This window comes from Geotrypetes seraphini, chromosome 3 (assembly GCF_902459505.1).
Source record: "Geotrypetes seraphini chromosome 3, aGeoSer1.1, whole genome shotgun sequence".
NCBI lineage: Eukaryota > Metazoa > Chordata > Amphibia > Gymnophiona > Dermophiidae > Geotrypetes > Geotrypetes seraphini.
In genome coordinates this window covers 60,385,315-60,457,403 of record NC_047086.1, presented here as the reverse complement: position 1 = coordinate 60,457,403, position 72,089 = coordinate 60,385,315, and positions in this window count along the sequence as shown.

Sequence of the window (72,089 nt, the reverse complement as noted above, 5' to 3'; positions counted from 1 at the left end):
TCAGTAATGGCAAGTATCATTTTATTTTCAAATGCCTTTAAGGCAAAATGTTAACTAGAGATTTCTGGTTTAAATCATTTATATATTACTGGTTAAAAGTGTAACAGTAGTTGGTCTGAATCACGCTAGATTTTTAGACGTTATCCAGACACTGTTGGCTGATAAAAACTTTAGCGTTTTCTTTGAACATTAGTGCTTATTGATTTCTTGGAAGGCCTTTAGTGTTCAAATTTGGTTAAATATATTGAATGCTTTTCTTGGCAAAATATCATTTTAATTCTGTTACAAATGTGTCCAAATGAATAAATATTTCAACATTTTAAAATCTGTTTCAATACCATGTAAAGACTTTAGGTGCTTTTTGCAGTCATTCTTTAAATATTTGACATAAAACATTGACATAAAAAAATCCAATGATTTGTCAAATATAATATAAATATAATGTGTTTTTTCTTTCTTTTCTTCTTTTGTTTAAGAGTTTTGAGCAACATTGAACACCACACTAGCACTATCTTAAGCTTTATCATTACCCTTGAAGAAGCCCCATCAGTGCGAAACGGGCTGGGCCTCCGTCGGATTGTTGAGATAAGTGCTTTTTCAGTATCTCACATTTAAAGTATGATGAATATCATGTGAATACTCGATATATAAGATGCTAGTTTCATACATGCTCATTCAGAAGAAGAAAGAAAACATTGTCATTTTTTGACTTATGGTTAACCAAAAGATAAAAGCATACACATAAAAAATTGTACTTAAAATATTTAAAATAATATAAAATAATCAAGGGTTTTTGACCAGTGATGATACCCACCCCGAAAAAGTTGTTACTCATTGATCACATTCTAGGGGTATTTTGAGGTCTTTTTTCCCTTGTTTATAAACATACACATTATATATTACAAGTGTTCCTATATATTTTTTGTCAGTTTCTATATGTTAGAGAAGAGCCAGGTTTTCAATTGTTTTCGGAACAGTTGGAGGGAGCCCAGGTTCCGCAGCGGGATAGTGAGATCGTTCCAAAGGCCCGTGATTTTGGAGAGGAGGGATCTTCCCAGTTTACCTGCGTGAAGGATGCCATGTAGAGAGGGGAAGGATAGTTTGTGTCTGTGGGCTGATCTGGTAGTAGCAGGCGTCAGGGCGAGGAAGGATAGAGGGATTAGGGGCGGAAGGATGCCATGAATTATCTTGAAAGCCAGGCAGGAGCATTTGAAGTGAATTCTGGAAAGTACTGGGAGCCAGTGAAGATTGGTAAGTAAAGGGGAGACGTGATCAAACTTGCGTTTAGCAAAAATCAGTTTGGCCGCAGTATTCTGGATGAGCTGGAGTCTGCGAAGACTTTTTTTTTGTTAGGCATAGATAAATGGCATTACAGTAATCGAGTTTGGATAAGATGATGGATTGTACAAGGAAGGTAAAGTGTTTTTGGTGAAAATAGGATCTAACTTTCCTCAGCATGTAGAGGCTGAAAAAACATGATTTTGCCAGGGAATTCAGGTGATCGTTGAGGGAGAGGGAGGAATCGATAGTGATGCCAAGGACCTTGCTTGAGAACTCAAGGTGAAGAGCAGGGCCTGTGGGTAGAGCGAAGAGGGTGGGCAGGTGTACTAACTTTGGGCCGAGCCAGAGTAATTTTGTTTTTGATTCATTTAATTTCATCTGAACAGAGAGGGACCAGGCGTGAAGTCTCATTATGCATGAACTTATGTTCTCTTGGAGGTTTGTAAGGTACTGATCTGTTTTGAGGAGGATAAGGATATCGTCTGCATATGTGTATAATGTTTCAAGGGGGGATAGTTTGAGAAGCTTCAGGGAGGTCATATACAAGGAAACATATAGAAACAGCAAAAAGTAAGGTGAAGGAAGTTAAAAAGCAAGACAATGAACTAACATTTCTTAAAGAACATAATCCCTGTTATGATATGTTATATAGTGATTATAAAAAAAAGGTAGAACAATTTCATAAAGAACTTAAGTCTAGTTTTTATTTGTTTTCTTGTAAACCAGTGTTTTCTTCAAAATCAGTGTATTCTTTAAAGCTAGTGTGATGATTTAGCGCAGTGGTTCTCAACCCTGTCCTTGGGACCTCCCAGCCAGTCGGGTTTTCAAGATACCCATAATGATTATGCATGAGAGAGATTTGCATACTTGTCACTTCCATTATATGCAAATCTCTCTCATGCATATTAGGGATATCTTGAAAACTGGAGGATCCCCTGGACAGGGTTGAGAACCACTGATTTAGTGGTATATAAACTCTGCATTAAATTAAATTAAACTTAAGTCAATAAAGTATGATAATTTCCTTAGAGATGAAGCAGCCTATAAACAGGGAACTGTATTTCCCTGGCAGATGACAAAGAATAGCATCAATAGATATAATGATGATCCACTAAGTCAAATCCAGTCCCCCCACCTCTTGATTAAATGTGAAAAGGCAGTCATCACAATTATGGAATTCAATTATGGAGTTTACTAACTTTTAAAATAATTTTAAAATAATTAAAATCCTAGGTGTTGATATTCAGCTGGTGGCCATGAACATTTTCTAGCCACCAGCAGAGTTATTTCCGGATATTCAGTGCCAGGCCATGTTTGGATATGGACATTGAATATCTGGGTTTATGCAGATGGTTTATACCCCAGTTTACTACTACTCCCTTTTATCAAGCCACATTAGGGGGTTTTTATTTCTGGCCACTGCGGTAAAAGCTCTGACGCTCATAGAAATTCTATGAGTGTCAGAGCTTTAACAGCAGTGGTCGACAATAAAAACAAACAAACCCTAATATGGTTTGATAAAAGGGGTCCTAAGTGTGATATTCAGCATTGAATTGCATAAGCAACACTGCGTAAAGATAGGATTGACTTTTGTTTGGTCTGATTTGATCATTAAACTTAGTCAGTTAAGTGCCCTGAACTTCCCACAAAATAGCCTGCCTTCAGTTTAGTGGTCAGTGGTGATATCCATAGTAGCATAGTAAATGGTGGCAGATAAAGACCTGTGCGGTCCATCCACTGCCCAACTGTCACATTCATTTCTGAGGTAATGTTAAACCAACAATCTAATAATTATTTATTTTACTTGCTAAGTTCCACTATAAGATATTTTCCTCCCTCCCCTGAAATAGGCAAAATCTGTACTCTGACTATTTGAATATGGTGAAAAAAAAAAGTGCATTCTTGTTCCTGATCCATATTGCCACATATGGGACACAGGCTGTAGAAGTCCATCTGGCATCAACATCACTGCTTGGGCTGCCATTAAGCACCACTCCTGCTCATCATAAATACTATCCTCTTTTTATTCTGTATATTCAACACCACAAAGTGGTTAACTGCCACTGAATATCATTGGATAGCCTTGCTCATGTGATTTAACTGACCAGGAGCTGTTTCTGGATAGTTCAATCTATTTTAATATCAATACCCTAGTTTTTATTTTCTACTTGCTTTTCCTACTTCTTAACATAAGAACATAAGAATTGCCGCTGCTGGGTCAGACCAGTGGTCCATCGTGCCCAGCAGTCCGCTCACGCGGCGGCCCTCTGGTCAAAGACCAGCGCCCTGAGACTAGCCCTACCTGCGTACATTCCGGTTCAGCAGGAACTTGTTGAACTTGGTCTTGAATCCCTGGAGGGTGTTTCCCCTATGACAGACTCCAGAAGAGCGTTCCAGTTTACTACTACTCTCTGGGTGAAGAAGAACTTCCTTATGTTCGTATGGAATCTATCCCCTTTCAATTTTAGAGAGTGCCCTCTCGTTCTCTCTACCTTTGAGAGAGTGAACAACCTGTCCTATTCCACCAAGTCTATTCCCTTCAGTACCTTGAATGTTTCAATCATGTCCCCTCTCAATCTCCTCTGTTCGAGGGAGAAGAGGCCAAGTTTCTCTAATCTTTCGCTGTACGGCAACTCCTCCAGCACCTTAACCATCTTAGTCGCTCTTCTCTGGTTACTGTTTTGTTGTTTTTATAAAGTTTATTGTAAACCACTTTATCTTTGCATAGGAGGGACAGTACAAACAGAGGCACTGTCATTCCTTGTCCTGCTGACTATTCCTCTCCTTGTGCACCCAAGAATCCTTATGGCTTTTGCCATTGTCTTCATTACCTGTTTAGTCCTACTCTTCTTGCGTGCACAAAAGTACTTCACTCCTACACTGTATTGCTCCCTTGTTTTTTGTAGCCCAAATGCATGACCCACGTTTCTTAGCATTAAATATTAGCTGCCGAATTCTAGGCCATTTTACAAGGTTTGTTAGATAATTCTTCATGCTATTCCTAATGCTTACCCTATTGCAGATTTTGGTATCATCCATAAAGAAGCAAGCCTTACCAGATTGCCCTTCTGCAATATCACTCTCAAAAAATGTGTCAGTATAAGCAGACTTATTTCATACATATTCAGTGTGATATTTCTCAAAACCTGTCTTCCTCCAAGAAATGGCTGAGAAGCTGTTTCCTCTAGAAAATATTCATGAATATAAAATTATGAAGATCCACTTTTTTTTTTTCTTTCACTTTTACTGTTCTAGGTTCACATTTCTGTAGACTTGCATGGTGATCACTAATGGAGGAATTTAATATGTTAAAACATGTGATATCATAATAGTACCTGAGATAATCTTTAGACCTACATGGGAGGCCCACTCGCTAGGGATTGGTGGTGGTAGGAGAGGTTTTAAGTTTGTGGATTTAGGCGGGAAAGCTGTGAAGAAAGTGTGGGTTTTTTTGTATGCTTGTGGGATCAGGGAAATTTAGGAGAGTTTGGGGATTTTACTGTTTAGATCATGGGTGTCCAACCTTTTGGCTTCCCTGGGCCGCATTGGCCGACAAAAATGTTTCTGGGGCCGCACAAATGCGCAAATGCTGCAGCAAGACAGAGGAGGGAGCTGGCAAGACAGTAAACACCTGGGGGCAGCAGAAAAAAACACTGCATTGCCTTCGACCGGGGCCGCATAAAATACTTCAGTGGGCCACATGTTGGACACCCCTGGTTTAGATGGTAAGATTGGCAGTTTTAAAAAAAAATTTTAAATGGTTTTATTTAGACATCTCTTTTCACACTTGTTGGTTGGCTGTGTATAGGTGAGGGAGTGTGAAGTTTGTTTTGGCGTTTTACATGGGAAACTATGGAGTAGAGGATGTGAATGGGACATTGTGGTATGAACATAACAACATAAGAATTGCCACTGCTGGGTTAGACCGGTGGTCCATTGTACCCAGCAGTCCGCTCACGCAGCGGCTCTCTGGTCAAAGACCAGCGCCCTAACTGAGACTAACCCTACCTGCGTATGTTCTGGTTCAGCAAGATTGTCTAACTTTGTCTTGAATCCCTGGGGGTTTAATAATAATCATAATAATAATTTATTGTTTATATACCGCCAAAGCCAAGGTAGTTCGAGGCGGTTTACAATAAAGAAGAGCTGGACATACAGTGAAAAAACAATGAAGTCTTTGAGTACAATACAATGCAGTGCAGTATAGAAGAGCTGGACTTACAGCGAAAAAGAAATAATGAAGTCTTTGAGTACATGGCTGTTTGTATAGAGTAAGGTAACCTTGTAGGGACGGGTTTACAATAGGAGTAAGTCAAAGGGGAGCAGGTCGTACAGAGAGGTAAGCAGTGAAGGTTTTGGGAGAACTTGGTCAATGGGAAGTAGATCGAGGAGATTTACAAAGAAGGGTAGGTCATACAGTGAGGGGAAGTAGTGAAGACTTTAGGCATAGGAAGAGGAGGGGGGATTGGAGGAAGAGGAGATCACAGTTGTGTGGGATTGGGGGGGGGGGGTCCTTCTTGGCAGCCAATGGTTTTGTGACAGGTATAAGAGGAATTATGGATGTTGTATATTATATGTGACACCGCCACAGATAGCTGTGAGACCAGGCGACAATGCAGGTCTTGCAGATGGGATTGAACATGAGTATCTGGATTTGGTTGGAACACAGTAGCTAGGTCAGGACCAACTAGCTGATGGGGAAAGGAGAGTTGGGGAGCCACCTAGGAATAAGGATTATAATGGAATTTTGCTATTATAATGAATTTCTTTTTGAAGGAAAATAAAGTTACAGCCAAGTTATTGCCAGAGGATGTGGTAAGAGCAGATAGCATAGCTGGTTTTAAGAAAGGTTTGGGCAAGGAGGAAACTTCTGTAGTCTGTTTGCCCTGTATTGGTAGCATGGAATATTGCTATACCTTGGGTTTTGGCCAGATATTAGTGACCTGGATTGGCCACCGTGAGAACAGGCTACTGGGCTTGATGGACCATTGGTCTGACCCAGTAAGGCTATTCTTATGTTCTTAACTGAGTTGTATGACTCTTTAGTTGTTGATTAATCTTGTGAAGTGCGTAGTGCTGCAAGAGTGAAGGGGTGCGAGTGCCAAATGTTATGCCTTTAAACTGTTAACACAGTACTTTTTAAAGTGTTTATCCTGTTCTACAAAATGAATTTTGAAGCAACTACATGTATTTTCTTCTTATGAATTAAATGTCAGAGAACCAACAAGAATGGTTAGAACAGATATTCATCACACATTTAGTTCATAACTGCTAAACATGAATGGTCATAAAGGGATTTGATTCATACTTAATAGATTGCTTTCAATGTAGTATTGTTGAAAATTAATATCATGTGAAATTGATATTTACACCTGCTCATAACTGGTTAACTTAATATCAGTTGTCCCTACTAACTTTTGGAGACATTTTGAATTCATTTGATCCAGCGCTTCTCGGAGAATGTCAAAAAGTAGAACTCAATAACATTATCTCTGTCTTCCAGAATGCAAACTGTTCATCCTGAACAGCATAGACACCGCAGTGAAGGATGCTATTAAAGATAAAATATGACTAACATACAGCTGTATAAATTTGAATGTAATATGATATTTATATAAAATAAATTTGAACAATATGAATGAATGTGATGTATCAGTGCAAGATTTTTTTCCCCTGTTGTTATATTTTCAAAGCTAGATTGCTCTATTTAAAAAAATATGCATAATGGTATTATACTGTATATTCTATCCAATTGGCTAAGTGAAAAATATGTCCTTTGGTCAGATTTTCCCAGGAGCATACTTCTATTCTCGATCAAGCTTGCGGAAACAAAATAGTAAAGCCTAGAATGGCATTGAGCATGAAGCTGGTTTCTAGGGGATTTAGATCACAGAAGTATTTTATTCTCAAAAGTCAACAGTGTTTGTTACATATATTTTGTCTTGAAACTATTAGGGATGAGTGGATAATATGATGTGAGAAAGGAATAGACTATATTTGCAAACAGCCCAAGAGAATTTTGTATTAAGAGCTCTCAATTTTATTCAAACTTGATAAGGTATATTTTTTAAAACTTGTGCAACCTTGTTAAGAAGAAAAAAAAAGTGTCTTCTGCTCAATCCCAATGGAATCATTTATATGTGCAGATCTCCAAACTGTTTATCATAAACCCAACTATAGCAACACTAGAGATATGGATTTATTTGAACTTGAAAAGATACAACTTAAATACTGTTTACTTTTCATTAGGGCTGCATATTTAATGTGTGTTAATAATTTTAATGCATTATGGACAGGCCCACCAATCACTCGCTCATTCACTTAAATCTCCCCCCTCACCCCCTATTGCAGGTCTGGCATCTGTGTTCTTTCTTTCCCACCCTCAAACCCCACCACAGTGCTTTCAACATCACCTTATGGCGCTACCCAGCAACAGTTCTTACAGGCCTGTTGCAGGGTACGGTTACCATATGGCTCCAGAATAAAGGAGGACAGATTGAGACATATGTGTTTTATTTCCACTGAAAGCAATGGAAGTAAGGAGATAGATAGAGATATCTGAGTTTTATTTCAATTGAAAGGAATGGAAGTAAAACCCGGATGTCTCAATCTTTCCTCCTTTTTCTGGAGTATTTTCTACAGAGCTTATACCTTAAATAGACATAGACCTTAAGTTAACATCGTGAGACTTTCAGTGCTTTGAAAGTGTGTGTGCTTCTTTTTCTGAAGGCATACGTTAACCCTACTCCAGGGTCTTCTCTCTGCTGTATTTTGCCATGAGTAACCAGGAAGTTACATCAGTAGGGTGGGGCATGGCAGAGAGAAAGCCACAGATCATGTCTGTATGAATTGCTGGCAGGCAGTGCTGGCAAGGTAACCTTGAAAGCACTGTGGCAGGGGTTGAGGGAGGGAAAGGATGCTGGACCTGAGGTGGTACAGGGAGAGAATGGGAAGAGAGATGCTAGGCCTGCAGAGGAAGAGGGGACTGGAGGGAGAGAAGAAAGGTGCTGAATGTACAGGGGGACGTTGGATATTAGGGGGTTGGACCTGCATGGGGGGCTAGAGGTTGTAGGAAAGGAAGAAAAGTGATTGACTTGTAAGGGGGATTGGAGGAGAGGAGAGAGGGCTGGATCTTCAGAGGAGTGGGATGGAGGGAAGAAGTGAGAAAGATACCAGACTTGGGGGAAGGACTGGATTGGGCTGGAGAGAAAGGAGAGAGGTATTGAATATGAAGACGGTGCTTGAGGTTGGAAAAAAGAGGTTGTCCCTGTAGGGGGAAGGATGGAGGGAAGGGAGAGAGGTACTAGATATGCTGGGGAGACTAGAGGTTGGAAGAAAGGTAGCTGGACCTTAGAGAGAGTTGCTAGAGGGCGAGGAGAGAAGTGCTAGGCCTGCAGAGGAGGGGGCAGGAGGGAAGGGAGGGAGAGAGATACCATACTTGTGTGGGGAAGGACTGGGCTGGAGGAAAAGGATAATGGTGCTGGATGTGCAGGAGAGTGCTGGAGGTTGTAAGGAAGGGGGGTTGAGCCTGCAAGGGGGGGAGGTATTAAGTGCTAGTGTCTGCAGCAAATTGATAAAAATCTTGTTGCATGTATCCCAGTGGTCTCAAACTCACAGCCCGGGGGCCACATGCGGCCCGCCAGGTACTATTTTGAGGCCCTCGGTATGTTTATCATAATCACAAAAGTAAAATAGAACAGTTTCTTGATCATTTGTCTCTTTAGCTATAAATTACAATATTATTATTAAGACTTAGTCAAAAGGAAAGATTTATAAACTACAAAAAGTTTTACCTCATGCAAAATTATCATTTCTGTGTTGCTGGATAATTTCAACCTGTCAGATGCAGATTGGAAAGTTCTGTCTGCTGAATCAGAAAGAAGCAGAGAGATAGTAGATGCCTTTCCAAGGGGCTCTGCTCAGACAAATGGTAACAGAACTGATGAGGGAAAAACTGATACTGAATCTGGTGCTCACAAATGGGGAAAGTGCCTCTAATGTCTGAGTGGGTTCCCACCTTAGTGGTAGCGATATAACAGCTAAAGTGGAGGGTAGCTACACAAACTAAAAGTCCTGGATTTCAAACATGCAGTAAAATTGGGGAGTACCTGAAGAAAGAGCTGATAGGATGGAAGGACATAAGAAAAAAAGGAAAAACAGTGTTGCAAGCTGAAAAGAGCAATAAAGTTGACTACCGACCTTTATGTGAGGAAAATAAATATAATCAAGAGAAAAAAAAAACCTTGGGGTGATAGTGTCCGAAGATCTAAAGGAGAAAAACAGTGCGACAAGGCAGTGGCTGCTGCCAGAAGGATGCTAGGCTATATAAAGAGAGGTGGGAACCAGTAGAAGAACGAAGGTGTTGATGCCCCTGTACAGGTTGTTGGTGAGGCCCCACTTGGAGTATTGTGTTCAGTTTTGGAGACCGTATCTGGCAAAGGACACAAAAAGGCTTGAAGCAGTCCAGAGGAGGGCAATGAAAATGATATGATAAAAGATGTAGAAACATAGAAAACATAGAAACATAGAAAGATGACGGCAGAAAAGGACCACAGCCCATCAAGTCTGCCCACTCTATTGACCCACCACATTGAGTCTGAGTGCTAGTGACCTAGTTCCTTAACTTGACCCTCGTAGGGATCCCACGTGGATGTCCCATTTATTCTTAAAATCGAGCACGCTGGTGGCCTTGATCACCTGCACCGGAAGTTTGTTCCAGTGATCTACCACCCTTTCCGTGAAGAAATACTTCCTGGTGTCACCACTAAATTTCCCCCCTCTGAGTTTGAGCGGGTGCCCCCTTGTGACCGAGGGTCCCATGGGAAAGAATATATTGTTTTCCACCTCGACACGACCAGTGACATACTTAAATGTCTCAATCATGTCACCCCTTTCTCTGCGCTCCTCCAGGGTATAGAGCTGCAGTTTGCCCAGTCTTTCTTCGTATGAGAGACCCTTGAGTCCGGCGACCATCCTAGTGGCCATCTGCTGGACTGATTCAGCTCGAAGCACATCTTTCTGGTAATGTGGCCTCCAGAATTGCACACAGTATTCCAGATGAGGTCTCACCATGGTTCTGTAGAGTGGCATTATGACTTCAGGTTTGCGGCTGACGAAGCTTCTATTGATACATCCCATCATTTGCCTTGCCTTAGATGAGGCCTTCTCTACTTGTTTGGCAGCCTTCATGTCTGCACTGATGATTACCCCCAAGTCCCGTTCCTCTGAAGTCCTAGCTAGCGTTTCTCCATTCAAGGAGTATGTTCTGCATGGATTTCCGCTGCCGAGATGCATGACCTTACATTTTTTAGCATTGAAGCCCAGCTGCCATTTTAGCATTGAAGCCCAGCTGCCATGTATGAGGAGAGACTGGAAGCCCTGAATATGTATACCTTAGAGCACACATATCAAACTCAAGGCCTGGCCATTTTATGTGGCCCGCAGTGACTGTGCCACATCTAAGCGCCTAACTGTGCAGCTCCAGTCCCAGTGGTGCTCCAAGTGTTTGAACGAGCTGCCCCACTCCCAGCAGTGCTCCAAGCTCCTCACTACGCTGCATCAGTATCCTTTTGCAGGCCCCAGTCCCAGTATAACAGCTAGGTTGGAGCAGGGCACTCCACACAAGTGCCTGAACATGCCACAGGTGTCTGAGGACGAGGAAGGATCTATACTAAGTATATTTTATTAATACTAAATAATTTTTATTTAAAAATTTGGCCCGCGACATAGTCTATGTTTTAGATTTCGGCCCCTTATGTGATTGAGTTTGATACCCCTGCCTTAGATGAAAGCAGGGACAGGGGAGATATGATTTGAATGTTCAAATACTTAAAAGGTATTAACATAGAACAAAATATTTTCTAGAGAAAGGAAAATGCTAAAACCAGAGGACATAATTTGAGGTTGGGGGGTGGGAGACTCAAGAGCAATGTAAGGAAATTCTTCTTTACAGAGAGGGTGGTGGATGCCTGGAATGCACGCCCGATAGAGGTGGGGGAGAGGAAAACAGTGATGGAGTTCAAAAAAGCATGGGATGAACACAGGTGATCTAGAATCAGAAAATAATAGTAAATATTGAAGAACTAAGGCCAGTACTGGGCAGACTTGCACGGTCTGTGTCTGTATATGGCTGTTTGAGGGAGGATGGGCCGAGGAGAGCTTCAATGGCTGGGAGGGTGTAGATGGACTGGAGTGAGCTTTTATAGAGACTTCAGTAGTTGGAACCTAAGAACAGTACCGGGCAGAGCTTTAAATTCTTGCCCAGAAATAGCTAAGAAAAAACAACAAATTTTTAGATGACATCAGGTTGGGCAGACTCTAATGCCCAACCTGATGGACCATTTGGGTCATTATCTGCCATCATCTACTATGTTACTAAGAAGTACAAACCAGATGCATTTTGGGAGTAGGAATCTGAGGGAGATGTATGTGCTGGGAGGTGAGAGGCTGATATGAACGGACGGGACCTTGGAGTGATAGTGTCTAAGAATTTGAAGGAGACAAAACAGGTTGGCAAAGCAGTGGTTGTAGCCAGAAGGATGCTAGGCTGTATAGAGAGAGGCATAACCAGCAGAAGAAAGGAGGTGTTGATGCCCCTGTACAGGTCATTGTTGAGGACCCATTTGCAGCATTGTGTTCAGTTTTTCAGGCTGTATCTGGCTAAGGATGTAAGAAGACTTGATGTGGTCCAGAGGAAGGTGACAAAAATGGTAGGTGGTTTGCATCAAAAGATGTATGAGAAGAAACTGGAAGACCTGAAGATGTATACTGTTGAGAAGATGATAGGGTGATATGATACAGGCATTTAAATACTTGAAAGGTATTAATATAGAACCATATCTTTTCCAGAGAAGGGAAATTGGTAAAACTAGATAGCATGAATTGAGTTTGTGGGGAGGTGGACTTAGGAGTATCCCATCTTCATGAAGGCCAATCCAAGTCACAAGTAGCTAAATAAAAAGGTACCTAACTTACCCCCTCCTTTACAAAGCCGCAGTAGCGTTTTTAGTGCCAGACTCTGCAACAACATCTCCGACGCTCATAGAATTCCTATGAGCATCCGAGCTTTAGCTGGCGCTAAAAATGCTAGTGAGGCTTTGTAAAGGAGGGAGTTAATTAGTAAATTGCCTTTAATAATAAGGTTAGACAAGCTCATAATTGAAAAAAATTATATTATATTTAATTGGAAGATAGGTGCCTATCTTCTTAGGTGCAGTTCTACAAAAGATAGGTGCCTATAGGCATGTTTAGTGATAGAAAAAGACTTAGCTGCCACTAGGTGCAATTCTCTAAAGCAGTGGTTCCCAACCCTGTCCTGGAGGACCACTAGGCCAGTCGGGTTTTCAGGATAGCCCTAATGAATATGCATGGAGCAGATTTGCATACCTGGCACCTCCATTATATGCTGATCTCTCATGCATATTCATTAGGGCTATCCTGAAAACCCGACTGGCTTGGTGGTCTTCCAGGACAGGGTTGGGAACCACTGCTCTAAAGGACTTAGGTGCCTATAATGTAGGCCTTTAAAACCCAGGCCTGCATTACTGGTGCTTTAAGGTGTGATTTTGTAATGGGCATCTGTGACTGACATGTAATAGGCACCTAACTTTAGACACCTATCATTTTTAGGTACCAGTTACAGAATCTGTCCCTATGGGTTTAGTGAGGATCTTTCCCGTGCATAACTTACAGTGCCATTTACTGAATCCCACTCTATATGTAATTTTCAGAAAAAAATGTCTAGTGAAATAATGTACTTTCTATGTTTTGGGGCATGTTTATATGAAAATCACTATACTTTTGCTTTTGTTAATGAATATATTTCTTGTAGCAGCAATGATTAGTTCATAATTGAATAAGAGATGCTAAAGAGTAAACTGGCATATCACATTAAACTGAGTTAAATTGAAGTCATGGTTTAGATTGGAGGCTACGACTTCTGCTCATGTTAAATTATTACATACTTCAGTAATTCTGCCCCAAATATGGCACATTTGTAAACAACCTACAGTAAATTGCTGTTCATCAAGATCTAGGATTATAACTATAGATATATGTGATCATAAAGCTGTGTAAATCATGCAATGTGTCTGAAGTTATAGAACATTATTTTTTGAACTCAAAAAGGGTTCCCCCCCCCCCCAAGCCATTATTATCGAGCAACTAGATATTTACTGAGTAATTTAACCTGATTGGGATTATCTATTTGGAGGAACGTGTGGGCTTTCATAGTACACATAATTTTAGCTGGGTTGAGAAAAGGTGTTCATGGTACTGAAGAATAAGAACAAGCTCCGAACCACATAGGGAGGAGCGATCACAAATCGGCCGAAGCCTTGGGGCCAATCGGCAAGGTCGAGAGGGGGGGGGGGAAAGGGGGTAGGATAGATTAGGGGTGAGCGGAGGGGAGATCGCCCCTTTCGATCCGGCTTCCCTTCCGCTCACCCACGGCAGCAATGGATTTGTCTCTCACCTGGCTGGAGCGCTCCCGCGAAGCGGGAGGCTGGCAGGGCGTCCTTTGGGCGCCTCCGACTCCAGTGTCTGGGACGTGGGGCCGCTGCACACGCGGCAGGGAGCGGTCCCCGATCCATTGGGAGCGGAGGGGAGATCGCGGGAGACCATGGCAACGTGTCTCCTAGTTGCCGGGTTTGTCTCCCCACGTGCATCGCCGGCTCGTGTGACGCGCAGCTCACACCCCCGGCTCTCCGTTGTTGTGTCGCGGCCTGGCAGGGCCCGCCGAGACGCTCCCTCGGATCCTGCGAGATAGGAGCGTCTCGGGGGAGCCGCCGCACACGGCAAGGGGAATCTCCGGCCGGCCGCTGACGGGTGCAGTCCGTGCCCTGGGCCCATGACTGGGCGGTGTACGCGGCGGTGTGGCTCCGACGGGGCCCATTGCGGTGTCCCAGCCGCCCGGGCTCGTGAGAGCGGATCGGGTGTGTTCTTCGGCCTGGAGCGGCAGCCACCTACTGGCCCCAACGCGGCCGGGCGGCGGTCTCACCTGCTCCGCGTGGCTGGCGTCCTTCCCCTCCCTGAGCACTCCGGCGGTGGGGGAGGGGGGGATTTGGGTCGCTGCCTCCCAGCCGCCATGCTCCCACCCCGAACCAGGCGCTCCCACCCCGAACCAGGCTTCATGGCAGCCTGCGGCCGCACTGGGCCACGTGGCATCCCGTCTGCTGCGGCGGGGAAGGTGGGCGGCGGGCACTCGCTGCGGCCTCTTCTTAGTTGCTGTCCTCTTCCCCCTCTTCCCCTGAAAGGGGAGATAACAGGCTGTGTGACAGTTGCAGTATATAACCATTCCTAGAAAAGTAAGATATAAATTTGAGAAGTGACCTAGTGGTTAATGTACTGGGTGCTTATGCCAAAGAATGCAGGTTCAAAACCCACTTTAACTCTGTTAAAAAAAAAAAAAATTTATTATTGTGCACTGTACAGAAACAGAAAAATACCTACTGAACCTAAATATATTAGTTACCTGCACCTAAATATATTAGTTACCTGCAAACCTGAAGGCTATTGAAGTGTGTACATTCAGATTCATTATATATATATTTTCTCTTCTTGGAACTCACAGTTACAAAATAAGAGTTAATTTGGAATTTTAACCTTGTACCTTGGCTTAAAGTCCACTGTATTCAGCTGCCCCTCTGTGTTATAGAATGTGTCATGTCGTGTGGCCAGTCTTCCGGTGGGTTGCATATATATATTTGGAGCGCAGTACCCGTGCAGTGGGTTGCATATATATATTTGGAGCGCAGTACCCGTGCAGCGGGTTGCATATATATTTGGAGCGCAGCACCCGTGCAGTGGGTTGCATATATATAGTTGGAGCGCAGTACCCGTGCAGTGGGTTGCATATATATTTGGAGCGCAGTACCCGTGCAGTGGGTTGCATATATATATTTGGAGCGCAGTACCCGTGCAGTGGGTTGCATATATATATTTGGAGCGCAGTACCCGTGCAGCGGGTTGCATATATATTTGGAGCGCAGCACCCGTGCAGTGGGTTGCATATATATAGTTGGAGCGCAGTACCCGTGCAGCGGGTTGCATATATATTTGGAGCGCAGTACCCGTGCAGTGGGTTGCATATATATAGTTGGAGCGCAGTACCCGTGCAGTGGGTTGCATATATATTTGGAGCGCAGCACCCGTGCAGTGGGTTGCATATATATTTGGAGCGCAGTACCCGTGCAGTGGGTTGCATATATATCCCGTGCAGTGGGTTGCATATATATATTTGGAGCGCAGTACCCGTGCAGCGGGTTGCATATATATCTTTGGAGCGCAGTACCCGTGCAGTGGGTTGCATATATATTTGGAGCGCAGCACCCGTGCAGTGGGTTGCATATATATAGTTGGAGCGCAGTACCCGTGCAGTGGGTTGCATATATATTTGGAGCGCAGCACCCGTGCAGTGGGTTGCATATATATTTGGAGCGCAGTACCCGTGCAGTGGGTTGCATATATATCCCGTGCAGTGGGTTGCATATATATATTTGGAGCGCAGTACCCGTGCAGCGGGTTGCATATATATCTTTGGAGCGCAGTACCCGTGCAGTGGGTTGCATATATATATTTTCAGTATATTTTCATTACACTGAAGCGATTCAGTGCGAAAAGTTATCAGTGCCTGCAGTGGGTGGCATATAAGTGGGTATAGGCTGCAGCCACAGCACTTGGGGGGAACCCGCGATAAGCGAGGTTTCGCTATCCCGGGTAGTGGAGGGTAAGCACAGCATATGAGTCAACGACATACACCTTTACATTGCTTACATTGCTTAGTGTCTTTGTGTTCAGGACAGGGGGGTAGAGCACCAAGTGCTGAGTGCACGATTTGAGAACAAGCTCCGAACCACATAGGGAGGAGCGATCACAAATCGGCCGAAGCCTTGGGGCCAATCGGCAAGGACGAGGGGGGGGGGAAGGGGGGTAGGATAGATTAGGGGTGAGCGGAGGGGAGATCGCCCCTTTCGATCCGGCTTCACACGAGGCGGACGCGGCTTCCCTCCCGCCCACCCTCTACTTCTGTCGCAGCCAGACTGGAAAGGAGGGTAAGCACAGCATATGAGTCAACGACATACACCTTTACGTTGCTTAGGAAATTGGGCAAGTCACCTTGCTTGGACGGCAGGGAGGCCAGGCCATGATCTTCACAGCAACGTACTGCTGATGAGAGGACACATCCTTGAACGGGATAGGTCCAGCGAGCAAGGGAAGCTGTTACGGCAACCCACATTCGGAGAGGATGGAGAGGCATATGCTGTGCACCTGATCATGTGGTGGTCATACCTGATTGGTTATTCTGCTCAGTTGATGACAGTTGTGATGTAATAGTGCTGTTATGGCTGCGGCCTAATAAAATTCCACACTAGTTGAAAACGCTTGTGTAGTGTCTTTGTGTTCAGGACAGGGGGGTAGAGCACCAAGTGCTGAGTGCACGATTTGTGGTGTAGGGAAATATGTACATATTAGATTTTTAAATCTATAGGGCCCTTTTATTAAAGTGCGCTAGAATTTGCAGTTTGTGAGGTTTACCGAGTGGTGACTGCAAATATTTTGCAGCTTTTTTTTTGAGTGCTTCCTCATCTTTTTTGTAGGTGTTGTGCTGTTATCATTAGTATGAAATAACTACAGTTACTCCCTCTTTTACTAAGATGCGCTAACCAATTAGCGCGTGATAATCTAATTAGCGTGCACTAAACGCTAACACGTCCATTGACTAACATGCACGTGTTAGTGTTTAGCATGCGCTAAATCGATTAGTGTGCGCTAATCTGTTAGTGCGCCTTAGTGAAACAGGGCCTTAATGCAGGAGCACGTACCGTCTCCAATTTAGGAGATACAAAGGCCCAGATTATATAAATGGCGGCTGAAGTTAGACGCCTAGTTTGGTGTGCCTAGCTGACCTAGGCACCTAACTTTATTTAAAAAACTTAATCAGGGTTGAGATTGAGCAATAATGAGCTCATAATTGGCAAAAAATGAAAATTAATTGGGTGGTAGGTGCCTACCAGAAAATGGGTGTTATTAGGGATAGATTGTAGGCAGATCTTGGTTGTGTTTTGCATGTACCTAAATTGGACTTAGGTACCAGTATTTCGACCAATAAAACCCTAGCATAAATAAGGGCCACATAAGATTTTGCACCACTAGGCGCAATTCTATAAATGGCATCTAACTCATGATTAACAGTCCAAATCAATAAATAGTATAATTACTCAAAAACCCTAAAAAAGGCCAACAGTAGAACAAAATGAAGCTCTGCTTGCTCACCCTTAGAGACGAAGACTTTATATCTAGTCAATATGTGAATGATTTTGTAATCTAAAATATAGCTCACAGAGAAAATAAGACAATTATCAATGATAGCCCAGTTATAAGCTTAGCAACTATGATAAGCTCTGGTTGCTAGCTTTGGGCACTTGAGATATAAAGTCTTCGTCCTTAAGGGTGAGCAAGCAGAGCTTCCTTTTGTTCTACTGTTGGCCTTATCTAACTCATGATTAACATGCACTATGTGTCAAGCTCCTTGTATCTTTTAGGTGTGGTTTTTGGAATCAGGGTCTAAGTGCTCCCGGATTAACTCTGCATTATCCAGTTACAACATTAGCTGGGTAGTGCCTCCATACCCACTATCTGCACATACTACACTCCTCCGAGAAAATTTAAGGAAATTTCAGCAGTGCACAATTAAATGTGTAGTAAAAGCCAAACTATTACAAAAATGCTTTAACACATTTATACAGAAGCCTGTTACAATGCAATAGCTGTGTATTGAGGACCTGATTCTATATATAGCACCCATAAAATTAGTGCTGACTAGATTAGAACTTAGCACAATTCTAGTACTCAAACTTGGGAAAAGGTAAACGTGGGCTTCAGTATGTTATTTTATGGTCCTTGTCTTTTATATATATATGTCATATATTATATGCCTTATCATTGCCATGTATGTAACTTCGCTGTAAATGTACAGTCTCTTCTTCTGTTAACCTCATTGAACTTCCATGGTATTGCGGTATACAAGAATAAAGTTATTATTATTATTATTATTATTATTTTACTTTTTTAGTTCAGTACTCTTATGCTTCAGCATAGTCATAGTTTAGGCCAGGGGTGTCCAACCTTTTTGGCTTCCCTGGGCCGCATTAGCCGCAAAAAAATTTTCTGGGGACGCAGCAAGACAGAGGACGGAGCCGGCAAGATGGTAAACAACTCGGGGCAGCAGAGGAAAACACTGCATCACCCTTGACCGGGGCTGCACAAAATGCTTCATGGGGCTGCCGGTTGGACACCCCTGGTTTAGGCAATAGTGTAGCCTTTACAATCTCTTTTAAGATGTTATATGACGCAGCAAAGGGACTCAACTGCAGGAGAAAGCCCGAAGCAGCCTGTTTAACGTGCAGCGAGTGCGAATGCTGGAGGGATGTTTGTAACGGTGCAGAAGCGATATGTCTCTCCCCCTCCAGTACCTGTGCAGCACTTTGCTGCGGCGCATCCTCCCATGGGGGGGGGGTTGCACAGTGGGAGCGGGTGAGAGCGGCGATCTCCAGTTGGGGGGGGAGGGGGGTGAGAGCGGCGATCTCCAGTTGGGGGGGGGGGGGTTTGCACAGTGGGAGCTGGTGTGAGCGGCGATCTCCGGGAGGGGGGGGAGAGCGGCGATCTCCAGTTGGGGGGGGGGGGTGTACAGCGGCTTAGAACTTAAAAAATAACTTCGGCCACAACATTACCTTGGGGTCTGTTGAACTTAAAAATTAATTCTTTGTGAACATTAGTTTGGGTTCCGTGAGTGTGTAGAACCCTGGTGTCCGATCGGGTCCTGTTTGGTCTGCCACTGCCTGGAGGAATTGAAGAGCGTGTAGGGCGGAAGCGGGAGGCGGGGCCTCAGCACCGGCCGGGCGGCTCGAGGCCGGTACCAGACATGGGGCCCCCAGGAGCTCGAGGCCGGCGGCGGGCATGGCTGGCGTGGCATGGTGGAGGAGGAAAAGAGTGCGGTGACGTAAAACCCGCGCATGCGCAATTGTGTTTCCGCGACGGGATCAGGGAACACGATTTTTTTAGTGCGCATGCGCGTCCTACCATTTTATTATATTAGATAACACAGTGGTTAAAGCTACAGCCTCAGCACCCTTAGGTTGTGGGTTCAAACCCATGCTGCTCCTTGTGACCCTGGGCAAGTCACTTAATCTCTTCATTGCCCCAGGTACATTAGATAGATTGTGAGCCCACTGGAAGAGACAGGGGAAAATGTTTGAGTACCTGAATAAATGCATGCAAACCATTCTAAGCTCCCCTGGGAGAATGGTGTAGACAACTAAATAAATAAGATTCAATCATACAGCCTCAAGGCACCTAGTTATATAATTGTCCCCTGAACGCAGACACTTGCAATTTTGATTTTTTATTGTTTTCCTTAACAAAAACAAGATTTCAATTCATGCAGTGGGGTATATCCATGAACAGATAGAAACAGAAACATGATGGCACATAAAGGCCAAATGGCCCATCCAGTCTGCCCATCCACATTAACTATTATCTCTTCCTCTCTCTAAGAGATCCCATGTGCTTATCCCATGCCTTCTTGAATTCAGACAGTCTTTTCCACCACCTCTTCCAGGAGACTGTTTCATGCATCTACCACCTTTTCTGTAAAAAACTATTTCCTTAGAAGAATTCTGTCCAGATAAATAAGGAATCAGAAGGTGAAGATACTCTTTCAATTGAAATGTCTTTGCCTTCCATGACTACAGTTACCACCATTGTTAGACAAAGAATAGGTTATCAAATTTATTATTTTTTAGAATCATGTTTTGCCCGAGTAGATTTTGATAATAACTTAGGATATATGGATATGAGGCAAAATATTTTCAACTACTGATAAGTTGGCTCCTTTGACTGTTAAAACAAAACCAACTAAACATCTAGTGCCATGATATGATGGAGCTGAAACAAATTTTCCGTAAATTAGAACATATTTGGAGAAGATCACATTCTTAGGATGTCCAAATACGGTGGAAAATTGCACATAAGAGCTATAAAATAGCAATTCAGTCTGCAAAGCAAAGTTGTTATTCTTCACAAATTGAAACTAATCAATTAGATCAAAGGAAACTGCTTAAAATGTGTGACTCTTTCATATCACTTAGACTGAACACAATAATACGCAGTGCTTATTCCCATTGGCTGGAGACTTAGCTCAGTATTTTTCAGAGAAAATAAGACACTATGGACACTTTTACTAAGGTGCACTAGCTGTTTTAGCGCACACCAAATGGCGTGCGCTAAACATGAATGCGTCCGTAGACTTTAATGGACACGGTAGCATTTGGCATGTGCTAAAACGGCTAGCGCCTTAGTAAAAGGACCCCTCAATTTCCCCAGATCTGGAAGCAGTTGTTCATTTTTCTAATTATTCCATTTCTGAATTGATTCCATCAGATAGGTGCTGATCTTCAGTTTTGCCTGTTACAATCAGCAAAACAAACTTTATATTTTTTTAAAGTGTACAAATTCCAAAGTATATTAGACGCTTGTCCTGCATATTTAATGGTAAGTCCTCCCTCTCAAATAATTGCATGGCTTATAATGATTTTGAATAATTTGTTTCAGGTCGGTCGCTATCCATCTTTGTTTGTAGGAATTGTGTTAACTTTCTTTATTAAAAATATATCTTGTGACAAAAATCTTCCTTTGACCTATACACAGATCGATTGCAACTAAGGTGCGCTAGCGTTTTTAGCGCATGCAGGAAATTACTGCACGCTACGCTTTCTAGAACTAACGCTAGCTCAATGCTGGCGTTAAGGTCTAGCGCGCGGGGCAATGCAGCGTGCGCTATTCTGCGCGTTAAAACCCTAACGTGGCTTAGTAAAAAGAGCCCTATATCTTTAGTCGCTAAGGGGGTCCTTTTATTAAGGGGCACTAACCGAATTACCCCCTCTTCTATTAAACTGCGCTAGCAGTTTTTAGTGCAGAGAGCCGCGCCGAATGGCCCGCGCTGCTCCCGACGCTCATAGGAACTCTATGAGTGTCGGGAGCAGCGCGGGCCATTCAGCGTGGCACCCGCACTAGAAACTGCTAGCGCAGTTTAATAGAAGAGGCCCTTAGTGTGCATTAAAGATTAGCACATGCTAAATGCTAAGGCGCCCATAGAATAAAATGGATGCTTTACCATTTCGTGCATGCTAATCTTTAGCACATGCTAAATCGGTTTGTGTGCCTTAATAAAAGGACTCCTAAATTAGCTGAATCCTATAAAGCTGAGTCATTATCAGATTATTTGACAAGATCTGATGGCTTAAATCTTTTACGATTTTGGTTTAGACCTTATCATTCTATGCAATCTGTTTTATTGGCATTATTATCTGAGATAAAGTTATTACTTGCTCACAGATAATCGCATCGTTTATGTTCAGTTGCCAAATGGCTTGGGTAACGGTGGAAGAAAGCTCTTCCAGAGATCCAAAACGATGTTCATGCATAGGTTGTTTCAACTTTGGAAAAAGGTCAAAGTCTGGTGGACTCATGTCTGGACTGTAGGGAGCATGAAGTAACACTTCCCAACCATATTCACGTAGTTTTTCCAATGATGACATTCCCTATGTGCGAGCAAGCATTGTCGTGAAGAATAAGTGGCCTAACCAAGAGCAACTGAGGTCAGGTTTTGTACATTTTTCTGCTCATTTTTTTGCATAAAAATCATGATAATACACTGCTGTGACACTTCTTCCACATGGAACTTTGAGATGATGATGCCTTCATGATCATAAGTAAAAATCATCATTTGTTTAACTTTTGATTGAGCTTGTCAAAATTTTTTTGGTCATGGGGAAGATGGCGTTCTCCACTCGTTGGACTGTGATTTCAGCTCCGCGAATACGGCTGGGAGGTGTTATCTCACGCTTCCTACAGTCCAGACATGAGTCCACCAGACTTCGACCTTTTTCCAAAATTGAAACAACCTATGCATGGACATCGTTTTGCATCTCTGGAAGAGCTTTCTTCTGCCATTACCCGAGCCATTCGGCAACTGAACAAAAACAGTGTCTTGGATGGAATAATAAAGCTTCCTGGACATTGGGACACAGTCATTGTAAAGCAGGGAGACCATATTGAAGGATTGTAAAGAAATACTTGAAAAAAAAATATGTAAATTAAAAAAAAAATTTGTGTGCATTATTTATGAAATGACCCTTGCATAAAAAAATCTGTGATTACAGCTTTTCTATATCAGGCAGATACAGCTTGGCATTTTCTGCCAATCCAGTTGGGAACTATCTCATCTTATCTGCTATTTTGTAAGTCTTTAAAAACTTACTTGTTTGAGAAGTTTTTCACTAACAGCCAGATTCTGCAACCAGCACTGGTATTGGATGGTGCCTCCAAAACCAGCAACGGTCACATGTCAATCAAGCACCAGTGCCAGCTTCAGAATCATTGCCAAGTCAAACATAGGCACCAGAAATGTAGGAAAGGGTTTTAAAGGCCTACATTTCCAGTGCTATGTTTGACATAAATTGTGTCTATGGAGCTGCCTACTGGCACCTAAGGTCATTTCCAACATTAACCATGCCTCCGTCAACCTTAGGCACCTGTAGGCACCCCTTTAGATGAGATTCTGGTGTCAAAAATGTAGGCATCAGTGGGCACCTATCTTTTTTAAATGCAATTTTAATTGCTTTTAAATGACACGGTAAATTACCATATTAATTAAAGTCAATTAAACCAATTAAGTTAAGTGGTGGTAGGGGGTTGTCTATTTTCTGGTGCTGCTTCCAGAATTAGGGCGTAAATTTCTTTTTAATATGTTTTATATGTTAGCCACTTTGGGCTAGATTCACTAAAGGATAGTGAGTCAATCGCTGTTGGCCGATTTTTAAACAACGATTGATTCACTATCAAGTTTGCATGCAAATGATTTGCACTAAAAAGGGTTCTTTCCTCTATAGAAGATTCATGCCAATTATGGAACATATTCTACAGGTATATAATTATATAGATACAGAGAAGCAGAGCTCCATGGGACAAATTTTCCTGAAACAGAAATGTGTCTTCCTATTTTGGCAGATATGTACTTATAGTCCTTCTACTACCACATATTAGATGTGTGCAATGTTGTGCAGACACGTAGCAAAAATGTGCTCCATGGAGTTATCAATTTACAGTACTTAAAATAGACATGACAAATAAGGACCAAAGTAAATTATTAATTGCATTCACTGTTTAGCAACTTTTCAAAACTCTTGTTTTTATGCTTCTGCAAACAATTTTTATGGCTGTTTTGATGTACTCTGCTTATCTGTAATGGAAGGTAATAAATGAGATGGAGATATGGACCTGAATGCACAAATTGATTAGCCATACTTAACAATGGAAAAGTTGGCAATAAGAACATAAGAAGTTGCCTCCGCTGAGTCAGACCAGAGATCCATCCTGCCCAGCGGTCCGCTCCCGCGGCAGCCCATCAGGCCTAATTGCCTGAACAGTGTCCCTGACTAATTTTGTAATTGCCTCTAATCCTCTAATCCTATCCCTATTACCTACCTCTACTCCTATCTGTACCCCTCAATTCCTTTGTCCTCCAGGTACCTGTCCAGACCTTCTTTGAAGCCCTGTAGCGTGCTTCTGCTTATCACATCCTCCGGTAGCGCGTTCCATGTATCCACCACCCTCTGGGTGAAAAAGAACTTCCTGGCATTTGTTCTAAACCTTTCCCCTTTCAATTTCTCTGAGTGCCCCCTTGTACTTGTGGTTCCCCATAATTTGAAAAATCTATCCCTGTCTACTCTTTCTATGCCCTTCATGATCTTGAAGGTTTCTATCATGTCTCCTCTAAGTCTCCGCTTTTCCAGGGAGAAAAGCCCCAGCTTCTTCAGTCTGTCAGTATACGAGAGGTCTTCCATACCCTTTATTAGCTTAGTTGCTCTTCTGTGGACTCTCTCAAGTACCGCCATGTCCTTCTTGAGGTACGGCGACCAGTACTGAACACAGTACTCCAGGTGCGGGTGCACCATTGCACGATACAGTAGCAGGATGACTTCCTTCGTCCTGGTCGTGATACCCTTCTTAATGATGCCCAACATTCTGTTTGCCTTCCTTGAGGCTTTGGTGCACTGCGCCGATGCCTTCAATGATGTGTCTACCATCACTCCCAGATCTCTTTCAAGGTTACTCACCCCTAGCGGTGATCCCCCCATTTTGTAAGTGAACATCGGGTTCTTTTTCCCTACATGCATGACCTTGCATTTCCCTATGTTGAAGCTCATTTGCCACTTTTTGGCCCTCTCTTCCAGCGCTGTCAGATCTTTTTGGAGATTTTTGCAGTCCTCCTTGTTTTCAACCCTGCTGTATAGTTTGGTGTCATCCGCAATTTTAATAACCTCACATTTTGTTCCTGCCTCCAGGTCGTTAATAAATATATTTAACAGGAGCGGTCACAGCACCGACCCCTGCGGAACTCCGCTCGTGACCCATTGCCAGTCTGAGTAATGGCCCTTTATTCCAACCCTCTGTTTCCTGTACAGTTGACAGGCTGAGAACACAGTTAACTTCTGATAGAGTCAGAGCAGGAATAAAAGAAATCCCATCTTCCTTCAGAACTCTTTCTAGTAAATAATAGATAATAAAAGTCCCATACCATTAGAAGTCCTATTTTCTAGTAGAAGTTGTCCCATCTTCCTTCATAACTCTTTCTAGTACTCCAAATCAGTTTCTGTACCAGCATAGGACTTTCCTATACAGGCTTGTACTCTATCCAAGAGGAAATGCATCACAAGAGGCCCATTGATGCACTTTCTCTCAGAGAGTAGAATGTGGCAGCGTGCCTGAGTACAGGCCGGCAGAAGAAGGCTCCACACTGGGGCTGAAATTGACTTGGAACTCCAGGAAAAGAAATGAAGGAAAGAAGGTACCTGGGGAAGGGAGAGGAAGACTATGCTTGCAGCTGCTGTCTGTGGTATTGTGGGAGTCTCCAGGGAGGATAGGGAGAGGAAAGGGAAATGGAATTGGTATAATTGCTGGTCGACTTGCATATAGGTCTCTTCTCCTCATCCCTGACTTTTCAGCTTAAAAATGGTCAAACATTTTGTGACCTATATATTAGTATTTATGGGTAGATACTCCATGTGTGCAAGGAGCATTTAATAATTGTAATTGCCTCTATATATGTTTGAAATATGGATATATGAGAAGGTTCATGGAAAATAGGTATAATTTATAGTTCAAGGGAAATGGGATGGTATTTGATATACCACTTTTCTAGGATTTTACATATTAGGGAGCTTATAGCTTAACTGTAAGCTGATAATAGTGGCTGAGCCAACCCGAGAGATTACAGTGGGCTAGGGGTAAGGGGTGGAATGTGGGAGTTTGTATTAGGAGCTTGAGGGTGGCAAGGGATTGGTTGCTGGGGTACTAGGGAAATAGGATTGGGTGTTAGAAAAGGGAGGATTTGATTGGTAAGAGAGCTGTGGGATTTGATTGAAGGGTGATTTTGGTAGGTTAATTTTTGGGAAGGGTGAGAGTGTGGGAAGAGGTGGATAGATAGGGTTCAATTTGTTCCCTTCCTGCCCGCCCAGTTTTTTGGGTGGGTTGGTTTTGGTGGGTTGGAGGATGGGTTGGTCACAGTTTTTGCGGAAATGTGTATATGGGGGTGAATTGTGGACAATGTGACTTATGAAGTTATGTATTATATGTGCTTATTCTGCTCATGCATGACTCTGTGACACCACAAGTCTTGCTGGGGGAAGTGGGGTTTGCTGGAATGTGATGAATTTGGTGAGCTGGGCTAATTTGATACCAATTAGCATCAAGGGTTTGATTTTGTGAGTTGAACTAGTTCGACACCGAATAGCTCAAAAGATTTATGGTTGTTAAGCTATACTGAATTATTTATGTACGAAAATGCTATATATGTATGAATTCATTGATGGATAAGTTGAATAAAGCTGCGGCCCATGCTTTGCCACTAATAAGAGTTATTGTGTCTTTTATTGAGTTAATGAATATAGGAGTGGTGTGAATGCCAGTGTTATATAAGGTGTGATAAAAAAATACGATGAATGTTTAAATAAACACAAATTTATTACAGTAAAAAGCACATTGCCATTAAATCCCCCTCAAAATACTCCCCATCACTTTGAACACATTTACTCCATCATTCTTGCCACTTTCTGAAGCAGTTCTATAAATCTTCTTTTGAGAGTGTCTTTGTGCTGTCATGGCTGCCTCGATGTCCTGAATTGATTTAAAACGTTTACCTTTCATGGTCATTTTGACTTTGGGGAAGATCCAGAAGTTGCATGGTACCAGATCCAGTGAATAAGGTGGATGAGGACAAGCTGTGATGTTTCTATTTGACAGAAATTGCTCTGCCAGAAGCAATGTGTGACACGTAGCATTGTCATGATGGAGGATGAAATTGTTTGCCTATTTCTCAGGTCACACTCACTCGTCTCATGTTCAAATCTGTTGTTAAAATGTTTCGAATGGAACCATAGGAGATATTCATATTCTCAGAAATTTCCCTAATAGTCAATCACCTATTTGATCAAATCGTTTTGCTTACTCTTTCACATTCTCGTGGGTTTTTGATGTTGAAGGATATCCCACTCTTTCCTCGTCTTCAGTTGATTCATAACCATCATAAAATTGCTCAAACTACTTATAAACCATCTTCACGGGCACTGCAGTATCACTATAAACTAATTTTGACATTTTGGGTGTTTCTTTAGCACTTTTTGCAGTTTGAAACAAAATTTCATGCTGGTTGTGATTCATGATTTACAGCACACTTTAAAGCACACCTTCACTCAAACGTAGTTCACAACCGACTGTTTGCACCAAACAAATTGAAACTTGTCACTCACTGTTACTAAGGTTTGATGTGCTACTTCCCTATTGAAGATTCCTGTCTTTCTATTAGATGGTGCTCATATGGAGAGATTTAGGGCTCCTTTTAATAAAGGTGAGCTATACTTTTTAGTGCACGCTAACAACACGCTAAATGCTAATGCATGCATGTTAGTGTATGGACATGTTTTCAGTTAGCGCACGTGTAGATTTAACATATGCTAAACGTGTGCTAAAACACTTAGCACAGGGTTATTTTGTACCTGGGGCAGTAGAGTGTTTAGTGACTTGTCCAGAGTCACAAGAAACCACCGTTGGAATTGAACCCAGTTTCCCCTAATTTTATTCCATTGCACTAGCTATTAAGCTACTCCTCTGCTCCAGGCCTAATGATATTTAATTAGGAGGTACGTTTGTTCTGGTTTAGGATATTTATTATATAAGTTTCTGCGCCTGTCCTTTGCTATCATAACAGTTACATTTCTTAGTTGCATTCACAGATTGTTGATTTTCATCTGAACTTTATCCTCTCTCCTAATGTAATTAAGATGAATATCTGTTAAAGTACAGAACATATAAATAAAAAGTAAATGCAAGTAAAAACAAGTTATTTTGCAAGCACTGAGATCAAGGATCCAACTGAGTTTCCATTGATTTCTATCCTTCTGGTGATCTGTACTTTTTAAACTCCAAAAAGTCCAACAGGACAGAGAACCCATGGCTATAAAACAGTACAAAAGGAAGTGGTGCTTCCATAGCTCTTCAGTGATTTTGGTTATTCTGGCATGTTAGTTGGACCGAGCTTTGTTTTATCCCAGACCTGTCATCTGTGAACATATACGCCACAGTGACCCCTGATGCAGGCGTTCCTCAGATGCCAAAACACAGTGCTGTGTCGCGTCCACAGCTTCTGCTTGTGTCCTTTTCTGAACTAAACAAGTTGGTTTTATATCAGTGATCATCAGTGGAGTGTTCATTGTCCATTCCCACTTCCTTTTGTACTGATCTGTACTTTTTAATATATGTGAATCCAGCAGATAATACAAATGTTTCACCATGCAGAATACAAGCTGCAATTTGCTTCCATACTATAAAAGGTTATAAGGATGGCATGTACTTGTACAGCCAATGAAACAAAGGCATCTGTGACCTTCAGGCAAGTTAATACAACTTTCTTCAGAAAGAGAGAGAGAGAGAGACCATGAATTCACACTCATTTCCTACTGACGCAGAGTGCAATTAAAGTAAGACCTTGGGAACAAACAGAAAAAAAGGAAAAAAGGAAAAAAGCTAAAATATCATCAATTAATAATATGATCTATTAAAGTCAACTGAAGCTGTCTATAAACGAGGACTGACAATTAAGTTTGTGAACTTGCCTCTGTGTGCTTATGTTGGCAGCACTGTACAAACAACTCGGTAATGGTTTCATAACCTTGGTAGCTGTGCTTGTGTCGATGTGTGGCAGTGCCTTATTGAGTGGTTTTCATTATTGTTTTTCCGTGTTTTTGTGTGCCATCACAAGAATGTCAGAGCTTGAATTAGAGCAATGAATAAACAGTAAGGGCTTCTTTTACTAAGCTGCGTAAGGTCTTTAATGCGCGGAATAGCGCACACTAAATTGCTGCACGCGCTAGACCTTAACGTCAGCATTGAGCTGGCGTTAGTTCTAGCCACATAGAGCGGGTTTACCGTGTGCTAAAATGCTGTGTGCGCTAAAAATTCTAATGCAGCTTAGTAAATGGAGCTCTAAATTTCTTGTTATACTTGGCAAGAGTGGAAGTGAAATCAGGGACATGTTAGTCAGTGGCGTACCTAGCAAATGTGACACCTGGGGCCCATCATTTTTTAACACCCCCCCATCTATATGGAAAATATGATTTTTAGTAACAATCCACATATCGCACAACAAGAGTGTACCTACGAAAAGGCAGCATTTTCAACACTGCAGTGAGCACTAGAACACCAACACATACATTGTAAAACTAAACAAGCCAGATCCTATACAGTCGATTGATTTTGTACAGTCAATGCTATCAGAAAGCCATGTCCCTTTCATACACACAGACATATACACCCTCACCCAATATGGAATAATCACAAACTAAAAATAGAAATATGTAGACAAAAGTTAAACTGAACCGCCAAGAAACCAGACTCTGCATACAATGCAACACTATAACACCACAAAAACAGTAATACATGTCCTCTAATAATGTGCAAAATATAAAGACAGTAGATGTAAATTTGAAAAAACTGATATATAACAATCACCACTTTACAAATTAACAAATAAAAATAAAACAAATAATGAGAAATAAGAAAATACCATTTTATTGGACTAATCCCCATAAACTCGGTCCCCATCCCTGCAAACCACCTGATTCCATCCACACAAGCATTGAATTGTTTTATATTGAACTTATTATATTAAACTATAAAAAGAAAAAACATTCTATACAATTGTCAATTTATAAATCAGCGTCTTCTCCCCACTCTCTCTTCCCCATTTCCCTTCAGCGTCCTCAGCCCACTCTCTCTCCACTTTCCTTCAGCGCGCGCACATAAAACAAGCAAGTAATTTTATATCATTTTCATTCTATTTATTCATAGAAATTAAAGTCTAAATAATGCCAGTCACATAACAAAACATGATTTTACAAAAATAATTCCCTGCACAATCAAGCCTGCAAGGATTACTAGATGTCTTTCAGCAGCTCCCCTCCCTCCTTCCCCCTTACCTTCGTGGCCAAGTCAAAATGATCTACCAACAATAAAATTTTAAAAACACAAAGCACACTGTACGCAGAAAAAATGTTAATTATCATTTATATTCCGCGGGTTTTCAAAGAGGTCAAGGCAGATGACTTTATGCAATGTCACCTCAGTAACAACTATACAAAAATAGACAAATATACCCCCTCCCTTTTTACTAAACCACGATAGCGGTTTTTAGCGCAGGGAGCTGTGCTGAATGCCCCATGCTGCTCTCGACGCTCATAGGCTCCCTGTGCTAAAAACTGCTATTGCGGTTTAGTAAAAGGGGGCAATAGTGCAAAATATAGACAGCATATATAAATTCTCAAAACGGACACATTTTGATCACTAAATTGAAAAGAAAATCATTTTTCCTACCTTCGTTTGGTAATTTCATCAGTCTCTGGTTCCACTTTATTCTTCTGACTGTGCATCTAATATTTCTTCCCTTCTTTCAGCCTCCTGTATGCTTCCTCTCCTCCAGACCTCATTCCCTCCCCCAACTTTTTCTTTCTTTCATCCTGCCCCCTTCTTTCTTTCTCTCTCCATGCACCCTTTCTTTCTGTATGTCTTTCTCTCTCTCTCTTTGTGTCCCATTTCTTTCTTTGTTTCACCCTGCTCCCTTCTTTTTTTCTCTCTCCATGCCCTCTTTCTTTCTCTCTGTCTATTTCTCTCTCTCTCTCTCTCTCTCCGTGCCCCATATTTTCTTTTTCTTTGTTTCACCCTGCCCCCTTTCTTTCTGGCTCCCTGTCCCCCCCCTGTTTCTTTCTTTCTCCCTCCCCTCCCCTATGCCACCGCCATTGGGAAAATGCTGCCACCGCCGCTGGGGAATAGGCTGCCACTGCTGCCATTGGGAACAGGCCGGCTCCGAGTTCGCCCTGCTTCCCCGCGGGGCCGACCAACTCTTTGCTGCCCGAAATCAATTCTAAAGTCGGAGAGGACGTTCCGGGCCAGCCAGGCAGGGAAGAAAAGAAGGGGGAACTCAACCGGCTTGTTCCTGATGACAGCAGAGGACGCCTTTCCCCGGCGGTAATCTATTCCCCGGTGGGTGTCCAGCTGTGCACCCCCTTGGGGCTTGCACCCGGGGCGGACAGCCCCCCTCCCCCTTGGTACGCCACTGATGTTAGTCCAAGTTTATGGGGATAGTTCCATGAAGAAACAGCAATGTTCAAATGGATTAAACTCTCCCTTTTCTGAAGGGGGAGAGAAAGCGTCACTGATGAAGAAAGGTCATAGCATCCAGTAACGAGCAGACCTGAAGAAAACATTGCAAAAATTTGTCTAATTGTGCATCAAAATTGTCGGCTGACTGTGAGAAGCATAGCAGACCATATAAACATCGATAAAATCTTAACTGCAAATCTTGGCACGAGGGGCGGACGTCTAAGGGGAGATCTAAGATGGCGGACGCCTAACAGCGGCGATCTGACTGCTCATTTTTTTTCTTCATACGTTTGAGCTCCACTACACTGTGTTTTCCTCAGTCAGCAAGCCTCATACTAAGAGGAAAGGAGTAGTGAGAGCGATGCAATCTGTGGCCCTCACCTCCTCACCAGTCCAACAGACATTTATATACTATATATAAAGCTGGACTTCAGTTTTGACTGTTTTGATTTTATTTTCAATTCTTTTTAGTTTATGATATATTTTTTTAATCTCACTTATTGTTTTACCACTTATTTTGCATCTATTCTTATCTCCCCTCTTTTTTCAACCTTTCAAAGTCCTTTAGATCATTGTAATCTTATTAGAATGTTTATTTTCTTATTTTTCTCATCTATTCTCTATTTTATTTCTTCATTACTCTACTAATTGTCATTTTTCCAGGTACTTTAGTTAGATTGTGAGCCTTCAGGACAGTAAGGGAATTTCTAAGTACCTATTTTACTTATAATTTTAATGCACCCTATTGTCTATTTTTCTGTAAACCGCTTAGAATCCTAACGGAGTTTAGCGGTATATAAGAAATAAATTACATTACATTACATTACATTACATTACAGCATTTCTTTAAGCAACGGATTCCCACTGACCCCCGATCAACCCAATGGAAGCAGACTTCCACTTTGGCTCAGAGTGAGGGAGCACTCGAGCCATGGTGTTTTCCTATTTCTCTCTCGCCGACGACAATCTTTGCACTACTCTGTCCAGCGAGTGTACAGAGTGGTGATTCTTTCTTTAGAGAGGAAGCAGGAATGACTCTGGAGCAAGTAGCAAGCAGAATTGTGCCACTGGCTAGAGACCATGGGCAGAAGAACGCTGAGGCTCTAGGAAACCCCAGCAAATAACCATGTGGTTACTCTGAATAATCTCCTGGAGGCCATTCGGAGAGTGGATGAAAATGTGGATAAAACTGCTTCTGATTTGCAGGCATTGGTTACAAAGGTAGACTCTTTTTCTTTGAGTGTTGAAAAAGTGAAACAAGAATGTCTAGATAAGATTGAATCTAACATAGTAACATAGTAGATGACGGCAGATAAAGACCCGAATGGTCTATCCAGTCTGCCCAACCTGATTCAATTTAAATTTTTTTTTTTTTTTCTTCTTAGCTATTTCTGGGCAAGAATCCAAAGCTTTACCCAGTACTATGCTTGGGTTCCAACTGCCGAAATCTCTGTTAAGACTTACTCCAGCCCATCTACACCCTCCCAGCCATTGAAGCCCTCCCCTGCCCATCCTCCACCAAACGGCCATACACAGACATAGACCGTGCAAGTCTGCCCAGTAACTGGCCTAGTTCAATATTTAATATTATTTTCTGATTCTAAATCTTCTGTGTTCATCCCACGCTTCTTTGAACTCAGTCACAGTTTTACTCTCCACCACCTCTCTCGGGAGCGCATTCCAGGCATCCACTACCCTCTCCATAAAGTAGAATTTCCTAACATTGCCCCTGAATCTACCACCCCTCAACCTCAAATTATGTCCTCTGGTTTTACCATTTTCCTTTCTCTGGAAAAGATTTTGTTCTACGTTAATACCCTTTAAGTATTTGAACGTCTGAATCATATCTCCCCTGTCTCTCCTTTCCTCTAGGAGATACATATTCAGGGCTTCCAGTCTCTCCTCATATGTCTTCTGGCGTAAGCCTCCTATAATTTTTGTCGCCCTCCTCTGGACCGCCTCAAGTCTTCTTACGTCTTTCGCCAGATACGGTCTCCAAAACTGAACACAATACTCCAAGTGGGGCCTCACCAATGACCTGTACAGGGGCATCAACACCTTCTTCCTTCTACTGACTACGCCTCTCTTTATACAGCCCAGAATCCTTCTGGCAGCAGCCACTGCCTTGTCACACTGTTTGTTCACCTTTAGATCTTCGGACAATATCACCCCAAGGTCCCTCTCCCCGTCCGTGCATATCAGCTTCTCTCCTCCCAGCATATACGGTTTCTTCCTATTATTAAACCCCAAATGCATTACTCTGCATTTCTTTGCATTGAATTTTAGTTGCCAGGCATTAGACCATTCCTCTAACTTTTGCAGATCCTTTTTCATATTTTCCACTCCCTCTTCAGTGTCTACTCTGTTACAAATCTTGGTATCATCTGCAAAAAGGCACACTTTTCCTTCTAACTCTTCAGCAATGTCACTTACATACATATTGAACAGGATTGGCCCCAGCACCGAACCCTGAGGGACTCCACTAGTCACCTTTCCTTCCTTCGAGCGACTTCCATTAACCACCACCCTCTGGCGTCTGTCCAACAGCCAGTTTCTGACCCAGTTCACCACTTTGGGTCCTAACTTCAGCCCTTCAAGTTTGTTCAACTTCAGCCCTTCAAGTTTGCTGAAATCCAAGTAAATTACACCTAGTATATGTCCTTGATGCAGCTCTCTGGTCACCCAATCAAAAAATTCAATCAGGTTCGTTTGGCACGATTTACCTTTTGTAAAGCCATGTTGCCTCGGATCCTGTAACCCATTAGATTCAAGGAAATACACTATCCTTTCTTTCAGCAACACTTCCATTATTTTTCCAACAACTGAAGTGAGGCTCACCGGCCTGTAGTTTCCTGCTTCATCCCTGTGACCACTTTTATGAATAGGGACCACATCCGCTCTCCTCCAATCCCCAGGAATCACTCCCGTTTCCAGAGATTTGTTGAACAAGTCTTTAATAGGACTCGCCAGAACCTCTCTGAGCTCCCTTAGTATCCTGGGATGGATCCCGTCTGGTCCCATCGCTTTGTCCACCTTCAGTTTTCCAAGTTGCTCATAAACACCCTCCTCCGTGAACGGCGCAGAATCTACTCCATTTTCTCGTGTAACTTTGCCAGACAATCTCGGTCCATCTCCAGGATTTTCTTCTGTGAACACAGAACAGAAGTATTTGTTTAGCACATTTGCTTTCTCCTCATCACTCTCCACATATTTGTTCCCAGCATCTTTTAGCCTAGCAATTCCATTTTTTATCTTCCTCCTTTCACTAATATATCTGAAAAAAATTTTATCTCCCTTTTTTACATTTTTAGCCATTTGTTCTTCCGCCTGTGCCTTCGCCAAACGTATCTCTCTCTTGGCTTCTTTCAGTTTTACCCTGTAGTCCTTTCTGCTCTCCTCTTCTTGGTTTTTTTTATATTTCAGTAACGCCAACTCTTTCGCCTTTATTTTCTCAGCCACTAGGTTGGAGAACCATATCGGCTTCCTTTTTCTCTTGTTTTTATTGATTTTCTTCACATAAAGGTCCGTAGCCATTTTTATCGCTCCTTTCAGCTTAGACCACTGTCTTTCCACTTCTCTTATGTCCTCCCATCCTAACAGCTCTTTCTTCAGGTACTTTCCCATTGCATTAAAGTCCGTACATTTGAAATCTAGGACTTTAAGCATCGTGCGGCCGCTCTCCACTTTAGCCGTTATATCAAACCAAACCATTTGATGATCGCTACTACCCAGGTGAGCACCCACTCGAACATTAGAGATACTCTCTCCATTTGTGAGGACCAGATCCAATATCGCTTTTTCCCTTGTGGGTTCCGTCACCATTTGTCTGAGCAGAGCCTCTTGAAAGGCATCCACAATCTCCCTACTTCTTTCCGATTCCACAGACGGAACATTCCAGTCCGCATCTGGCAGGTTGAAATCTCCCAACAGCAGAACCTCCTCTTTCCTTCCAAACTTTTGGATATCCACAATCAGATCCTTATCAATTTGCTGCGATTGAGTCGGAGGTCTGTAGACTACACCCACGTAGATAGAAGTTCCATCTTCTTTTTTCAGAGCAATCCATATCGCTTCTTCCTCTCCCCAGGTCCCTTGCATTTCGGTCGCTTGGATATTGATCTTTACATAGAGAGCTACTCCTCCACCTTTATGACCATCTCTGTCCTTCCTAAAAAGATTATATCCTGGTATGTTTGCATCCCATCCATGTGATTCACTGAACCATGTCTCTGTGATAGCAACAATATCTAGATCTGCCTCTAATATCAGGGCTTGCAGATCATGAACTTTGTTGCTTAGACTGTGAGCATTTGTGGTCATCGCTTTCCAGCTATTTTTCAGCGATAATCTCCTTTTTCGCAATACTAAGAAATGAGTTGCTGATATTGCTTATGTTGCAGCCTTTACTACTATCACATCTTTTCTTTTGCCGGGGGTGGTCTCTATAATTGTCCTTCGTACATACACCACCCCCACCTTCTAGTTTAAATGTCTAGAAAAATATTGTCTAAATTTCTCTGCAAGATTTCTTTTTCCTGCTGTAGTAATTACATTACATTACATTACATTACATCAGGGATTTCTATTCCGCCATTACCTTGCGGTTCAAGGCGGATTACAAAAGGTTAGTTTAAGGACAGAATTACAATGAATAAAGAATTACAGTGTTACAGAATGACAGAATTATATGAATTGTAGAGGATAGCTAGAGAGGTAATAAGAAGATCTTGAGGGCTTTTAGTGGTCGTGTTGTTATTTCTGTTTTAGGAATTTCTTGAAAAGTGTGGTTTTTATTTCTTTTCTGAACGTCTTATAGTCTGGGGTGGTCATCAGAAGGTTGGAGATTTGGTTATCCAGTCTTGCAGCTTGTGTGGCTAGGAGGCCGTCATGTAGTTTTGTTCTTTTCACTTCTTTGGATGGGGGGGGTATGAATGGGGAGTGCGTTTTTCTGTGTCTGGTGCTGGTTGCTTGGATGAGGCGATTGTTCAGGTATGTTGGACTGTCTCCGTGTAGTGTTTTAAATAATATGCAGTAAAATTTAAATTGGATTCTTTCTTGGATTGGGAGCCAGTGTGAGTTGATGTAGGCTTCAGTGATGTGGTCGTGTTTTTTCAATGAATAGACGAGTCTTAAGGCTGTATTTTGGATTGTTTGGAGTTGTCTTATCGTGGTTGCCGGACATGGGAGGAAGAGAATGTTACAGTAGTCCAGTATTCCTAGTACTAGGGATTGTACTATAAGTAGGAATTGTGTGCTTTCAAAGAATTTTCGGACTTGTCTCAGGTTTCTCATGATTGCGAATGATTTTTGAGTTGTTTTGTTTATTTGCGGTTGCATTGTGCAGCATCTGTCTATGGTCATGCCTAGTAGTTTTATGGTTGTTTGGATGGGATATTTGGTTGCGTTTATGTCTAGGATGGTTGTGGTTTGGATCTTGTCGTTTTCTAGGAGGATGAATTTGGTTTTGTCTTGGTTGAGTTTAAGTTTGTGATTTTCCATCCAGTTTGTGACTGCTTCCAGTGTTTGGTGAAGTTCCTCTGTCATGGTAGGTTTGGAATGATCGTATGGGATGAGGATGGTGATGTCATCTGCGTAGCTATAGGATGTTATGCCTAGATTATCCAGATGGGTTCCTAGAGAGGCAGTGTATAGATTGAAGAGGGTGGGGGACAGTGGAGATCCTTGTGGTACGCCGCATGGGTTTGACCAGGACTCTGATTTTTCTTTGTTTGATTTTACACTGTAGGTTCTGAGTTTTAGGAATCCTTTGAACCAGGAGTATACTTTGTCTGAGATGCCTATTGCATCTAGTATCTGTAGAAGGATGTTGTGGTCTACTAGGTCGAATGCTGCTGATAGGTCCAGTTGTATGAGTAGCATTTTTTTCCCTATACTAAGTTGTTGTCTGGCGGTATCCATGAGGGAGCCTAGTAATGTCTCTGTGCTGAAATTTGTTCTGAATCCTGATTGCATGGGGTGTAGTAGGTTGTGGTCCTCTATGTAATTGGTGAGGAGTTTGGCTACTAGGCCTTCTGTAATTTTGACATATAGCGGAATTGAGGCTATAGGTCTATAGTTGGAAGGGAGGTTTTGAGGTGCCTTTGGGTCTTTTTGGATTGGGGTGATGACAATTTCGCTGAGGTTGTCAGGGAATGTGCCCTCTGTGAGCGTGAATTGGATCCATTGTAGAATTATGGTGCGGAACTTTATACTAGAGGTGGTGAGGAGATATGAGGGGCAATGGTTGAGGTCACTGGAGGCATGGCTGTATTTTTTGTATAATTTGTTAAATTCTGGCCATTTTATGTTTGGGAATTGAGACCAAGTTCTGTCTGCTGCGATTGCTTCTTTTCCTGTGGGGTGGATTGTGATTGGGTTTTGGTTGGATGGGTTGAGTATGAGTGTGGCTCTGGTGTTGGTGATTTTATTCTTGAAATGTTCTGCTAAGATGGTGGGTGAAGGTGGAGGTGTGTTGGTGGTGGTAGTGTATGGTTTGGTGTCTGTTAGTTCTTTTAGTATTTGGAAGATTTTTTTGGAATCTTGTGTTTCTGTGCCTATGAGCTTGGTATAGTAACTTTTCCTCTTGTCTTTTAGTAGATTTTTGTATTGTTTGTTGATTTTTTTCCAGTCGGTTTTTGTTTGTTCTTGATTCTTTTTTCTCCATTTTCTTTCTAATCTTCTACACTGTCTTTTGAGTTGGAGTAATTCATTATCAAACCATTGGTCCGATTTCCTTCTGATTCTGGTTTTGGTTTGTAGGGGTGCCAGATTATCAAGTATGTTGGTGGATACATTTTTCCAGTGGGAGATGAAATTTTTTGGGTCGCAGTCTTGGATGGTTTCGTCTACCTTTGACCAGAAGATGGTTGGGTCGATATGTTTGCGTGAGGTATATGTGGTTTTTTTTGTTTGAGGTGTGTGTTTGGTTTTGGTCCAGTTGATGTTGAAGTTAAAGACGTAGTGGTCTGACCATAGGGATGGGGACCATGTTCCGTTAGGAGTTTGGATTTCTTGATTGGTTGGTTGGTGAGTCATGAATGCTGCAATGTCCAGTTGATGACCTTTTTCATGAGTGGTTTGTGGGTTTAGGATCTTGAAGGATAATGCATTGAGGAAGGATAGACAGTTGTTTGCTGGTGTGGAGGTTTGATCTTCTAGGTGTAGGTTTAGGTCTCCTAGTATGAGGTTGTAGTCAGCTGTTAGTGAGTTTTGGTAGATGAAGTTTTCAAATTCGGGCTTCACTGTGGTCCAGTTTCCTGGTGTTATGTAGCAGAGCAGGCAGTTTAGAGAGTTTTTTAGTGTTGTGTTTGTGAGTTGGCACGCTAGGAAATCCAATTGTGGAGTGGATACTTTCTCGAGTATGTTTAGAGTTATGGTGTTCTTGAATATTATTGCTAGACCTCCTCCTCTTTTTTTCTCTCTGCAGGTTACTGTTATTTTGTATCCCGGCGGGCATACTTCTTTTATTCTAGGGTCTGTGTCTGAGGTTAGCCAGGTTTCAGTGAGGAATAAGCAGTCAAGTTTTTCTGTTGTTATCCAGTTTTTTATGTTTTCTGTTTTGGGTCCTAGAGATCTGATATTGACATAGGCACATGTAAGGGAGGTTGTGTTGGTCTGTGGAATGTAAGTTGTTTCCGGGTATATGAGTGTTGTGGTAGTTGTTTGAGGTTTTGTTTTCGGGGGTGTTGATCTTCTTCTCCGGATAGCAGTGATGGGTTGTTGATTGTTGGTGTGTTGGTTTGGGTAACTTGGAGTGAGTGTTCTTCTGTTGGGGATTTGGAAGTTGGTTGTGCTTGCGGTTGATGTAGTGGTGGGTAGGTTGTTAGCTGTTGTATTCCAGCTAGAAATGAGGAGAATTATCAGGATGGCTGCTATTTTGTGTGTATTTCGGGAGGGCTTCATGTTTGATGTCTGGTTTGGAGTGTTCGGGTTGTTAGGTAGAGGGAGTGGTTCTTTCTTTGAGTTCTGGCTGGAGTGGGAGGAGCGGGGGATCTTTCGCTCCTTACCTTATGGTGGAGGTAGGCAAGAGGTCTGGTGGAGTGGTCTCCGAGGTGTAGGTATTTATGTCTCTAAGGTCCGTTGGTGCTTCTCTCCTTTGCTCCTCTCAGGTGCTCCACGAAGGCGCCCACTAAGGCGCATGCGCCTTTGTCGTGCGCCTTCGTCGGCACGCCGAACGGCGGCGCGCCGTTGGCGCTGTTTCTTTTAAATGTGTAGTCCTCCTGCGGGATCGGGGGGGCGGAGCAGGGCTCCCACGCCGGCCCGGTCTAGCTGGTAATGGCGGCGCTGTTTCTTTTAAATGTGTAGTCCTCCTGCGGGATCGGGGGGGCGGAGCAGGGCTCCCACGCCGGCCCGGTCTAGCTGGTAATGGCGGCGCTGTTTCTTTTAAATGTGTAGTCCTCCTGCGGGATCGGGGGGGCGGAGCAGGGCTCCCACGCCGGCCCGGTCTAGCTGGTAATGGCGGCGCTGTTTCTTTTAAATGTGTAGTCCTCCTGCGGGATCGGGGGGGCGGAGCAGGGCTCCCACGCCGGCCCGGTCTAGCTGGTAATGGCGGCGCTGTTTCTTTTAAATGTGTAGTCCTCCTGCGGGATCGGGGGGGCGGAGCAGGGCTCCCACGCCGGCCCGGTCTAGCTGGTAATGGCGGCGCTGTTTCTTTTAAATGTGTAGTCCTCCTGCGGGATCGGGGGGGCGGAGCAGGGCTCCCACGCCGGCCCGGTCTAGCTGGTAATGGCGGCGCTGTTTCTTTTAAATGTGTAGTCCTCCTGCGGGATCGGGGGGGCGGAGCAGGGCTCCCACGCCGGCCCGGTCTAGCTGGTAATGGCGGCGCTGTTTCTTTTAAATGTGTAGTCCTCCTGCGGGATCGGGGGGGCGGAGCAGGGCTCCCACGCCGGCCCGGTCTAGCTGGTAATGGCGGCGCTGTTTCTTTTAAAATATGTAATATGTAACCCATCAGTGCAATATAGCTTCTTGTCCTTCCATGTATTTCCCCATCCTCCTATGTACCTGAAGCCTTCTTGATGACACCAGGCTCTGAGCCATCTATTAAAGTCCTCTGTGTTTTTCACTCTTTGCTCTCCTTTTCCATATGCAGGCAGTATTTCAGAAAAAGCTAAAGTCTTTACAAAAGGTTTCACGCCCTCACCAAGCTCCCGAAAAGCTTTCTGTGCTGCAAGTGTGGAGTTGTTGGCCAGGTCATTTGTTCCCAGATGGATAACAACATCAGTGTTAAAATCCTTAGTTTCTTCCTTAATTATAGTCAGTATTTGCCTGGAACTCCTGGTAGCTGAGGATCCTGGAAGACATTTCACTATTTTGGTCTCCTCGCCCTATGTTCCAAGGTTAATGCCTCTGATGATGGAATCCCCCAACAGTAATAATTTTCTGTTTTTGGCTTTTTTATTTGTACTTAGGGTGCGCTTGTTCTCTTGAGTTACCTTCATTGGTTCCAGTCCCACCTCCCTTCTGTTTTCCTGAGTATCGCAGTGCACTAGTGGAGCGAAGGATTTCTGTAGAGGTAATATTAGTGAAGGTGGATGTTTCTGTGTTACATGTCGCAGTCTTCCTGAGCCTACTGTGACCCATTTATTCCTGGGCTGTTTTATTCTTTGAGGTAGAGGTGGTAAGTTGGTATGATTTTGTGGAATGATGGAAGCTGCTTTAATTGTATTCAATTCCTGTTTAAGTTTGCAGAGCTCCTCCTTAATACTGTAAAGTTGAAGACAGATGGGGCAAGCCTTAAGCCTCCAAATAGTATGTCTTAGAATTAAAGCACCACAGTGATTGCATAGAATAAAGGTCATCTTGATTGGTTTGAAGTGACTTGATTTGAGTAGTCCTGATTATATGGGTCTCTATATATGAATAGTGGTCCCTGGGGTTGGTGGGACTACTAGTAAGGCAGAAATATAGGCTCTATACCACCTAAAACACAGTATTTTAAACAAAACTGCAGGTTCTATCAGTGCTACCCTAAAACACAGGATTTATAACAGGATTTTCCCTACTTTAGTCACCCTGAGCCACAGGCACCAGAAATATAGGCTCTATACCACCTAAAACACAGTATTTTAAACAAAACTGCAGGTTCTATCAGTGCTACCCTAAAACACAGGATTTATAACAGGATTTTCCCTACTTTAGTCACCCTGAGCCACAGGCACCAGAAATATAGGCTCTATACCACCTAAAACACAGTATTTTAAACAAAAATGCAGGAAGAGGAAATAAGATTTAACAGAGGAAAGAGAAGGATTTATTTTTTTGTGCTTTTTTATATTTTTTAGTAAGAAACAGGGAGGAGAAGAGAAATTAAGCAGATATAATGCTGAAAACCAGTTAAAAGAGCAGAATATGAAATGCTGAGTAACTTAGCTTTTAGATGTTCACAGGGCAGCCTTGCACACCAAATCTGAGTCTCTTTCTCTGAAAAACTCCATTTCCACAATAATTAGAGAACAAACTTTAACTTCACGCAAGATTGAAAATGATTGAAAACTATAATCGTCATCTATATTTGTCAGCTTTGAAAAGAAATTCTGAAATTTTTGATTTTTTCTACACTTGAAAATCTTCCTGCTGATACTGACTTACAAAATTTAATGGCGGTTTTGGAAAACTCTCTCTCTCTGATATCAAAGAAAGAGCTACATTAATTTTAAAATTTATCTTCGAACAGGATCTTAATTCCATCATGAGATTATTCTTTAAAAACAGGCTTCACTTTTTTGTGGTCAATGTATATGGCTACATCACGATGAAACTAAAATAACACAAGAACGGCGTAAACTATTTTTAGTAATGAGAGAGGAGATGAAGAAATTGGGTGCAACCTTTATGTTAGCCTACCCCTGCAAATGTATTGTAAAGTATATGGATTTAAAATGTTTTTTATGCACCTGATCATCTAAGATCCTTTTTGGACCTAAAGGGGCTAATTAGAGGTGGTGGGTCTAGCTCTAAAAATTTAAACCGGGGGGTTTAGACATACAAAGGGCACATTTTACTAAGCTGCGTTAGGGCATTAATGTGCGGAATAGCGCGCGCTACAATGCCGTGTGTGCTAGACGCTAACGCCAGCATTGAGCCGCATAGCGGGGTTAGCTAAAAACACTAGCACACCTTAGTAAAAGGAGCCCTAAGCCTTTTTCCTTAATTTGTTTCTAATATTTATCTCTCTGTAAATTCTGATCTCTCCTCAGGCTGGATTGGTGGTCTAAGAAAGAGGGTTTTTTCCCATTAGGATTGAAATTGCTTGCTAAATTAGTATTTTGAATTTATTTTTGTTTTTTTTTATGTTGGGATATAACTCCGTATTTCATTAACAAGTTGTTGTACTTGTGAAAAATTTTATAATTAATAAAAAGAAAATTATAAAAAAAAGAAAATCTTGGCATGAGAAAGGTGTGTACAAAAATGGTCCTGAAAGAGCTCACCAATGAAGAAAAACAAAGGAGAGTCAAAGTTTGCCAATATCTTTTGGAGAGGCAAGACAATGTTTTGGGCCATATTATCACTGATGATGAAACATGGGTGTACCAATACTATCCTGAACAAAGCGTCAAAGTGCACAATGGAAGTCAGCCAATTCTCCATGACCAAAAAAGTTCTGCCAGTCCAAATCAAGAGTCAAAACGATGTTGCTAACCTTTTTAGATATCAAAGGGATTATTCATTATGAATTTGTACCAACTGAACAAACAGTTAGTTAAGTTTATTATTTGAACATGCTGAAATGGCTGCATGAAAAAGTTAAGACAAAAACAACCAGAACTTTTCACCAATAACTCATGGTTCTTGTTTCACGATAATGCACCAGCTTACATGGCACTGTCTATGAGAGAGTTTTTAGCCAGAAAACGCATAACTGTATTGGAACACCCTCCCTGCTCACCTGATCTAGCCCCCAATAACTTTTTTTCTTTACCCGAAGATAGAGGAAATATTGAAAGGAAGACATTTTGATGACATTCAGGACATCAACAGTCATACGATGACAGCTCTGATGGGCATTCTAGGAAAAGAGTTCCAAAATTGCTTTGAAGGGAGGACTAGGCACTGGAGTTGATGTATAGCTTCCCAAGGAAAGTGCTTTGAAGGTGATCATACTGATATTCAGCAATGAGGTAGGTAGCACTTTTTCTAACTTGAAATAGAAAGCGTGTTATGGCACATATTGCAATGTGCACATGCCCTGTGACTGCCCAGACCCAAACTGGGCCAGGGAGTCATGGAAGATAGTAAATTACTCAAGTTCTTGGGATGGGAAAAGGTGATACGTGGAGGTTCCTTGAGTGATGTGTGGCAATCCAAGACTTGCCAATGTCTTTGTCCAAAATGGTGGACTATTTTCTGAAACCTCAGGTTGCTAAGGTCAAGTCCTTTGTTTTGGATACCACTCATTTTCTTAACCTCATTGAACCTTTAGTGGTCTCTCAAACTGATTTATTGATCACCATGGATCTTGAGGCTCTGTATAGTAACATCCCGCAATTAGAAGCTCTGAGGATTGTAGATGCCACCTTATCTATGTTACCTGATGACACTCGCATTACCAAATCTTTCTTGATGGTGTTATCCTCTCTGATTTTGCAAAAAAACTTTTTTAAGGTTCAAGGTGATTTCTATCTTCAAACACACGGGGTGGCAATGGGGACAACGATGGCACCTAGTGTCGCTAATTTATATGTAACTGATTTTGAGGAGAAGCACCTTTATCCCTCTGTATGGATGACGAGCATAGACAGGGGGTGGGTCATTAGGGCATAGACAGGGGGTGGGTAAGCAGAGTGGGCAGACTTGATGGGCTGTAGCCCTTTTCTGCCGTCATCTTCTATGTTTCTATGTTTCTATGAGCATTGTGATCTGGTTACGTTACATAGATGTCGTTTTCCTTATTTGGACTGACACTTTAGTAAGATTTCATGGGTTTCTATAGTGGCTCAATTCTTTGGACATTCATTTGAAGTTTTCGGCTACAGTGGATATCTCAACTGTCACTTACCTTGACACCATGGTGATGAAATCTTCATGTAAGCTGGTCACCACTGTTTTTAGGAAATCTACCGATCACATTATTCCAGCTGTCATCCTCCCCGCCTGAAGCAATCGCTCCCTATAAGTCAGTTTCTCAGAATACGATGCATTTGCTCTTCAGTTGCTGAATTTAAAGTGCAAGCTAAAATTCTGACTCAGGGATTTAAGACTAGGGGTTATCCTGTGTGGACTATCAGATGGGCTTATCTTCATGCCCGCCACACTAATCCCCAGCTACTCCATACTACGACATCTAATAAAGACTCTGACCGACAGATGTGTTCTCTCTTTTTCTAATCAAGCACATGCAATTGCCAAGATCATCAAAAAACATTGGCATGTCTTGGATTGCCACACCTCACTCAAGGAACCTCCATATATCGCCTTTTCCCGTCCCAAGAACTTGAGTAATTAACTATTTTCCATGACTCCCTGGCCCAGTTTGGGTCTGGGCAGTCACAGGGCATGTGGACATTGCAATATGTGCCATAACACGCTTTCTATTTCCAGTTGGCAACATCCTCAAATGCAGCAGGTCTATCACTTGAGACATTACAGCACTTGACTCCCAATGGGTTATCTACGTCATCATTTGCCCATGCAACCTTATCTACGTGGGACGTACCAGTAGGAAAATTAGGACCAGACTGACAGAACATAAAAGTAGACTTAACACTAAGTCCTTGTCGGCTCCTCTGGTCCCTCATTGCCAGGACATGTATCACGGATTTCACGAACTGACCTGGTTTGTTCTTGAACAACTTCCTGATAACTACAAGGGGGATAAAATGTCTCGTATCCAATTGAAAGAACAATTTTGGATTTTTCATTTACGGACTATACAACCTGACGGACTCAATGATAGTGGAATACTATCATATAGGGTGGTGCTTCTGGATGACGCTCATTGACCCTCCTCTGGTTGACGTATTTCCTGTTCAGCTCTAAAGCTTGGCGTGCGTTCCCCTCTGGTAGCTCCACCCTCCTTCCAGCCAGCTTGGATTGTTCATCTGTATGGCTCTTAATGATTCCAGCTTTTCAACTCCAATGGGTTCCTGATGAAGGGACACTGTCACTGAAACCGGGCTTGGTTGAACCCCGCTTGAAGGAAACATATTGAATCAGTTATTCCCTGGATTGTTCCCCTATTGGAGGAAACTATTCATTCTCAATCCAAGCTAAGTCTGTGCTTATTTTTCTTTTGGAGTTGGCTGGGGGGGTTCTCAGAGTGGTATTTTGGCTTTGATTTAACTTAATTGTGTGATTTTGTAATTATTCACTGCACTATTTCTCACAAGTTTTTGTTGAGGCACAAGTGAGATATCCAATGATGGTGTGCAGGTAGGAGCTATTTGACCTTGCCCTAGCGTGTGAAGCGCTGGAGGTTCTTCCTCCTCTCACTGATCCTTCACACTGAGGATATCCCATTTCATAAAAAAATCTTATACATATTATTATTTGTAAGTCTTTCACACCTTTTATCGCCATAATACCACTCTCAGAACTTTTTGACTTTGTACTGCCTTTTAGGTCGTATCTTTTGTAAGCATTGAATATCAACCAGCACTCACATAGTTGTCATTTGGGCCAAAGCTAAATATTACCACTCCCACTACCCCAATAGAAGTCTAAAACCCCACTCCGATAGCTCCAATCTGATCCACAAACCAGACAGACCCCTCAGACCTATTTACAGCCCCTGGTTGTCTAGTGATTCCTAAGGGAGGAGTAAACCCCTCCCCCCCATTCATACTTCTCTCTGCTCCTCTTTAAAAATGACCACTGTAACTTCTAGTGATAGTATCATGAGTCTACCGCTAAAGGTTATGGCAGCCATTTTCATGGAGGAACCATCGTAGGAGTGTTAAAGGGTAAACAGCTGCTTCAAGATATGTGAACAAAACATATGTAGGTCCTGGCTACCTTAAACCTTAAACCTTAAAACTATGATTATCAAATTATACATTTCTGCTATAAAGAAACCTTAAAGGTAACAAAAAGATGAAATAAAAAATGTTAATGGCTCACTGCATGTGGAGTTATTACTGGAAGTGACTAACAGCTACCTGGATGTTAGATATGAAAACTGAGTAGTCGCAAAAACTATAGATGGAAACAATGAATCTGTCATCTGTTTTTCTACTGTGTATATTGAAAACGGTGCATTAGCTGAAATTACCCAATAATTGTTTTTAAAACAACTGTACATGTAGGTGAGTGAATAAAATGAATAATTTAAAAGGATATATTTCACAAATATAATGTTAGTGCCACTGTAAAAATAATAAGATTTATGTACTGTAAATGTCTCCATACCATTAATGACAATAACTAGTAATCAAACAATATGACAGTAAGGTGAATAAAAGGTAAAACATATGCAATGCAATGAGAACATCTGTCAATAACATTCACCATGGCTCTAAAGTAAAATTAGCCTTCTTAATCATAAAACAAACATGTCATACATACCTTATAAAAACAGAATCAGTACTTGTGGAACAAGATCTAAACTAGATGTTAGAATAAATATTAGTCAAGGGAGGGGTAAGAGCTCAGTAGGGTGCTGTGAAGGAAAGTAGGCCACTGAATGGATACACAATATTTACACCACAAGGATATTATAATATGCCATAGGGTAGTGGTAAATGGAATTAACTCTATGAAAAAGAACTTTACCAGTGGCATGCCACATGGGTAAGTCTAGAATAGCCTACCTTTAAATTTGTGTCTGTTTTCTCTGAATGACTACATAAACAGGTTAATCACCCCTTCAGCTCTTTCTTCCACCTCTAGAGAAGACCAAGGAAAAAGAAAAACTACCATACATAAAAGTATAGTTTAAGCATCAAGGCCTTAGGAGTTTTTGACGTTCTACTAAAGGTAGAATGCCAACCAAGAAGCTCCCCAAATTACAAGTGAAAGGCCATTTTATTGGGATTATGACACCATCAGTTAATTAAATTATTAAACATACATAGTCGGTACATCTTCCAATTGAATTACAATTGCTTCATTAAGGTCCAAAGATAGATTGCATACTCCAGCAAAGTTCTGTTGGTTAGTTTCAAGTCACATGGTTTCTTTCATTAGCAATTTTCCCTAGCAACCATTATTACTTGGTTATCACATGCATTGCACATCTTGTAACAAAGTGTTCATTTAAGGCATGCTGCCCTTGTTCACATGCTCTAGGTCATAGATACTTCCTCTATTCTGTTGCAAAAATCTATTTTAAAACTTTAGCATTTTCCAGTAATGCTAACCAAGCAATATTATTTTACTGTAATTCTGAAGAAATCTATCCTTCAGCTTCATTAGTGTCTTTTTCAGGTTTCCCAGGCAAGGGGTGTCTCATACATATTGGGTTATGCCCCCCCACCTTATATCCTGCTTAATACAATTATTTCTATTAGCCTCTCCCATTTGATTCCATGGAGGGATCACAGATTTGCCCCCAGGTGTGTCAATCCTATTTGGGAAGGGTACAGTACTGTATATTATCAACCCTACAACATCTGATTAAATTAGTATGGGTGAAATAGTTCTTTATTCAAACATTCTATCCACATAAATACTATTCTTATATATTTGTACATTCAAACATACTTTATGGTTTCATCCTGTCATGAGCTTACCACACCTAAGGAAGCAAGTTAACAAAACTCTTCACATCAAGCAAGACTATTTCCGTGCCCTCTTAAGAATGCTGGGACTGGTGCAGACTAGGTTACTCCATATATTTCAGGCCCTACTCATAGGTTGAAGTGTTGAAGTCTGGGTGATCACATAAGAATCTCGTATGCTCTCATGTTCAGCATTGCTCTCTTTAATCCAGAAATCTCCACCTCTGGATCAGAAAAGTGGTTAAGTTTCAGTCATAAAACAATATCTATTGCAGCAGCCATGGCCCCCATTTCTTATCAGACAATGATATCTTCATTCTTTCTTTACTGCACTTCACTCTAGCTGGGCAGCAAGAAGGGCGTGGAAAGAGACTCTTGAAGTGGGCAGAAGATAGAGTTTGGTTTTCTGTGCCTACATTTCAGCCTCCTATCTTGGATGAATTTAGGCGTGATTCTGTAACTGGCGCTGTCATGTATATTGATACACAATCAGAGGCTGTTTTTTGGTGGCCACCAACATAGGCACCGGTACAGAATCCAGCCCTAAGGGCTCCTTTTACGAAGGTGCGCTAGGGCCTTAACTCGCGGAATTGCATGTGCTAAATTGCCACACGCACGCTAGCCACTACTGCCTCCTTTTGAGCAGGTAGTAGATTTTCAGCTAGTGCGCTATAGCGCACGCTAATCCGGTGCATGCGATAAAACCGCTAGCGCAACTTCGTAAAAGGAGCCCTAAGTTTTCAGTCTGGATTTGAAAAATGCCAGAAATAGATCATGACAAGGTTGATATAATGTATTTCCAATTTTTCTTCACTTCTAAAACTGTAGAAAAGAAATCATATACCCCCAACTTTGCAAGTTTTTTTTAGAGAGAACATTAATACCCTCCATCCAAGGCAAGCTAGCTTCATGGAGCCTATCCTAAAAAGAAAAGTAGGCAAATCATTTATCTGAATAGAATAGCATAACAAAGTACATATACTGTATATGTATGTGTTTAGATACAAGCAGTTTTGCTAGTCATAAAACTTTTGTAAATACTTGTGCCTAGATTGCTGGAAAATTATGTAAATTATATTACATTACATTACATTAGTGATTTCTATTCCGCCATTACCTTGCAGTTCAAGGCAGATTATAAAAGGAGTTATCTGGCCATTTCCAGAGGAATTGAAGAGTAGAGCGGGTTGCTTCAGAGAATTGGGACATGTCTTGCGGTGTTAGTTTGTCTTTAAGGATTTCTTGAATAGCATGGTTTTTATTTCTTTTCTGAACAATTTGTAGTCTGGAGATGTTATCAGTAAATTGGAGAGTTGGTAGTCTAGTTTTGCTGCTTGTGTGCCTAGAAGGCCATCCAACAGGTTTTTTTGTTTGATGCGTGAAGGGTTGGGAGATGCGTGAATGGTTTGTGGGTTCTCCTATGTCTGGTTGAGGTAGTTTGGATTAGTCGGTTGTTTAAGTAGGCTGGGCTAACTCAGTTTATAGTTTTAAATCGTGGGCAGTAGAATTTGAATAGTACTCTTGCTTGTATTGGGAGCCAGTGCGAGTCGAGGTATGCCGCCATGATGTGGTCATGTTTCCTCAGTGACTAGATAAGTCTTAGCGCTGTGTTTTGAACTGTTTGTAGTTGTTTTATCATGGTTGTGGGGCAGGGGAGATAGAGCATGTTACAGTAGTCTAGAACAGTGGTTACCAACCCTGTCCTGGAGGACCACCAGGCCAATCGGGTTTTCAGGATCGCCCTAATGAATATGCATGAGAGAGATTTGCATATGATGGAAGTGACAGATATGCAAATCTGCTCCATGAATAATTTAACCGCTAATTTAACTGTTGATTTATCTGCTATTGAATCCAATTTAGTGCTATCTGATTTACTGCTAACTTAACTATTAATTTAACTGATTATTTAACTGCTGTCTTTCTATCTGATCTAGCGCTATCTGGTTCACTGCTAATTAATTAACCTAGAAATTGGGAGTAACAAAAACACCAAACAGCCACTAGGACAAGAAGGAGTCATTCCAATCAGCAAGCATGAATTTCCTACTGATTTTACTAATCTATTTAATATGTGACAAGATTAAGGATGTTAAGTCACTGAATCCACAACTACACTCAACCCATTATTCTGACCTACCCTTCAGGCTTATAATTAACCAACAGGAAGACGGAGCAAACCATATTAATGTAATCTCGAGCAACGGTAGACATCAACGTACCCTAAAAAAAAGAGGATAAGAACATAGAACATAAGAACATAAGAACATAAGCAGTGCCTCTGCCGGGTCAGACCACAGGTCCATCTCGCCCAGCAGTCCGCTCCCGCGGCGGCCCAAACAGGTCACGACCTGTCTGTATCACCAGAAGGGGCTCCCTTGCCACCTTGGTTTCTCATTTAAGTCCTGTCTTCCTATCGAGGTCCTAACCCTCCGGTCTTGCACATGCACGACCTGGTTTGGTTTCTATACTCATTACCTGGTTAGCTTTCTATACTTGTGTTACATCCCAGCTCCTCCCTCAGTATCCCACGATCCCTTTATCCTTCAGGAATCCGTCCAATCCCTGTTTGAATCCCTGTACCGTATTCTGCCTGATCATTTCCTCCGGTAGCGCATTCCAAGTGTCCACGACCCTTTGGGTGAAAAAAAACCCATCAGAACCACTACATTTACCAAACCTATCACATCCACTTCCATTCCCTGTGCATACCTTAACACCAGATCTGTCAGGAATAAAGCATTTTTAATTAAAGATTGGATCATCACCAAGCAAATAGCGTGTCTTTTCCTAACGGAAACGTGGATACTAACTGAAGATGACCCAATAATACATGATCTCCTACCAGATCATTTTAAAATTCACATGCTAAATCATGATGAAAGAAGAGGTAGAGGATTAGCAGTTGTTTCTAAGGAAGGATTTGCAATAGATTTATTAGATTCCAAAATGACCAATCATTTGGAAATATTAGCCTGTAAAATTAGCAATAAGGAACTAAAAGATTCCCTTTCTTGTATATTATTCTATGTTCCGCCAAAAAACTGGTCAAAAGCTAAAGAAGACTTTTGCGAATTTGTCCTACATAACTCAATCACTTCATCTCATAATTTAATTGCAGAAGACATAAACCTACATTTAGATGAAATGGATAATCCAGAAATGAAAGACTTTAAAAACTTTCTCTCTCTCCTCAATTACAACCTCCCTTTACCCACACAAACACATGAAAAAGGCCATCATCTACATGTAGTAGCGATGTCCACAAAAGAGATCTTAGACCCACCCATCTCTCTTTCGGACGGTACCTGGTGTCACGATATCTGGTCTGACCATATTCACTTATTATTTCAATCTAACTCAGCTAAAATCTAAGACTCTTCCACGGACAAAAAGAGAACACCTTACGGGGCTATATCAATCCAGAGGAATATTGGTCACAATATGATTTACAAGCGAAGTTAGAAGAAGGAGTTGATTTCTATGATCACTGGATAAAAACTAGCACATCCATTTTAGATAAAATTGCTCCTAAACAAAAGAGTAAAAGCAGCTCAAATAAATACAACAAATGGTTTGACACCGAACTCCTAACAATGAAACAATCAGTAAGACAATTAGAAAGAACCTGGAAAAAAACGGGAAAATTGTCAGACCGAAACAACTGGAGATCCAACATAAAACTCTACAAACAACAGATAAAAGAAAAACGTAAAACATTTTACTCATCCAAAATTAACTCATCAGACACTAGCTCAAAAGAAGCTAATACAAAAGAACTGTTTAACATAGTTACAAATTTATTTGACACCACACGCCACACTCAACCCATGCAGAATATCAAGCTACCCTCAGCAAATGATCTAGCACAACATTTCGATTCAAAAATTAAAAACCTAAGAAATAACTACTCGACAATTGTCACACACAAACATCAATCAATTGATATAGATCAGGGATGTCCAACCAGCGGCCCCGTGAAGTATTTTGTGTTGCTCCAGTCGAGGGCAATGCAGTGTTTTCCTCTGCTGCCCCTGGGTTTTTACCGTCTTGCCGGCTCCCTCCTCTGTCTTGCTGCAGGGTTTGCACATTTGTGCATCCCCAGAAACATTTTTTTGGGCCAATGCGATCCAGGGAAGCCAAAAGGTTGGACACCCCTGATATAGATGGAAATGAAATACCAGCGAACATGATTTGGAGTTCCTTCCACAACTTAGAATGGAATAACTACATCAAGTTATATAACAAATACTCTAAATCATACTGTGTCCTGGACTCATGCCCCCCAGAAATTATGAAAGGAGCTCCACTAGACTTTAAACTATTTTTGTTGAATTATTTAACTGATAAACTAACCAATGGAAAATTCCTCACTAATAATGGTCACATCATAATAACCCCAATTCCAAAAAACCGCAAAGAATCACCATCAGAAACCAACTATAGACCAGTAGCATCCATCCCATTCATTGTAAAAATCATGGAAGGATTGGTACACACCCAACTGATGGAATATCTCGACCAGTTCTCTTTTTTGCATGAAATTCAATTTGGTTTCAGACCTCTGTTTAGCACAGAGACAGTAATTGCTGCTATCTTGGATAACCTGCGCTACTTGTTTAGTAAAGGCCTCAATGCCCTGATCATGCAATTCGACATGAGCTCTGCCTTTGACTTGGTGGACCATGGGAAACTGTTACAATGCCTAGATGCAATTAGAATCAGAGGAGAGGTATTAAACTGGTTTTGAGGTTTCCTTATATCCCGTACCTACCAAGTCCGTTTTAATTACGATCTCTCTGATATATGGAACAATTCATCCTGTGTGCCACAGGGGTCACCATTATCCCCTTTGATCTTCAATGTTTACATGTCCTCATTGGGTGCGCAATTGTCCCAGCTGGGGATAAAACTATTCAGCTATGCTGATGACTTCACGATAATTATCCCATTTACTACCTCTGTCTCAGAAGTCACCCCCAAAGCAACAGAAGTTCTAAATCGGATGGAGCAATGGATGAATAAATTCAAACTGAAACTAAACTCAGAGAAAACAAAATTTTTTATAGCTTCGCCACACCCACTTAATATTAAAGCATCAGTGTGCATCAGTAACCTTAGTTATCCCATTCAACCCACTATGAAGGTATTGGGAGTAACACTGGACCAGAGTCTGACCATGAAAGACCAGGTATACTCCTTGATTAGAAAGATCTTTCTTACCCTCTGGAAGCTTCGGTCCATTAAAGCTTATTTTGATGTCCTATCATTTAGAATCCTGGTACAATCACTTATACTGAGTCAACTTGATTATTGTATCATCGCCTACTTGGCACTCTCTCAGAAGAATATGTGGCGATTGCAACTGGTACAAAATGCAGCGGTTAGGCTACTTTGTGGACTGCAGAAGTTTGATCATGTAATACCTTCCTATCTACTTCTACACTGGCTGCCGATGGAGGCACGTGCAAAATTCATGTTTGGTTGTTTTTGCTTCAAGGTACTTTATGGCTTAGCCCCTAAATATATAACAGACCTTTTCTCTTTTGCAACCAACCGACATAGAAGAAGCTCACACCTTAACTTTGTCTCTCCGTCGGTTAAAGGTTGTAAATTTAAAAGTCAGCACCAACATCTTTTCTCACATCAAGCAGCATTATGGGGTAAAGACCTGGAACAACTGCTCGTGCCTACTACTTATAGGGAATTCACGAAACGCCTAAAAACACATCTGTTCCTGAAGTACTTAGGTAACTGACCTATACAATCTTAGTCCTCAGCAAATGATCTTTAGAACTCTTATTCACTAACTCTGAACTATGTTTATTTCACTCAGTCTGTAATACCTTTTAATCATTGTAAACTGCAAAGAACTTCACGGTCCTACGGTATATAAACTGTTATTATTATTATTATTCATTAGGGCAATCCTGAAAACCCGATTGGCCTGGTGGTCCTCCAGGACAGGGTTGGGAACCACTGGTCTAGAAGACCTAGGACTAGGGACTGGACCAAGAGCTGGAATTGTGTTCTGTCAAAGAATTTTTGTCCTTCCCATGCTGCACACAGACTCTGTGCATATATGCATCTATATTTAAACTACATCATCACATTATATGTACCACGTTATAGAATAGAGCTTAGTCAGCATATTGTTCTGTAGGGGTACATGTGCACTTACATGCTGGCCATTTGCACACATTTTTGGTGTCTAAATGTTAAATTGTTGATTTCAGGAGTAGGCAATTCCGGTCCTTGAGAGCCATAGGCAGGTCAGGTTTTCAGGATATCCACAATGTATATATATAAGTTGAATTTGCATGCACTGCCTCCTTGAGATGCAAATATATCTCATGCATATTTATTGTGGATATCCTAAAAATCTGACCTGCCTGTGGCTCTCGAGGACCAGAATTGCCTACCCCTGGTTGGTTTAATCAAATATTAACAATGAATGTGACTGTCGGACAAACAATATTATAAAACCAGTCTATGATTTTGTCAAATGTTACTGTCTATTTGGGGTTGGTATTGTGGCAAATTGCCAGCTTCCCTCTCATATTTGATCATGAAGGAATGTAACCTCCATGGAGTTGAAAATGTGGCTCAAGACATCTTTGTTAGGCAGACTTGACGTACCGTGCAGGCCTTTATCTAAGGGGGAGGGATCAAGCGATCGGTGTCTTTTGAACCGTTAAGAATGAGTTAATTCGGTACGGTCCATTTGTTTAGCCTCTTTAGTTTGTAGAACAAAACATATCGTGAATGTTTGGATATAATCTTGATTTATTCTCTTTATGCTTTTGTAGAGACCATATTAGTTTTGAATGAGAAGAGGCATGTTTCTTTGATGGATTCCCTGAAGCAGCAGTTTTTGGCAAAACTCGTCAGGACCTCGAGAGGACTATGAAAATAACCTGTGTTACACATCCATTTGAGATAAGTGAAATCTTTTTGAAGAAGCACAATTGTTTTGAATTACTGAATTATGATTTACATTTAAAAGTGATTGAGAATATGAGACGCTGGTGGACTTGAATAACACATCGGTCTCAGATTACCATCTTCTCTGAGCACTTTTATATCTTGCACTTGTGATATGCTTTATAATATAATATTAATGCAACATATCTGGTAGCACCTTACTAGTCAAAGTACTCACCTTTGCTCCAGCAGTTGTTATATTATTTTCCCCTATTATTTTTTGGACCTATATCTAATGGCATATTATCTGTTACCTTCTATGTGTGTTCTACACTAGAGAATGACACGTGGACAAATTTTTCCCTGTCCCCTCAGGAACTCATTTTCCCGTCCCATCCCGGAGAGTTCTTTTTCTGTCCCTGCTCCATTCTGTCAAGTTCCATTCTCATCTGCACAAGCCTCAAACATTTTAAAATCAGAAATGTTTGAGGCTTGTGTGGTTAAGGCAGAGCTTACAGGAAAGGGACAGGAACAGCGACAAAACTCATGGGGACGGAATGGGAAATTGAGTTCCCTCAGGGAAAGGAACAAATTTGTCCCCGTGTCATTCTCTATTCTACACTAACCTCACATTGGGAAAGCATACAGGGTTATATGTATAATAAATGTGGTTATATCTAAGTTGAGCAATTTTATGAAAGCTCATTCCTTCACTTGTGGAGCTGGCTTTGTTCCCTTGTTGTATAGTGCCCAATTTGATTAAAAACAGCAATTTGGCATAAATAAACACAGTGAAAAATTGAAGTCAGTTGGAGGTGAGCACATTTATTAATTCACTCATTGTATGTCTATCCAATCTAGCAAAATGATTTTATGCCAAACTCATATTTTCTACTACATTTATAGATTGATTGCAACAGAATGGACAGAAAATAGCATAGTCTGCACTGTTTCACCTGTATTTGCTAACCCCATCCATCCAGCAGACCTGATTCTGGCATAGATCAGAGGCCCACTCATTGGTGTCAATTTCACAGTAAGCACCTTCAAATCCTGAAAGACAGATGAAATGGGTAAGGATCAGTGATCTTCAGTGCACAGTAAGAATGTGAGGATCAGTGATAACAAAGACTCTGGTGAATGCCAGCTTAATGGAACTTGTAACCTTGGGAGCATATCTTATCTTTTAGCTTTCAAAGACAGGGCTTCCCCTCGGAGGATATAAGATGCACAAGATGGATAGGCCTACATCCAAGAAACAAGGCATCTTGCTGAATCCTTTGTGGGAAAGCAAACTACTTTAAGAGTTAGAAAATGTTTCATCTGAAACTGCAGAAAAGTTTTACTGAGCCAAAGCAGATTCAAGCAGTAGAGAATTCTAATGAGAAACTGGAGTAGATGTGGCTTTTTTCTGTAGTGGCCAAACCACATAGGCTAGTCTTAAAAACCCCCCACAAACTTTAATGTTAATCTATTTGCTATCCCCATAATGTTATGTTATGTTACACCAATACTAGTACTCATTCACTAATATTTTTTCTATTAATAGGGGGATTAACCATTGTGATTTTGAGATTTTGCCTCCCCTGTATGAATTTATTAAATAATCTGGAGGGCTATTGTTATACAAACATAAGGTAGTTCTTCTTCACCCAGAGAGTGGTTATGAGCTGGAACGCTCTTCTGGAGTCTGTTGTAGGGGAAAACACCCTCCAGGGTTTCAAGACTAAGCTGGACAAGTTCCTGCTAAACTGGGACGTCCGCAGGTGAGGCTGGACTCATTTAGAGCACTAGTCTTTGACTTGGGGGCCGCCGCGTGAGCGCACTGCTGGGCAGGATGGACCACTGGTCTGACCCAGCAGCGGCACTGCTTATGTTCTACATTATACTCTCATGCGCACTGGAAGAATTATTTTGTTTGTTTTTCTACAAGCTTTCATTAGTGGGTTGTTTTGGTTAAAAAGGAAAAGGGACATCTCAGTCCAGGTGTTCATAATTTAAAGAGTATTTTATAAGGCTAAATTAAATACATGCTTAGTTAGTGGCATATACAACTGATGAACTCATTTTACAAAGAAATAAACTGAAAAAGATTAGTACCAGCCAGAGCATGTGAACGGTAACTTAATACGGGGGATACCTGATATAAGCACATTTTCAGCTACCTATTTTCAGTTCCAAGTATATTTATTTTACACTTATTTTAAAAATGTCTTTATTGACTCATTGAACAAAGAATAAAAGATCAAGATTAGGTGTTCATACACACTTTTACAAAGTCATATAAGAGGTTTTTACTATGGGCCGGCAAGGTGAATGCTTCATCGCTCCTAAAATTCCTGTGAACATCAGAGCATTTACCTCACCGGCCAATGGTAGAAGCCTCTACTGCAGCTTTCTACAATGAGCCCTTGGGCCCTCTTTTACTAAGGTGTGAAAACATATTAGCGCGTGCTAATCGATTTAGCATGCACTAAACGCTAATGCATGCATGTTAATCTATGGACGTGTTAGTGTTTAGCATGCGCTAATCGAATTAGCACGCGCTAAGCGGTTAGTGCACCTTAGTAAAAGAGGGGGTTAGTCTTTAAAACACTTCATAAATTGATCTCACCTGCTCTCACCTCAAGCTTGCTACTGTATCAACCTACAGGAACATTTCATTCAAGACTTGCTTAAGGTTCCTTCCTTTCATGTCAATAGACTGGATACAGATAGGAGTTCTATGTTTACAGCAATAGGTCCCATTTAGGTTTGTCCAGAAAAACCTAAAGTTGGAAAAACAGTGTGAATTGAAGTTTTTCCTATTAATTTGAAAGTGCTTGATCAGAAAATTATTATCAGTAGTTTTTAAAGCCCATCCTGGGGTCCTTCAAAGCCACTGATTACATAAAGTTCTGCTTTGCTTAAAATGTGCTATTATTTTTGCTTAATGGAACAAATTTGTTGATATTTGTTCCATTAAGTACCTGTGACTTTTATGTTTTCATACTCAGCAATGATAAATTGATAAAAATATTTTATTCAAAAAACCTAGCAGCATTTTTTTAAACAAATCTTCTATATCTGCACTTTATTGTGGAAAATAACAGAAATTTAACATACTTCACTAATAGCTAATAAACATGTACACTTTGGTGTAGTCATCAACCAATGCATTCCAAACATGGTATGAAACAAGAGGATGCCACACTACATGCGGGAGATGTCAGTGGTATCCCTACTCTATGGTAGGAGAGAGTTGGCAAAATCCAAATACTGGGAAGATATACTATGCCAAGGAAATATCTAACTGTGATACCCCATATGTGATTTACTTTATCCAATGCCCATGCCATAAGCTATGGGCTCCTTTTACAAAGGTGTGCTAGTGTTTTTAGCGCATGCACCGGAGTAGCGTGCGCTACCCAAAAAACTACCCGCCTGCTCAAGAGGAGGTGGTAGCGGCTAATGCATGCGGCATTTTAGTGCATGCTATTCTGCGTGTTAAGGCTCTAACATACCTTTGTAAAAGTGGTCCTGTATATTCATCATACTGCGCATTCCATTAAGATCTGATTAAATAGACACAAATCACGAGTAAACACTGAAGTTGATACAGTTCCAAACACTTAAGCATTCAGGCCCCAATTCTAGTAATGGTGCTTTAAGTTAGACAACTTAGTTGTTTTATGTTTAAACAGTTTTTATTGAAGAACCAAGAACAGTAGAACAAATCATACAGGGAATACAATAATCAAGAATACTTAGCAAGAAGCTGTACAAGAAGTTAAATAGCTACTAATAAGGAAACAATGAGAAATCAATTTTTCTGTTACCCCCCCCTTGTTTGATTTCTCCCCTCCCCCCTCCCCCAAATCCCTCGCTATCCTACCCATCTCCAACCCACAACCACCCTTCCCCAAACCCAACAAAACCAAAATCGAACCATCTCACATCCAAGACCTTGTATTTTTATAGATCTCAGAAAGCTAACATACCCATTCCAAACAGAGCCCTTCCTCATCTCCAACCCCCCACCCACCCCACTCCACCCTACTAGTTTGGTGTGTATAAGAACTAAAAGATAATGTACATACAAATGTTATAGCTTTGCTGCAGTAAGCACCATACTTCGAGACCTGGAAGGTAGATCCAATATATAAGGCTCCCAGACAGAACAAAACTTCTTCCTGCGTTTGAAAGTAAAAGAAGCATCTCTAGTGTCCCACATCAGTAACTGCTGAAAAGTCCCCCTCCATTGCCAATAAGAAGGGGGAGCCAGTTGAACCCAATTCTGTAAGATACATTTTTTTCCCCACAATACAAGCTTTTTGTACTAAAAGACGACCCTTGGTGAGAAAGGACCAACGAGAAATAGTACCAAAAATAACAACCAAAGGAAGCGGGGTTATATCAACCTGTAAGATTCGGCTGAAAAAGCAGTAAATGCTTTGCCAAAAATTCAAAATACAACTACATCCCTAAAAGGCGTGAGCAAAGGTATTCCATTGCGATTCACACTTCAGGCAAAGTTCAGACAATAGATCCCACATAAACTTAGACCCTCTTTTACTAACCCCCTCTTTTACAAAGCTGCGTGGCAACAGCCCCGAAGCCCTTTAAATCTCTATGTGCTTCGGGGCTGTTACCGCAGCGGCTGCACTAAACAGCTTCGTAAAAGAGGGTCTAAGGTGCGCTAAGCGTTTTAGTGCATGTTTAGCATATTCAATCCATGATATTTTCTTCCTCATAGATTGAATATGAATTTTTATGGTTAAAAATTTTTCATTTTGTTTTTTCACCATTTGCATCACAATTTTGGTTGATTGAGTTATGGACACGATTTGGAAATGCGCACTTCCCTGCAGCAGCAAATCAGGACAAGCATATTCCTGGATACATACCAACTGTAATGCACTGTTTTTTTTTTTTTTTCTGGCTGTGCTGTGCTTTTCTGTTTAATAAAAATTATTTCAAACAAAAAAAAAAAAAAAAAAGATAAGTGCCACAGCTCTTATACTGATTTGATTTTTTTTTTGTTATTATGAGCCAATACTTAGAATTAGGCATTGGCAGGTAGGAGGGTGCTATGATATTCTAATTAACATCTACACAATCACATCACTGCCGGTGTGAGATAGGTGTTATATGACTGAGCACATTTACATATATTTTATGATATCACATTGTTAGACATTTTTTTGGTTTATATAAGAAATAACATTCATAAGCAAGTCAAAATAATAGTTAATATTGTAAAATTCAGCATTATATTTTTGAGAAACAATTATGAATGCTATAGATTTAAAGATAAATATTGCAAGTATTGAATAACTTCTTCTTAGGTGCCATTGACTCATGCTCAGGTCCTAGTGACTGGATGAATTACAGATCTAAAAAGAAATCAGGTTTATGCTAGTCCAGGAAGGTCCTCCAGCATCATTCCCATGGTTGCTTTCAATGTGTCCAACCATCTGATTGCAGGTTGCCCTCTTTGCCTGGTTCCTTTGATCTTTCCAAATATGATGTTCTTCTTCAATGATCTTTATCTTCTGATAGTATGACCAAAATAAGACATTTGCAACTTCATCATTTGAGTTTCTACTGACATGGCCAGTTTGATTTCTTCCAGAATTGATTTGTTAGTTCTTCTGACGGTTCATGGCAAGCATAAAATCCTTCTCCAACACCAAAGCTCAAATTAGTCAATCTTCTTTCTGTCTTGTTTCCATAGTGCCTAGATTATACATCCATAATTGACTACTGAGAAAATGAGTTCATAGACAAGTCTGAACTTCGTTTGGAGTGTTATTTCCTTGCCTTTGAGTACTTTGTTGAGAGCATTGATTGAAGAATGACCAAGAGCTATTCTGCAGAGTATGTTTTCCCTGCTAGTTGTGTCTTTGTTTACAAGAGAACTTAGGAGATTGAAATCTTTTACAACTTCTATTCTATCACCTTCAAGTTATAAATCTTTATCATTTTTCATGTTCATGATCATTGTCTTGTTTATGTTCAGTTATAAACCCATGAGATCTACTCCATTTATTTACCAACTCAAAGCTATAAATGTTCAGAGAAGTAATCGCTGATAAATGTTTTATTGCTGATACAAGAAGCAGCATATCATCAACATAACAATATAGATGTACATTTGAATTAAAAAAAAAAAATCAACATCAAAATAGGATATACAAATGTTAAAAAGAATGGTCAGGAGCGGAGAACCATGGGGCATCCCACACTGAGTTCCAAATAAATGAAAAGTCCTTCATTTTAACCTTATATTGGCAATTGCAGAGAAATTCCTTGAACCAATTCATACTTGTTCCATAATAACTAAGCAACACAATTTAAACAAATATCAGTCTGTAATAAAATCAAATTCCTCCCAAATGTAAGTACCTAAGCCAGGGGTGTCCAATGTCGGTCCTCGAGGGCCGCAATCCAGTCGGGTTTTCAGGATTTCCCCAATGAATATGCATGAGATCTATTAGCATACAATGAAAGCAGTGCATGCAAATAGACCTCATGTATATTCATTGGGGAAATCCTGAAAATCCGACTGGACTGCGGCCCTCGAGGACCGACATTGGACACCCCTGACCTAAGCTGTTTGAAAATTATTATCCTAAACATTCCAGTGGTAGCTTTCCTTTCTTCACTTATGTGATGTAAATATGCATGAGTCGAGTCTCTTTCATTTGAAAGGAAGCTCTGGAATGAGAGGGCATAGGATGGAGTTAATGTAATGTAATTTATTTCTTATATACCGCTAAACTCCGTTAGGATTCTAAGCGGTTTACAGAAAGTAGACAATAGTGTTCATTAAAATTATAAATAATATAGGTTTACAGAGAAATATACATTAAAGGATACAATAAAAATAAGATAAATAAATAAAGAATAGGTACTTAGAAATTCCCTTACTGTCCCGAAGGCTCACAATCTAACTGAAGTACCTGGAAAAATAACAATTAGTTGAGTAATAAAAGTAAGAAATAGAAATAGAAGAAAAAATAAGAAAATAAACATTCTAACAAGACTACATTGATCTAAGAACTTTGAAAGGTAGAAAAGAAGAGAGATAGGAATAGCTGCAGAAAGGAGGAACCGTTGAGCAATAGAATTTTGGAGAAATTTAAATGTTAAAATATAAAACAAAACAAGGGGCAAATGAATGAATGAAATTAACACTAAAACATAAACTGGAAAAAAAAGTGAAAATATAAATCAGAACAGTCGGATTAAAGTCCAGATTGAGATGACTTCACTGCTAGGCCGCCAAATTTCACCAGGTATCATCCGATCCTTGCCAACATATCGGAAGCCCCAGATCCAGTGTCTCTGCTTTTCGAACTCGACCAAGATGTTCACATCCTCCTCCTGCATGCCAAACCTGATGAACTTGTCTCTTTTTGGACAGGTATTGTGCCATTTTGATTGTGCACGGAGTTAAGAGGTAATAGGTTTAGGAATAATCTAAGGAAATACTTTTTTACAAAAAGGGTAGTAGATGCATGGAACAGTCTCCTGGTAGAGGTGATGGAGACACAGACTGTCTGATTTCAAGAAAGCCTGGGATAGTTACGTGGGATCTCTTAGAGAGAGAGAGGAAGAGATCATGGTTACTGCAGATGGGCAAACTGGTTGGACCATTTGGCCTTTATCTGCCATCGTGTTTCTATGTTTCTTCATGAGAACTCTTTATCAATATCTTCAATTGCCTTGTACGAGCTTGATCAGTTTCTATTCCCGTTTCATGCCTTGGAATCCACCACTAAAGTTTCATATTTTAGAAAAATTGGCCTACCTTTAAAGGTAATGTGTTAGCCTACCTTTAAAGGTAATAGAAATAATGCAATGTTTCAGAATGTATTTTACCTTGTTGAATTAAAATGCAATTACAATAAAATACAACTGAATCAAGGCTAAAGGAAATCTGTCTTCTCTCAAGTACACGAAGCGTGGGAGATCTGCTATTAGTGTAGCATTTGTAGCAATGTTCAAAGAATGTATTTCACTTAGATATATGCTTTGAATTGTTATGCTGTGCAAATAAATTGACATCTGTCTGCATCCAAAAACTGGTCTGGACGATTTTCATTTTCAGTGCTGGCAAAAAAAGTATCTGCCCTGGAAGAACTAATTTGAAACTAACTGGAAAAACAATGCTAGTAAAGTTCAGAGGCAGGTTCCTCTTCATTATTGATCCAATTTATGAAAATTTAATAATGGAAAAATCACTCCCTGGCAGGAGCTGTGCACAATTTGTGCACTGCATAATTATGCTACTCCAAAATTCAACAGTATGGGGAGTAGTGTAATGGTTTAGAACTGTACACAGACAACAAGAAAAGTCAGTTGTAAGCTCACTGATTGCCTTGTACTGCTCCAGCTACATACTTAACCTGTAAGCCCTCCAGAGACAAGGAACTAACATGCTTAGCACCCTCTGATGAATTCCCCCCTTATTGTACAGGAATATAACTCAGCTTGAGCTACAATTTTTAAAAAAGGCAAAATCTAAATCTAAGGGCTCCTTTTACTAAGCTGCGATAGCGGTTTTGGTGCGTGCAGAATTGCCACGCACGCTAGACGCTAATGCTAGCATTGAGCTGGCGTTAGTTCTAGCTGCATAGCATGGGGGGCCACAAACACTAGGGGTCACTCTAAGAAATTGAAAGGGGACAGGTTTAGAACAAATGCTAGGAAGTTCTTTTTTACCCAGAGGGTGGTGGACACATGGAACAAGCTTCCGGAGGAGGTGATAAGCCAGAACTCTGTACAGGGGTTCAAGAAAGGTTTGGATAGGTTCCTGGAGGAAAAGGGGATAGAGGGGTACAGATAGAACTTGAGGTAGGTTGTAGAGGTGTTCAGAAACCACTTCACAGGTCGTGGACCTGATGGGCCGCCGCGGGTGCGGACCGCTGGGCGAGATGGACCTCTGGTCTGACCCAGTGGAGGCAACTTCTTATGTTCTTATGTTTAGCGCACGCTAAAATTCTGCGTGTGCTAAAAACGCTATCACAGCTTAGTAAAAGTAGACCTAAATGTCCTCTCCCCAGTGAAAAATAAACTTGGCTGGATTCTAAATGCATTATGATTTTTGAATGGATTTGAGAAACAAATGCCCTTGGGAGTTCTACAGAGCAGCTGCATACAATGTGCTTGATGTACCTTCAACAGCATAGGACATGTTTCAACTAAGGCGTCAGAAACTGACCTTCATATTTTGAAGTGCAGTGCTGTTGGGAAGGAAAGAGCTTGCAAGTAATATATCAGAATATATGATATTCTAAAACATACCGCAAAGTGTTTAATTTTCAGTTTACATACTGTATATTTTATTGGGTATTCTTTATGCTATATATGGTAAAAATGGCACATGGCCTGACCAGTTTTCTGTGTGTGGGCAAGTTTGTGTGTGTATGTTTAATCTATGCATGTATGTAAACAAAACAAGCATCAAATAAAGAGTCAATCCTGATGGTGAATGTATTTTTTTAAAAATATTGGTCATGTTTTCTAAAAGACAAAAAAAATGCAAGCATTCAGCACAATGAAACATATAAACAGCATCACAGAATATTTGTGGAAAATGTTTTTTTTTTGCCGGATGGTCTTCATATATCCCCAAATTCTATTTTTAAAAAGTGCTAAAAATTGCTTGTACAAATTTGAACTCGTGTCTAATTGAATAATAGACCACCTAGCACAAACAATTGGAATCATAACAAACAATTATTGGTGCTATTTGAGATAATTAAAATTTATGCATGCAAATTTTGACATGGGATATGTGCCTAAATTTTACATGCTAGTTAAAATAGGAGGTATGGAAATGGGGGAGGGGGGCATTCCTTGAACCAATTCTATCCTGTACCTTTTATAAGGTACTGTCTATAGAACTATTGTGACAAGTCAGTCACTGGGACTGACGTGGTCCCTGTGAGAGCGGGGAGAAAGGATGGCAAGAGGCCCATATATATATATATATATATAGCAGCAGACCTGGAGGTGCCAGTGGAACTAGAAGGAGAGCTGGCTCCTGAAAATTTGTGTGCAGCACCTGAGCACATAGAAGTAGGCTTGGCAACCATTTGCAAAAACTGAGCTGGAAAACTGTGAGATTTTTGTTGTTGTTGTTTGCTATTTTGGCTGAGGTTGTTTGGGGTTCTTTTTTCATTCTGGGGCATTGACTGCTTGAACTGTGGGGTTTTTGTTACTCTGCTGTTTTGTTCTGTTCACATTTATTCTTAAGAAGCTGAGAGTGCCTTTTTGTGGGGAGAAGTTTGCAACCAACCAGGAGGGATTTTGGAAAGCTGTTCTTGTGCTTTTTGAAAGCAAACTTTAGGCACTCCCCTTTTGACCCAGCCGTGCTATATGATAAGCTGCAGGCCTTTCTATGTGAGACTGTTTGAATATTGTAGTGTGATAGCAGTGAACTGAACTTACCTGAAACCTGCTAGGAGCAGATTTTGGAAAATTTTATTGAAAAGAAGCTTTGTGGAAAGTAAAACCACAGGGAAGACTGTTTGCATTGTGAGAGGAAATCCTGAACTTACCCAGAGTTTTCATTGGAAGTTTTGTTTTGCAAACTGCATTGAATTTGAATTTGGCAATTTTATTTTCTTTTTGTTTGAACATTCTGACATTAAACTTACCTGTGAAAACTAAACCCTGGAACTTTGTGGATTTTTTTTTTTTTAATCTTTGGATATATGTGTAGTCCCTTCAGGGTGACTCCTTACTGGGTCACACGCTAGAGCAATTTTAGCTGTAGCCACTAGGGGCACTGAAGAGTCCTGTTTGGAAGCTCTAGTGCCGGCTACACTATATACAATACTCATAATGAGATTTCACCAGAAACTTATAGAAACATATTTTCTACTTCCTTTTCCTTCTGGCTATTTCTTTCCTCGTAAGCAAGCTTCAAGATTTTGCCATCCCATTTTCTCCTTATTTGTCTAACCTAAGATCATCAAATACAATTAACCCCAATTCTTATTCTTTATCATTAACAGAAGTACCTTGGGATTTTATACCAGGGGTTCTCAATGCACCCCATGAGACACAATCAAGTTTTTAAGATGCTCACAATTAATTTGCATTACAATTAGAATTACAACTGTAATCCACACTGATCCAAATGATGGCATGTAGTGTAGTATAACTACATGCCATCATTTGGATCAGTGTGGATTACAATATCAAATGCTAGACAATTCCAACAAAGAAAAACTTTGTTACATTAAGGTGTGGGGGGGGGGGGAATTAATCAAAGGGCACTAAGGTCTGGATTCTATAAATGTGTCCCGATTATAGGCAGCCAACTGCTACTTAACCAACCAATCATGACGCATATTTTTAAAAAAACCCTCTTGAGGCAAGACACCTACATTGGAGGCGCCTCTGGGAGCCTAAGGAGGAGTTTAAGCTCGCCTAAGGCTAAGTGTGGGCGTGGCTTGGCCAGAAGTAGCCTTAGGCAGACCTAGGAACCCGTATGTGCCTCCCTAGACCAGCAAAACACTGGCCTACATTTTAAGCAGACGTGGCTGCTGAGCTTATCGCAGTAAGGGATTTCCCTGCTGTGATAAGTTTAGCAGCCACGACCTACCATTTCCCCCATACATCATCAACAAGAGGGATGCCCAGTCCCCCCTGATGGAATGCCCCCTGTACATCTCCGGCAGGAAGGATGCCTAGTCCCTCCTGCTGGAACCCCCATCCTCCCCATACATTGCCAGCAGGAGGAATGCCCAGTCCCTCCTGCCAGAACCCCCCCATAAATCACCAGTGGGAGGGATATCCAGTCTCTCCTGCCGGAATCACCCACCTTCCTCGTACATCACCGGCAGGAGGGATGCCCAGACTTTCCTGCCTGAACCCCTCCTACCAGGGCCGCCATCAGGGCAGTACTACCGGTCCTGCATTCAGGGGCCAGGAGCTGACAGGGGGCCCAGGCTCCCCCAGGGTCCTAGGCAGTGTTCTAAGGCAGGGGCGCCAGTAGCTCGCCAAGGCAAAGTGAGTCGATCACCCAGGACTCACTTTGCCTTGGCGATCTATCGGGCCGATCAGACTTCCTCTCCCCGATGTCAATTCTGCAGTCGGAGAGGAAATTCGGGCCAGCCAATCGCTGCCTGGCTGGGCGGAACTTCCTCTCCGATGGCAGAATTGACGTCAGGGAGAGGAATACTGGTCGGCCCGAAGCAGGGAGAGCAGGCGTCAGCTTTGGGGCCTATTATCCATTGGTGGGTCCTGTTCCCCGATGGCAGTGGCAGTGGCAGTGGCTTGGGGAACAGCAGGGAGAAAGAAAGAAAGGGGGCAGGCAGGGAGACAGAAGGAAAGAAGAGAAACAGAAAAAAAGAAAGGGGGCATGAAGAGAGAAAGAAAAAGTTGGGGGAGGGAATGAGGTGTGGAGGAGAGGAAGCATACAGGCTGAAAGAAGGGAAGAAAGATTGGATGCACAGTCAGAAGAAGAAAGGGCAACCAGAGACTCATGAAATCACCAAAGGTAGGAAAAATGATTTTATTTTAAATTTAGCAAAGTAGAGGCAGTATTACCACAGTTTTCAAAGGAATTTGCCCAAATAACTTAATAGTTAACTGGGTAAATTCCCAGAGATGAAAACTTCCCTTCACTTACTATGTACAGTTCTGAATTTATATCTGCTGTCTATATTTTACAATATGGTCCCCTTTTACTAAACCGCAATAGTGGTTTTTAGCGCAGGGAGCCTATGAGCGTCAAGAGCAGCGCTGGGCATTCAGTGCAGCTCCCTGCGCTAAAAACTGCTATTGTGGTTTAATAAAAAGGATGGAGGGTATATTTGTCTATTTTTGTATGGTTGTTACTGAGGTGACAATGCATAGAGTCATCTGCCTTGATCTCTTTGAAAAAACCCCAGAATAGGAATGATAATTAACATTTTCTCAGCGTATAGTGTGCTTTGTGTTTTTTAATTTTATTGTTGGTAGATCATTTTGACTTGGTAATTTTAAAGTAGCTCACAAGCTCAAAAAGTTTGGGTACCTCTGAGCTAGAGCGTTGAAACTGTGTATTTCTATTTTATCCCCCCTTTTACAAAACTGTGGAGCGTTTTTTAGCGCCAGCCGTGGTGGTAGCAGCTCTGATGCTCAGAATTCTTTGAGCGTCAGGGCTGTTACCACTGTGGCTAAAATCCACACTACAGTTTTGTAAAAGAGTGAGGGGTTAGTTTGTGATGACATATTCCATAGTAGGCGAAGGTGTTTTCTGTGTTCTGTGTGTTCGAAAGACATGGTTTTCTGTTAGGATTGACGGTGTAGGATTGATTGGTCTGGCTTGTTTAGTTTTACAATGGGTGTATTGATGTACTGCTCACTGCAATATGTAAGATGCTGCCTTTTCCTAGGTACTCATGTGTGACGTGTGGTTTGTTATTAAAAATCATGTTTTTCTTACAGATGGGGGGGGTGGCAAAAAATGATGGGCCCCGAGTGTTACATATGCTATGTACGCCACTGTATGTAAAGAGACCAGAAAGCTGGCGTAGCAAAAAACTTTAAGTAAATTGTTATTCTTCTAAGTTTTGAGTATTTAACCCTCCCACAATCTCACGGGCACTCGTTTCAAGTTTATTGAGATTTTGATTTAAACGCAATATGAAATATTTTCAATGCTTATAACAAAAATAAATTTGGGGAAATAAATAAAACCATTTGAACAATAAACATACAAACATATCCATAGATGATTAAAATTACATAAGGAGTACAAGAATAAGCTACATTTGTTTAAAAATGCGTTCTCCATGCCTGCTCATAATTTTGTTGACTGGAAGGATCCAGCAATGTGGCCAGATGTCATTCAGGACAAAGACAGAGAAAGAATTGTGCAATTTGGATTAATGATGGAAGATAATTTAAAGCAAATGGCACAGTCTATGAGTAAAGATCTTGACGGACGTTCTTTTTATGAATATCTCCTCTATACCAAATCACACAATGGACATGAGAAGATTTTAAGGGACTGGCTTAGGTGGAGCATTGGCAGAAAAGTATGTGTGTATTCGGCCCATGGAAGAGGGGGGGAGGGGGGGTGGAAGGGGTGCATGGGGGGCCCAATAGGATTGCTCAGTAAGGGGCCCAGAAATTTCTGATGGTGGTCCTGCCTCCTACGTCACTGACGGTAGGGATGCTCAGTCCTTCCTGCTGGAACCCTGAACATAGTGGGCTTCCCCCCCATAAGATCCCCCAGCCAACCCCCCCCCTGGATGCCCCTCCACCACCCAGAGCATCACCTACCTTAAAATCATTGGCCAGCCAGAGACATTATTCCTGCCTCCACCTAGCTGGCCTGCCTTCTCAAGAATGGCGGGCCTGCCCCTTCCCGGTGCATCATGGAATATACTGCTGAGGGGCCTTAGAAACTGATTGGCCCAGGAACTTAAGGCCCCTCCTGTAGGAGGGGCCTTAGGCACCTGGGCCAACCAGAACTTTAGACACAATTTGCAGTGCATTCTGGGATACACTGGGAGTGGCCTAAGATTCTGATTGGCCAGATCCCTTAGGCCACTCCCATGGGCATCCCTCCTGCCGGTGATATACATGGAGGGGGGGTTCAGGCAGGAGAGACTGGGAGATCCCTTGCTGTGTTAAGCTCAGCAGAAACCTGATTCTCTAACTGGCGCTTGTGACATGGACGTCGATTAGAGTTATTAGGAGGGCTTAGCTGTGATTATAGGACCAGACCCAACATGGTCCGTATTTCGAAGAAACACTCCTTCCTTAGGGGTCCCTTATGTTGGTATTCAGAAAATCAGGAAACCAGAATGGAAAACCACAAAATCAAAAATAAACAGACTTGGAATTCTCCTATTTAAAGCGCTGCACTGTGAAACCAAAGTGTGGAGTAAAGTAAACATGTTGAATCCCACCAGACAGGACTTAACAAAGATATTGGCTTTCTCTCATATTACAAAACATAATTTTTACTGCTCTGACGCCTTCATATCACCCTTCGTTATCTCCTTCTCTCCCACCCTCCCCTTCCTCTTCCTGTGTGACTGGCATTTGTATACTTTGATGTTTTACTCATATAGTGATAGCTGTCTTCATTCGTTTATCTTTGATCTGAAGAGGGATTACCTCTGAAAGCTAATCTAACCATGCTCTAGTTACTCCAATAAAAAAGGTATCACTTTGATTATTTTTATTTCTACATAATATTTAAACCCAACATTTTATTTTTGTCTACACACACACAAAAAAAGCAGTTCACTCCTGAACTCTCAAACTTGTTTTTAAATTCATAGCCTGGGGTAAACTAGAAACAATACTAACCAGGTCACTAAACCATGGTTTAAAATTTGTAATTTGTCAGCTATAAATTAGGCTCTGGAAGAACCTATATTTCTGTCTAGCAGGTGAACTGTGAACCCACTACTTAAGAAAATTCACATGACCATTGTCCAAAAGCTACTTGGGGATCATAACTTTATTTAAAATATTTTTTAAATGCACCTGGAAAAGGATGAGATAAAGTTTCCTCACCCCCTCTCTCCTCAGATAGCCACATGGACTACAAAGGTTATGTCATAAAGACAGATTGCACGCCAGTCTTAGAAATATATTACATTACATTAGTGATTTCTATTCCGCCATTACCTTGCAGTTCAAGGCGGATTACATCCAAACTAAAACAAAAATTACATTTCAACTTGAAGTAATAGATTAAATGATGAGATAAAATTTTAAGGGAGAATTATGAGTTTTAGATAATGTTTGGTAACTAGAAAAATTAGAGAGTACTAAGGGTTTATAGAGTGTTGGATGTTGGGTTAGGATTGTTGTGCTGGATAGGTTTGACATGTTTTTTGAAGAGTATGGTTTTAATTTCTTTCTTGAAGGTTTTGTAATCTGTGGATGAAGATAACAGAGTGGTGAGTTGTTTGTCCAACTTAGCTGCTTTGGAGGCTATTAGGTTGTCATAAAGTTTTTTTTCATTTGACATTTTTGGATGGTGGGTAATAGAATAGTGAATGTGTTCAAAAATATATCTCCTCCTCCTCCACTGTGATGGAAGAGGGAAGAATCCACCACCAATCATTCAAACTCCACAGCACAGGACCTAGCAATGACAAGGCAAATTAACTGTTTGCCTTCAGTTCATTTTCTGCCTTATGGTAACAGGCTAGATTCTTCCTAATATATTTTAAAAGGTCATGATTTTCTAACTGGTATCATTGTCAATCACACAACGATGACGGTTATAGAATCACACCTCCGGTAGGCGCCAAAAATGTAGGCCAGGATTTTCCAGGCTTACTTTTCTGGCACCTACCTTTGAAGTGAATTGTGCATATGTAGGTGATTTATGGCGCCTAATGCCACTTCCAGTGTTAGCCACAGATTTCAGGAAAAACCACTAAAAAGAAAAGATGCATGTAAAGAAATATGCAGAATGAATAACACATCTAGTATAAAATGTTGCAAGAAACAATTTAGAAAATTAACACTACCTCCAGAGGTGCTAAGTTTTCCAAAGGACCTTGACTTACTACAGTAAAAGCCAATGTTTCCAAAAAGTTTTTAAAGGGATCTCTGAATTCCCCAAAATAGTCTTTCATTAGCCAATCCTTTGAAAAAAATAAAAATATAAAAATATGGCCCCTGGAACCCCACTGTGATCTTTTTGTTGTTCCCTTTTAATTAAATAATCCCTGGCAACTCTGGTATCTCTTGTAATATCCCTGTTGGCAAACACAAATGGTTCATAGTCATTTAAAAGAAATGCTGGCCCTTATGCCTCTAGTGGTAGTCTCATGGAACATACTAGAGCTAGGAATCCCACTGCTAAATAAGGATTCTGTCTGTATTTTCATTTCCTCTTGACCTTCAAGGATACTTTATAATACATGTATTATGAATGGAACAAGTTCTCCTGTATAAGTCTGATGAATTTCTCTCTTGATCCATTTAGTGGAAACAAATGGGATCATTTTTAATTGTCTTTATTCATAGAACTAGAATGCAATCATTTTATATGTGGTCTTGTTTAGTTCATTATTTTAATGGTAACCTAAATCAAGTTATTTTTTATTAAAGAATAGACACTGGTCACATTTTTAGACATATATGTAATACTGGTATTGATTTAAAATAATGGAATGATTAGAATTCTAGCAAACAATAAGATAGCATGCTCAAATTTAATTATCTCTATGGTTTCTTAGGTTATACTTCTGTGACATTATTTAATATATAATATATGCCTAAAGAGAACTATTTCTAGAGTATAACAGCATTGCAAATATCATGAAAAATTTACCAAAATCAAAATGATAGAGATTAAAATTTTAATATTCATGGAAAAGACAAAAAGATGACTTAGGGATCCTTTTACTAAAGTTTGGTAAACTTTTACAGTTATTGTGTGGTAATTGTCCAAATTACTCTGAGATAACCTTAAAGCTTCTCAAAACGTCCAAAGTT